Genomic DNA, 66,283 nt, shown 5'->3' with positions numbered 1-66,283 from the left:
GTGCCCCAAACGTCTACTAGATGGATACAGTTACAAGAACAAATCCACAATCTACTCAACTTTCTATCAAGCTCTCCTGGGTTCACTAGGATCCCCTAAAAGGGTGGATTATCTTACAAACCATAGTTAAACAGGTTGGTACTCTACTTCCAAGAGTTTAAAAGAATGAGAGGTGATCTCATTGAAGCATTTTAGATTTTTAATGGACTTGACAGAGTAAATGCAGAGAGGATGTTTCCCCTCATGGGAAAATCTAGGGGCAAAGGGCATAGTCTCAGAATTAAAGGCACCAATTTAAGACTGAGATGAGGAGTAATTTTTTCTTTCAGGAGTTTGTGAGTCTTTGGAACTTCTTGCACAGTGAGCTATTTGGAGCACAGTCCTGCTGTGTACTTAAGGCTAAGACAGCTAGATTCTATTCTAGATTCAGTTGGGGAATCAAGGGTTACGGAAAAAGAGCTGGGAAGTGGAACATGAAGAATGTCAGATAAGCCGTGATAAGCTGTGGTAAAAAAAATGACTGCAGATGCGGAAAACCAAATACTGGATTAGTGGTGCTGGAAGAGCACAGCAGTTCAGGCAGCATCCAACGAGCAGCGAAATCGACGTTTCGGGCAAAAGCCCTTCATCAGGAATAAAGGCAGTGAGCCTGAAGCGTGGAGAGATAAGCTAGAGGAGGGTGGGGGTGGGGAGAGAGTAGCATAGAGTACAATGGGTGAGTGGGGGAGGAGATGAAGGTGATAGGTCAAGGAGGAGAGGGTGGAGTGGATAGGTGGAAAAGAAGATAGGCAGGTCGGACAAGTCCGGACAAGTCAAGGAGACAGTTACTGAGCTGGAAGTTTGAAACTAGGATGAGGTGGGGGAAGGGGAAATGAGGAAGCTGTTGAAGTCCACATTGATGCCCTGGTGTTGAAGTGTTCCGAGGCGGAAGATGAGGTGTTCTTCCTCCAGGCGTCTGGTGGTGAGGGAGCGGCGGTGAAGGAGGCCCAGGTCCTCGGCAGAGTGGGAGGGGGAGTTGAAATGTTGGGCCACGGGGCGGTTTGGTTGATTGGTGCGGGTGTCTCGGAGATGTTCCCTAAAGCGCTCTGCTAGGAGGCGCCCAGTCTCCCCAATGTAGAGGAAACCACATCGGGAGCAACGGATACAATAAATGATATTGGTGGATGTGCAGGTGAAGCTTTGATGGATGTGGAAGGCTCCTTTAGGGCCTTGGATAGAGATGAGGGAGGAGGTGTGGGCACAGGTTTTACAGTTCCTGCGGTGGCAGGGGAAAGTGCCAGAATGGGAGGGTGGGTCGTAGGGGGGGTGTGGACCTGACCAAGTAGTCACGGAGGGAACGGTCTTTGCGGAAGGCGGAACGGGGTGGGAAGGGAAATATAACCCTGGTGGTGGGGTCTTTTTGGAGGTGGCGGAAATGTCGGTGGATGATTTGGTTGATGCGAAGGTTTGTAGGGTGGAAGGTGAGCACCAGGAGCGTTCTGTCCTTGTTACGGTTGGAGGGGTGGGGTCTGAGGGCGGAGGTGCGGGATGTGGACGAGATGCGTTGGAGGGCATCTTTAACCACGTGGGAAGGGAAATTGCGGTCTCGAAAGAAGGAGGCCATCTGGTGTGTTGGAGTATAATTGTTTCATCTATCACTGATGAAATGGAGTTTTGTGTCAGCTTCTTTCACATTGTGTTAAAAGTTAGTTTGTTTCCTGCTGATCATATCTTGGAAGTGTGTCTATTTGAACACTTCGAACGTACATGCTTTGCTGTTTCGACAATATTTCAAATCTGTTTAACATGCTGTGTTTGTACTTTTATTGTAATATTTTTCAACTACTGCTGACAATCCTCATTGCGCATGGTAGCATGAGCATTTTTCAAAGGAACAGTTAAACCACAGTCTGCCTCTTCATGGGGTGGCACACTGCACTGTTAGAGGCTGTATCATTCAGTAACTCTCTCCTCCACCTTAGGCACATTTGAAAGATTCACAGCACTGTTTTGAGGAATGACAGGGAATTTCTCCATAGGCCTTGATCAAAGTTTATCATTTCAAGCAGATTATTTCATCCTTTGATGTCATTGCTGTCTCTGTTACCTTGCTGTGCACAGATTCACAGCTGTGTTTCCTACGTTGCATGATGAATATAACATGAAAAAATAGGAGCAGAAGTAGGCCATTTATTCCTCAAACCTGCTCTACCATTCAACCAAGTTATGGCGAATCTCCCATCCCAGCCTCATCAACTTGCACTGTCCCTGTGACCCTTCATTACCTTAAAACCCAAACAATGGTCAGTCTTTGACTTGAATATGCTCAGTGACAAAACATCCACAGCTCTCTTCTGTTGGAACCTGACGAGACTCAATCTGCTGAGTGACAACATTTCACCTTACCTTGGTACTGAATTGCTAAGCCCTTTTCTGAGATTGTGACTCCTAGTTCTTCACTCTTCTGCAAGTACAAACATTCTTCCAGCACCTATTTTGTCCAGTTAATTAAGAACTGAATAGGTTACAAAGTGATCCCCTTTTATTCATCTAAACTCTTAAGTCTGTAGACTTTGTCTGTTTAATCTCTCTTTATGGAACATTCGTAATGCCCCAAGAATCACTGTGCCTTCATTTCACTCCCTCTGTGAGGAATGTAAATCCCTTCATAGGAAAGGAGTACAAATCCTTTTACAGTACCAAGATCCTGTTAAATTGCAATTAGATATCTTCAACTTATATCTAATTTATCTTTAAAAATGCATTCCTAATTACTTGCTGCCTTTCTCATGAAATCGTGTATCCTGTGCTCCAGGTAAGATCTTCTCCTGGTTTCCTTGTAACACCCACCCCTGCCCCAAAAGCCCAGCTGCCACTACTTCAGACTCTCCCAATCAGCACTGATCTCTCACACTCCCAATCAGCATTGATCTCTCACACTGCAGGGGCTTGATCTGGAAAAGGTCTTTAGGGGAAAGACAAGCTCCTTCCAGGACAGAGATCTGAAGGTGCTGCTGGGCTGTCTGGTGGAGAGGATGGGAATCCTTATCCTTGCTCACCTCCCCCATCCCCCAAAGGGGAACACCATAACAAAGCCAACCAACCCTGGCATAAAGAGCAGTGTGGGTCAGTGCTGTGTACAGAGTGAAAAGATTTTCTGCACTCTGCAAGATCAAGTGCCACCATCTTCGCTCTGTTACCTCTTACTCAGGATATGGCACTTGCCTTTCCCAAGGCTCATGAACTCCTTGCATGCATTGTGTCCCACCCAAGGGCTCACAGCATCACCTCAGCCTCCCAAACTGCTAACCCTTTCAGCATTTCTAGCTCACTCACGGGGGACACCTGATGACCTCTTGTGATAATGCTGTGGCTAAAGGAAGTGTGTTTTGTCCTGGTTACGATTAAGCAAAGTTTTAAGGCAGAGGTGCCGAATTGGCTAGTGAGAGCCTAGAATGTAAACAACTTGGGAGGCCTTGTTTCTTTTTAAAGTTGGAATAATAGATGCAGCCTGATGGGTGTGGTCAGTTCTCACATTTCTAGTTTTTTAGTTTTGAGATTCAGCATCGGTTGCTATTGTGATGTTGAAAAAGTGGAATCTATTTTTCCCCTCTCTTGATTATAATGAAAAGCTAGCGGTTCTCTTCATAGGTTGCTGGATGACATGTGAGTCAAAATCTGTTTTCTGAATTTGCCTTTTTGCCAAAAGGTGTGTTTATGGAATACTACTATATTGAAACAGTTAATTAGTAATAGTTGTTGTATTTATTGTTCTGTTAAGTTTTCCAGTCGAATTAATTTATTCTAAGTTCTTCTTTCTTTTGTTGTATTTTAACTATAGCATTTGAATACATTGTGTTTTACATAGAACATAGAGCAATACAGCACAGTACAGGCCCTTCAGCCCACGATGTTGTGCCGACCACTGATCCTCATGTATGCACCCTCAAATTTCTTGTTTAATATCAAGTAGTTTGACCAGTAAATAGTGTCCGGAACACGGCACGTTACATCTGTCTTTAAAATAAGAAAAGATTCGGGCCTAGACTACCTTCTTAAAATATTTTGAGAGGGTCTGGTCTGGTCTGGTCCATAACACTCTCCTGTTCATCATCTCCTCCCTCCGCTCATGTGTCCCTCTCTGTCAGACTGAATCTCTCCCTTTGTCTCATTGCAAAAAAAAGCTGGACCACCCCCCTCACAGATTGATGCCTCAACTGACCCACCTGTAATCACTAGACTACATCACTTGAATTGACTGTGACCATCCTCATATAGTGTGATTGATTGACTGTGGTGGATCCTCTAATGTTCACACATCACCACTTACTCGAAGCGCATGAATTGTATTTGGTGTGTAAGCAGCTGGCAGTCTGAGTGATGATGGTCTCCGACAGTCTGTAACCTGGTGCTAAAGTTAATGAGCGTCAATCCGCCATGTCAGCATCCTGTGTCGATGTGTGAAGTGCATTGGGTGATGGCAGGATGAGTCTTCACCAAGTTGTAGTTGTCAGGAACCGGCACTGACCTTTCTGTTGGAAATTTTCACTGTCTACATTTCGTGGTAGAGGAGAGGTGTTTTGAAAAAGTGATGTAAGTAGGTCGAATTGGGCTTTTAATGAACTGCAAATGCACTGAAATAAGGTCGTCACCTCTTCGAAATCACCTTTCTAAGTTGCAGGGCAAATCAAGACCTTCTTTTGCAATGATGCAAATCTATACTTTTTTCCTTTCTCACCTTATTTTGTCACCACACTTGTCATTACTCTCATGACATCAGGGTGGGAGAATTCACTCAAACTTTTAAAATTAAAACTAAGCCTTTCAAATTCACAACTGTCCCAGAAGATGGCATTCCAAGGTAATATGTGGGACTGTAATTTTCAAAGTTTCCCAGCACTGGATCAAAATCCCATGGCCATTTGATGTCTAACCCAATAATTCAGATCTCGGAATCATTTATAGAGTCAGGGCAACACGAAAACAGACTATTCAGTCCAACTCGTCCATGAGGACCAGATAACCTAATTTAGTCCCATTTGCCAGCACTTGGCCCTTACCCCTCTAAACCCTTCCTGTTCATATACCCATCCAGATGCTTTTTCAATGTTGTAATTGTGCCAATGTCCACCACTTCCTCTGGCAACTCATTCCATACACACACCACCCTTTGTGTGAAAAAGGTGCCCCTTAGGACCCTTTTAAATTGTTTCCCTTTCATCTTAAACCTATGCCCTCTAGTTTTGGACTCCCCCACCCATGGAAAAGTCCTTATCTATTTACCCTCACGATTTTATAAACCTCTGTAAGGTCACCCCTCAGCCTCCAGGGAAAACAGACAATCTTGTGGCAGTGACTCTGTTGTCATTGTGTATCCCTCTTCCTCATTCATGTTTTGCTCCTTGATTTGTTCCATTCTGACTTCATTTGCCTAACACCATTAACCCCCATTTGTTATTGTCCAGCCTTCAATCTCATTTCAGACCATCCCATGGTTTTTCTTTCCACTCTCTACCCTTGCATTTGCTTAAAACCTGGTACATCCCTAAGGCTAGGATTTAATGTGGTGAGTACTAAGTGCAGGCATAGGTGACTTCATGGGGCATTAACCTACTAGCCCCCTCTATCAACCCAGCATGAACAATCATTGTATTGAGCATCAATTTAGTACTTAATGGCTTCTCCTTTGTCCAATCAGGAGCTTGCTCACTGAATCCTTGCCCTGCCCACCACCCACCCACAGGTAACTGGCTAATCAGAGATTTGTAGGCTCAGGGAGTATGGTGGAAGCACAAGTGGCACACCATGACCAGCTTCACCAGTGGGTAAGTAAGTGGGTATTTTGGGGACACTATTGGGGATGGGATGAGAACCTCTCCCTGTCCCAATTAGCCCCAGATTGAGGCAAGTGGAGGTTCCCTGTGAAGAAAACACGCCCTGTTCCCACCAGCTGGGAGAGAGGGTATTCAGGCCAATGAGTGGCTTAGGCCCTAAAGTGCCCATTAGCTGATGATTCAAAAGCTTCACCTGTTGGCGGGCTGAGGATGCCCACCGTGGATTTTCCTGCCCGGAGTGGAGGTGGTGAGAAAGGGACTGAGTATGCCTCTGGGTGAACTCAGCCAAATATTTGCCTTTTCCTCACCATCTCCAGGGAGGGGAAATCGCACCCTGACTTTATCCACTTCTGAAGAAGGCATATTGGAGCCTGAGCAGACCATTCAGCCCTTTGAGCCTGTTCCGCCATTCTAGACCGTGGACTGATCATTCACCTCAATGGGTGCATCAGTGACTCACTAGCCTGAAAATTTCTCCACAGATGCTGCCAAACTTGCTGAAAATTTCCTGGTTTTATTCACTAACTACATTTTGATCTCATCCTAACCAATTTGCTGCAGTTTGGATAGGGCAGCCATTCTGTGACTCTTAGCCTCTGTCTTTGATTCTATTAACTCACCAAGAATCTTCTGATCCTTTGACATTCTTGAAACAGCTTGCTGGAATTTTTCACCCTGGATTTGGCAGGTCCCTCTTGTCCTAAAGGATGGGTGTGTCAGTTTTGAGGTGGATACAGAGAAGCAGAGGAAATCCCTTTTACAATGACCTAGCTCTCAAAAAGCCAATGCGATGGGGAGAGGCTACGAGTGAGAATTTTGCAGGAACCTGACAGAGTCCAGGCTGGGGGTGGGGGATGGGGGATTGAAGGGGTGTGGTGAGGATGGGTGCGAGGTGGATTAAATAATATGGAAAATAATATGGAAAATAATAAGATACTGACAATGATTGACAAATACGACTCTTGCTTTTTTTGTGATTGAAGAAATCGAGGTCCAGCCGATGGAGCAGCTGCTAACACAAACCAGCTGAGCAGCCCTTTGAAGGTGACAGTGAAGATTATCAAAGATCCACTGCTGGACTATGGCTTTATGGTCTCAGAAGATACACCAGTGTGTGTGAGGTCTGTCACTGCAGGTAAATACCCTGGGAATGGGAGGTTCCAATGTGGGCGGCACGTTGGCACAGCAGATAGCACTGCTGCCTCACAGTGCCAGAGACACGGGTTCAATTCCCGCCTCGGTGTGGAGTTTGTACATTCTCCCCGTGTCTGCGCGGGTTTCCTCCGGGTGCTCCGGTTTCCTCCCAGAGTCCAAAAATGTGCAGGTCAGGTGAATTGGCCATGCTAAATTGCCCGTAGTGTTAGGTAAGGGGTAGATGTAGGGGTATGGGTGGGTTGCGCTTCGGCGGGTCGGTGTGGACTTGTTGTGCCGAAGGGCCTGTTTCCACACTGTAAGTAATCTAATCTAATCTAATCTAATCTAATCTGATCTAATCTAATCTCACTCTTCCTCCCACACAGTCAGATTTGCCATGGTGACAGTACTTAGAGTGGAATTTTCTCTTCCCCGAAGGTGGTCAGAAGGTGATATAATGGGCTTGGCCCCTCACCCTCTTCCTGCCACCTCGGTAATTAATTAAAATGATCCATAGATAGCCTTCTTGACTTCCACCAAAATGGTCAATTCAGGGCCTGAACCCGTCACCTTCCAAATTATCTGCCCCCTGGTGGTCAACAAAGGTGCCTAATTTCCAAACTGAGAAACCATGACAACTTGCAAACTAGGTTAAGGAATAGAGCCTGCATTTTATCCAACTAGTGACAATGGGGGCAGGGATGGGGGCAAGGAATGGCCTCAAATCCGCACCCCAATCCAAGCCTCCAACTCCTCCTGAGACCCCTTCCTCAAGAACCCACCCCACAATAAGATCATAAAAGTGGCTTATCATCTAATTGCTGGATTTTTTCCAAGGGGTGAGATATGACCAGTGGACGTTAGGACCCAGAGGTTCTCTCCTCACGTATTTAAAAAAGTTCATAGAGATTTGTAGGGCCTTTACTACTGTCTCTGATCGGCTGAAAATTAGCTACATCTTCAGCCACTCTGTCCTCAATGATAGGCCTAGATATTTGCCAATGCAAGATGTGAGGTTATTTGGGCTATAATTCACCAGGCTTCTGAATTTAATTTAATGTAATTTATTGTCACGTGTACCAAGGCACAGTGGAAAGCTTTGTCTTGCGAGCAATACAGCCAGATCACAGAGTTCAGTAGCACAGATAAGTAAATAATAGGTAAACAGCAGCAAAAACAAAAACACAGGTACAGGCGAATGTTAAGAGTTTGTGAGTTCATTCAGTATTCTAACAACAGGAGGGTAGAAACTGTTATGAAACTGGCTGGTGCGTGTGTTCAGGCTTCTGTACCTTCTTCCCGATGGTAGAGGTTGTAGAAAAACATTGCCGGGGTGGGATGGATCTTTAAGAATGCTGACGGCCTTTCCTTGACAGTGGGCCTGATAGATGGATTCTATAGATGGGAGGTTGGCCTTTATGATTGTCCGGGCCGAGTTCACCACATCTCCAAATCTTGTTTGGTACAGCAGTGATACATCCAGACAGAATGCTGTCAATGGCGCACCTATAAAATATAACAAGGGTATTCACCGTCATGCCAAATTTCCTCAGCTGCCTGAGGAAGAAGAGATATTGTTGGGCCTTTGTAATCAGTGCATCCACATGAAGGGTCCAAGAAAGCTTGTTATGGATGACCATTCCGAAGAGCTTGACACTCTCCAGTCGTTCCACCTCTGTGCTATTAATGTGCACTCTGTGCCGAAAGTCAATGAGTTCCTTGGTTTTGCCGACATTGAGAGCTAGGTTGTACTCAGTGCACCATTTTTTCAGGTCCTCCACCTCCCGTCTGTAGTCTGTTTCGTCACCATCTGAAATTCGACTGACTATGGTGGTATCATCAGCGAACTTGTAAATGGCATTAGTCTGGTATTGGTGACGCATCATGGGTATACAGTGAGTACAGTAGGGGGATGAGTACACAACCCTAAGGGGCTCCAGTGTTGAGTGTTAGTGAGGATGAAATATTGTCCCCAGTCTTCACTAATTGTGGCCTGTGGGTCAGGAAACTGAGGATCCAGTTGCAGAGAGTGGGGCTTAGTCTGAGATCACTAAGTTTAGTAATCAGTCTCGAGGGGATAATAGTGTTGAAGGCTGAACTGTAGTCAATGAGTAGGATTCTCACGTAGCTGTTCTTGGTGTCAAGATGTTCTAGGGAGGAGTGAAGGGTAAGTGATATGGCATCTGACATGGATCTGTTGGTTCGATAGGCAAATTGGAATGGGTCAAGAGTAGTGGGGAGGCTGGAGTTGATTAATGCCATGACCAGCTTTTCAAAGCACTTCATGACTATTGAAGTTAGGGCCACTGGGCGGTAGTCATTGAGACATGCTGCACGAGCCTTCTGAGACACAGGGATGATGTTGGCCCTCTTGAAACAGTCAGGGACAGTGGCCTGCTGCAGGGAGAGGTTCAAGATGTCCAAGAAGACCTCTGCCAGTTGATCTGCGCACGCTCTGAGTGCAGGGCCTGGTACTCCGTGTGGTCCCATCACTTTCCTTGGATTCACACGAAGGAAAACTGATCTGACCTCTGATGCAGTTCTTCTCCCTTTCTCAACTGTTGGAGTGACATGAGTAATTTTTCAGTCTATGGGACCAGTTCCTCAGCTTTGATAGGTTACAGTCAGGGTATATGTATTGTCTGCACCAATTCTCCTTTAAAACTCTGGCATGGAATCTTCTGCTCTGGGTGATTTGTCACACTTTCATGCCTTTAACTTGTTCATTATTTTCATAGAATCATCATTGAATCCCTACCGTGCAGATAGAGGCTATTCGGCCCATTGAGTCTGCACTAACCCTCTGAACAGCATCTCACCCAATCTCCTTACCTCCACATTTACCACAGTTAACCCATCTAGCCTACACACTATGGGGCAATTTAGCATGGCCAGTCCACCTAAATTGCACATCTTTGGATTGGCAGGAAACCGGAGCACCCAAAGGAAACCCACATAGACATGGAGGGGGAACGTAGAAACTCCACACAGGCAGATTTGCTTTGGTTATTTTGGTGAGCTCCTGTCCTTGGTCCAATATCAATTTCCTTATGATTTCTTGCATGCTGGTCTGCTGGTTCTACGCTGTGATTATTCAACACACACAAGAATCCTTAGTCCCATTGACATTATCTGTGTTCCCTAGTTCTCTATAAGAAAGTCCCAAACAGGTACAATCCACCTCTCTCTCTCTCTCCACAATCTGAGAAATGCATCATTCCCTTTTCATTGAGATGAGACAAGCTTCAGGCAGCAAGATGTGCAGTTGTAAAAAAAAAGTATGAATAATTTTCTGTGTGTTTTTTTTATCCTTTGCATTTGCTAATGAGCTTCCCATGTACTTTCAGCTTTTTCTCCTCTTTCTGTGAGGGACAACCAATGCTTCATTCAAAAATATGCTGACTTCATTTTCCTTCTTAGGTGGTCCTGGAGAGGGAAAGCTATTCCCAGGAGACCAGATTTTACAAATTAACAACATGCCTCTGGATACAATTTCCCAGGAACATATCGATAACATTATTAGGTGAGGACCCTTTTAGCTCATTCACTGAATGTAAAGTTTTAATAGTTACCACCAGCTAATTATTAATGACCAGAGTCGCAGGTAGACAGGATAGTGAAGAAGATGTTATGGTTTCCTTTATTGCATTGAACATAGGAGTTGGGATGTCATGTTGTGGCTGTACAGGACATTGGTTAAGCCACTTTTGGAATATTATGTGCAATTCTCGTCTCCTTCCTATCGGAAGGATGTTGTGAAACTTGAAAGGTTTCAGAAAAGATTTACAAGGATGTTGCCAGGGTTGGAGAATCTGAGCTACAGGGAGAGGCTGAACAGGCTGGGGCTGTTTTCTCTGGAGCATCGGAGGCTAAGGGGTGACCTGAAAGATGTTTATAAAATCATGAGAGGCATGGTTAGGGTAAATAGCCAATGGCTTTTCCCTGGGGTGGGGACGTCCAGAACCAGAGGGCATAGGTTTAGGGTGAGGGGGAAAGATATAAAAGGGTCCTAAGGGGCAACCTTTTCACGCAGAGGGTGCTGCATGTATGGAATGAGCTGCCAGAGGAAGTGATGGAGGCTGGTACAATTGCAACATTTAAAAGGCATCTGAATAGGAAGGGTTGAGAGGGATGTGGGCCAAATGCTGGCAAACGGGACTAGATTAATTTAGGATATCTGTTCGGCATGGATACGTTGGACTGAAGGGACTGTTTCTGTGCTGTACATCTCTATGACCTTATTTGAGGGCTGTCTTTAAGTTCTTCAATAGGTGAACGTGCTATGAAGTTTGAATTATGAAGTTTTATGACATTCAAAGTGCTATATAAATGCAAGTTGTTGGTGGCAAACTCAGAAAATAAAACAAAGCTAAAGTGTAGAAAATTGTTTGCAGTTCTAAAGGGAGATCACCAACAAGATTTAATTGAGTGTCATATGTCTCCATAGTTCTACAGCAGCTCACCAAGACATCTTGCACAATAGTGTTCTATAATATAAACCATCACATATATTGAATTACACAAACAGTTGAGTTCTCAATTACTCACAGAGACAAATATTCTACTGCACGCACAGTCGACATTTCAATCGAAAATTCCATTACACAGACTGTTGAATATTTTTCACACACAAGGTTGAATATTCCATTACACACCTTGCCTAGTTCTCTATTACATGCAAACACAATTGAATACCCCATTTTAAACACATTTGAAAATTCAAATACAAAGACAAACTTGTATGCACAATTGAATGCTTTGATATGCATCAAGAGTGTGATGCTGGAAAAGCACAGCAGGTCAAGCAGCATTCGAGGAGCAGGAGAATCGACATTTCAGGCAAAAGCCCTTCATCAGAAATCCTTTATTCCTGTTGAAGGGCTTTTTCCCGAAACGTCAACTCCCCTGCTCCTCGGATGCTGCCTGACCTGCTGTGCTTTTCCAGCACCACACTCTCGACTCTGATCTCCAGCATCTGCAGTCCTCACTTTCTCTTTCTTTGATATATGCACTGTCAGGTTACACATACAGTCAAATACTTGAATATACATATAGTCAAATACTCCATATACACACAATCAAGAACTCCATTTCAAGTACTATTGAATGCTCCGTTGTGTACCCTACACAAATAACCAGTACCCCATTACACGTACAACCAATTTCTCCATAAAATACACACAGTTGAACACTCTATTATCCACACAGTTGAGTTCTTGCTTGCTTACCTAAGATGAATTCTCCATTGTATCCATAGTCCCACTATTTACAATTCAGTGTATTCTATCAGAAATGCAGTTAAAGAAAGCATTTTAAGTTAAAGATTGTTCATAAATGATAAACCAAATCAAGATGTATGTCGCGTGTGCATTTGTCAAACCCAGAGTCTCTTTTGTTGGAATATATTTCTCCTTTCCAATGCTTGCAGCTCTAGGATTCAGTGCTAAGGTGGGGATCATTACAAAAGAATTTCTCAGTAACTTTACTGAATTTGATTTGCTTCCTGTCAAAGGTGTTCTCAAGGGTTTTGGGCTTAAACAGTGTTGTCTGGCTGGATCTTAAGAACTGTTTAGCAGAATATATAGAATGGAGTTCCCACTTGTGTAGAAAACCTCACTGCAACCCCAATTTAAATACATGCCAAACATTGGAGGCAGGGTTTGTAAGAACCGAATATGTAAAACTAAGTATGGTCTGAGTTATGACTTGTACTCCTTTGGATATATTTCAATCTCTAATGTGTTCAGGATCAAATCCAGAATGTATAAGGCTGACGTCTTTGTTAGACTTCACTCTGCTTTAATCTGGGCTGTGGGAGACTGCTTATAGGAAGACATCTGCCCTTTGTATCTGAACTCTGGACTTACACTGGAGCTTTAGTACTATTGATTACCAGAAATGTTTCTGATGCTGATGTCTTTGTATAGACATTGGTTACCATGAAGGACTCTCCTTCTCAATCTTTCCCCTTTTCTGAGGTTCAAGTTAAACCACTACCATTACAGAAAGCCCTAATAGAGTCAGAGAGTCATGGAGATGTATAGCACAGAAACAGACCCTTCTGTCCAACTCATCCATGCTGATCAGATATCCGAACCTAATCTGGTACCATTTGCCAGCGCTGAGCCCAATATCTCTCTAAACCCTTCCTATTCATATACCCATCCAGATGCCTTTTAAATGTTGTAATTGTCCCAGCCTCCACCACTTCCTCTGGTAGCTTGTTCCATACACGCACCACCCTCTGCGTGAAACATTGCCTCCTCAAGCCCTTTTATATCTTTCCCCTCTCACCCTAAACCTATGCCCTCCAGTTCTGAACCCCCACCCCCAACAATAGTAAGACTGCAATGTGAATCTTTTTATTTCATTATTTCTTATTTTCCTAACTTATACTGTGTATATCTGTCGTGTTCTGTAACTTCTTTCTTTATTTTCTCTAATTTTATACCTGAGATTTATATCTAGGTATTTTGTACTTAAGATGGCACTGTGTGTTGGTGACATTGTACACTTTTCACTGCACTCCAGTACTTTTGTAACTTGAGTACACGTGACAATGAACCTAATTCTAATTCACCAGTCACCTCTCTTTCTCAAATGAGAGCGCAGTCCCATGGGTCTTGTAAGATAGTGGCAATTTTATTTTTAACATTGAACTACAATCTGAGTGAGATAGATGGACTAGATCAGATTGGGATGTCTGGTCAGTGAGGACAAGTTGGACAAAAGGGTCTGGTTCCACGCTGTTCAACTCTTATGAGTCTTATGTGTTGGTGTTAAGTTCAAGCCTGTGATCTCCTGTGATCTCAGAAAATAATATTCTGCGCCAGGAGCTTAATTTTGCAGGTTTTAGTCAAGCGTCCTTTTTTTTCTGCACTGGACCCATATTGTTTTAATATTTGTCAAATTGTTTATTGCAGGGAATGTGGTAACACTGTTACAGTGACTGTACTGCAAAATACCTCAGTAAGTACAACCTTTCGACTTTAAAAAGCAGAGCTTTCCAATGCTACTCATGGTCATCGGTTCGATTCCAGCCTCGGGCGACTGTCTGTGTGAAGTTTCCATATTAAATTACTAAATTGCCCATAGTGTTCAGGGATGTGTGGGTTAAGTGCATTAGTCAGGGGAAATGTAGAGTTATATGGTAGGGGAATGGATCTGGGTGGGATACTCTTCGGAGGGTCGGTGTGGACCTGTTGGGCCAAATGGCCTGTGTCTACACTGTCGGGATTCTATGGGTTTCTTCGCAACTCGTTGCAGTCCAGAAGAGATTCACTCGACGTGATTCAGATTCATTCCCAAATACTTTAGTCTGGCATTTGCAATGGCAGTTTGAATGACATGATATTCCTCTCAGCTCAGATATAACGGATCTATAGCTGGGATGGATGCTGACATCTACAGTGAGCACTTGATCTTGGACACGAGAACAGGAGCAGGCTATTTGGCCTGTTCCTTCAGTCAGTTGTACCTCATCTCTGTCTACTCACTGTCGCTGAGTATTCCAACAAAACTCTATCAAGCTTAGTCTTGAAAACTTCAATTGACCCTATTTCCTTAGCATTAAGAGAACTAGATGTCTTGAAGTAAGCTTGCAGAAAGCCACCTGACTCAGAACAGGATGGTGCTTTATGTTCAATTAACATTTGATGGGGCTTGATGAGACTGTGCACGGGTCCAAGTTTGACACAAATTCAACCAGCTCACGTCAGAAGGGTTTGATTCATGCTTCAGTGGCCATTTGTCTTGTGTGATGTGTTATCAAGCTACATAATCAAAGAAGCTTTATGCAGGATACAAACGAAGATTTGATCATTAATCTCAGCATATCCTAAAGTGGAGCAACACCCATCAACTAGACCTCCAGTTCTCTCTATCTAGCTAGAAGTCCATGATATTACGGGGATATTGGATGAGCTCCAGTGCAAGACTGAGGCAAGCACTACACTTTTAGAGTTGAATTATTAAACCGAGATGCCATGTCCGCTTTCAGATGGATACAAAAGGTCACATGGCTCAATTTGAATGGTTTATTGCAAGGGGAATTAACTGCAAATGTAGGGAGGTTATACATTAATTTTACAGGGCATTGGGGAGAACACATCTGGAGTACTGTATAAAGTATTGGTCACTGTACTTATGGAAGGATGTTAACGCATCGGAAGCAGTTCAGAGAAGGAATACCTGGAATAAGTGGATTGCCTTAGATGGAGAGGCTAGGCCAGATGGGCTTGTATCCTGTGGAGTTTTGAAGAGTTATAAATGAGTTAACTAAAACATCTGAGATCTCAAGGGGTCTTGAACGAATGCTGAAAGAATTCAGGTTTCCTCTGTGGGAGAATCTGAGAACTGGAGATCATTATTTTAAAATGGGGGGGGCACCCATTTAAAACAAAGATGAGGAAACCCTTTTTCTCTCAAAGGGTTGTGGGCCTTTAGAATACCCTTCCTCACAAGGCAGTAGATGCAGAATATTTAAATATTTTTTAAGGCAGAGATAGACAGATTCTTGATGACTGAGGAGTTGAAAGATTATCAGGGAGATGCAGGAATCCAGCCTCGGGTGACCCCGTGGAGTTTGCACAATGTCCCAATGTCTGCGTGGGTTTCCTCCTGGGTGCTCCGGTTTTCTCCCACAGTCCAAAGATGTGTAGGTTAGGTGAATTGGTAGTGCTAAATTGCCCATTGTATTCAGGGGTGTGTAGGTTAGGTGCATTAGTCAGGGGTTGGGGAATGGGTCTGGGTGAGTTACTCTTTGGAAAGTTGGTGTGGACTTGTTGGGCTGAAGGGCCTGGATCCTACAATAAAATCGGAACAGCCATGATTTTATTGAAGAGTGAAGGAGGCTCATAGGCCTACTCTCTTAATCCTTGTTTGTATGTTCGTATTTTAGGTTACAATCAAACTTTTGGAACCCAAAACATCAGTGCAGGGCTTTCCCAATTGCCACACATTGTCAACACAAAACGCCAAAGCTGTTGTTTAAGTGTCATGGTTTCTGTTTGTATACAGGGGCCCAAGTCATCATTTATTACTGAAGAAAAGCGAGCCAGATTGAAAAGCAACCCAGTCAAAGTACGCTTTGCTGAGGAAGTGATTGTCAATGGCCACACACAGGTTTGTGCCTTCCGCAGGCATTTAGCCCACTGACTAGTTCAGCCAGATTATAATTAATCTGATTTGCTCCCAGTATGTTCTGGACTGGGTAACTTGTATTTTTCTATAAAACACTAGGTGCCTTTTGGCTTTATGCTTCCTGAGGGCCTGAATAATGTTGATTGTGGTGAGCATGAGTGAAACCTGAGTCCCATACTAGCATTCTAGAATTAAACAAAGCTAATTACATAGGGAAATTGACAGATTTGGCCCTAGTGGACCAGGTGGAAAAACTAAAATGTAGGACTATTGATGAACATTAAAGGAGATATTTAATTCCTCCAACTAAAATATATTTAGAATGGAAGAAAAGAATATAAGAGGGATAAATGCTTCCATAGCTAACTAAGGAAGTTAAAGATAACATAATTGACGAGGTCAATTCCTGGAATGGCAGGATTGCCTTACACGGAAAGACTGAAGCGACTGGGCTTGTATACCCTTGAGTTTAGAAGACTGAGAGGGGATCTGATTGAAACGTATAGGCTTATGAAAGGACTGGACACTCTGGCAGGAGGGAACATATTTCCGTTGATGGGGGAGTGCCGAACCAGAGGACACAACTTAAAAATACGGGGTAGACCATTTAGGACAGAGATGAGGAGAAACTACTTCACCCAGAGAGTGGTGGCTGTGTGGAATGCTCTGCCCCAGAAGGCAGTGGAGGCCCAGTCTCTGGATTCTTTTAAGAAAGAATTGGATAGAGCTCTTAAAGATAGTGGAGTCAAGGGGTATGGAGATAAGGCTGGAACAGGATACTGATTAGGAATGATCAGCCATGATCATATTGAATGGCGGTGCAGGCTCGAAGGGCAGAATGGCCTACTCCTGCATCTATTGTCTATTGTCTATTGTCTATAAGGGCAAAAACTAAGGCATGCCATATTGTAAAGGGCAGTGGCAGGCTGGAGGATTGGGAAACTTTTAAAGACCAGCAAAGCGTGACTCAAAAGTAATAAAAAGAACGAAGGTTAATTATGAAAGAAAACTAGTTCAAAATATAAAAACAGACAGCAAATAATTTTATCAGTATATAAAAAGGAGAGTAGCTAAAATGAATGTTGGCCCTTTCGAGGTTGAGGAGTTAATAGTGGGGAGCACAGAAATGGCAGAGACTCTAAATCGATTTTTTACCTCAGTTTTCACAGTGGAAGACACTGAAACCATCCCAATGGTAACAGGTAATGCAGAGATTATAGAAAAGGTAGAATTTGTAGCAATCACCATCAATAGGGAGAAAATTCTGAGCAAAGTATTGGGATTAAAGGCAGACAAGTCCCCAGGATCTGATGACCTATTCCGTATAGTCTTAAAGGAAGTGACAGCATGGATAGTGGATACATTAATTATAGTATTCCAAAATGTCCCGAATTCTGGAAAGGTTCTAGTGGATGGAAAATTGCTAATGTAAGACAATAGTTCAAAATGGGAGGGAAATAGAAAGTAGGAAACCACAGAATGGTTAGTTTAATGTCTGTCATTGGGAAATTGTTTAAATTCATTATTAAGTAGTATTACATTTGTAAAGTAAAACACAACTCACCACAGTTAGTGTGGTTTGATGAAGAATAATTCATTTTCTTTATGAAGAGTAATTCATTTAATTTGCTAGAGCTCTTTGAAGATGTAACAAGTGAAGTGGGTAATGGGGGTCCTGCAGATATAGTATATCTGGACTTCTGGAAAGCATTTGATAAGGTGCCACACATAACTGGTCTGTGGTTTCCTACTTCTGCCTCCCTACAGGTAATGTGGAACTGGGAGGAACCTGTGTGTCTTCCCCATCAGGTTATTAAAAACAGTTTGTGCTCCAGACGTGTGTGGACATTTGATCCCCTGATACTTCATACCATGGTGCCAACTCTCAGTTATGCCACTACTTTTTTGGATGCCCAGATCAAAAGTTAGTGCCCTCCAACTAGCCACATTTTGAGGCCTTCTTTCACTAATCTGAAGTAACTGTATGTCCTTCATTAGATCTACCAACTCTACTTAGGGCAACACTTAGGGTGGCTCAATGGTTAGCACTGCTGCCTCACAGCACCAGAGTCCCAGGTTTGATTCCAGCCTTGGTCGATTGTCTGTGTGGAGCTTGCATGTTCTCCCAGTGGGGTTCCTCCGGGTGCTCCGGTTTCCTCCCACAGTCACGAAGATGTGCAAGTCAGGTGTATTGGCCATGCTAAATTGCCCATAGTGTTAGGTGCATTAGTCAGAGAGGGATGGGTCTGGGTGGGTTACTCTTCGGAGGGTCGTTGTGGACTGGTTGGGCCGAAGAGTCTGTTTCCACATTGTAGGGAATCTAATCTAAACCTACAACAAGGCCCTTAGTAAGGCTGGAAATCGGGAACTTTAGGCACAAGATGCACACTACCTCAACCCCACTCTGGATTCCTGATCTTCAGTGTGGTCCCTCCAAACCAGTTGCTTTGTTTGGCCTGGTCTCCGGACAAAACCATAGAAAACTCCTGTGGCTGTGATGGTTTTTTTTATTGTTTAATCCCAAAGGATTGGCTGAGCTTTTCTATGGATGTGTGTATGTGAGTGAACTTTGGAACAAAATGACAGCAAGAACTTCATGAATACCTGGAGAGATTGGATCTGAAACTCCAGGAGGGATATTGGAGGCAAACTGTACATATCACTAGGCACAAACACAAAAACAGGTACACACACACACACACACACACACACACGCACAGACATATGCACATACGCAGACACAGATACAGACACACACACAAGCACAGATACCAACACCCACACCGGCACACATATGCAGACACACACAAACACAGACACATACAAACACACAGGCAAACACACACAAATGCATACACACACACAGACAAAGATACACAGAAACATAAATGTGCACGCACACACACATGCAGATGCACAAATACATCCACACCTATATATTTTATATATGCGTACACACACTCTCTCTGCTGTCCCTCATTTTAGTATTTGTAACAACGATAATGAGGAGTCTATTATGTTATTTTGCTTATCTGTTTTCATAAATAATTCTAGAATTTTGTGTTTTATCATTCCCGCAGGGTAACTCACTACTTTTCATGCCCAGTGTTCTCAAGGTGTATTTGGAAAATGGACAGACCAAAGCCTTTCGATATGAGAAAAATACAACAGTGAAGGTAATGATGGCTATAAGTGTTCTTTGTTCCTTGCTGTGATATTTTCCCATTTGTTGATTTTGCTCAGCTTTGAATGTACTATTAATTTTAACCATCGACTGGGGGTGGGGTAGGAGGGAGGGAGGAGGTGTTGGGGATGGGCTTGGTGGGGAGGGCAGTAAATGAGTGAAAAATTTTAATTCAGTTGTCGATGGATTAAAGTAGCATTAGTGACAAAGATGCAGGAGAGAGATGATGGTGCTTTTTTTCTTTATTTCTCTATTTTAATACCTAAAGTTTGTAATAGGTAGAACTTTTATTTTATAGAATCCCTGCAGTGTGGAAACAGGCCCTTTGGCCCAACAAGTCCACACTGACCCTCCGAAGAGTATCCCATCCAGACCCATTCCCCTACCCTTTTACTTTACATTTCCCCTGACTAATACACCTAACCTACACATCGCTGAACACTGTGGGCAATTTAGCACGGACAATTCACCTAACCTGCACATCTCTGGATTGTGGGAGGAAACCAGAGCACCCGAAGGAAACCCACGTCAACACAGGGAGAAGGTGCAAACTCCACACAGACAGTTGCCTGAGGCTGGAATCGAACCCAGTCCCTGGCGCTGTGAGGCAGCAGTGCTAACCACTGAGTCACCGTGCTGCCCCTAACTTTGTACCTAACGTGGTGCCGTGTGTGGTGGCATTGTAACTTGTCACCATACTCCTATACTTTTATACTTGAGTACACGTGACAATAAAACCTAAAATCTAATTCTGATTTAAAAACCAATTCTAGACCATTCGTTCCTGTCTACAAATGTTACTTTTCATTGTCACAATTTTTGTTTATGCTTTGTTAACACTGAATGTTGTAAATCAACATTTCCATTCAAGTGCCATAATGTTTTTACAAGCTGTGGCCACTAAGTGATCCCAGGGATATATTTCACTCAATATGATGTGTAGTAAAGACTCAGGTTTGTTATCTAACCATGGAAGTTGCTATGGGCAATCTAGCATTCATTAATATAAATAATAGCGAGATTGATTTGGATTTATCATTCAGATAAAGCACCTTACCTTTAAACAGAGGTCTCCTCTGGGAGCACTAGTGAGACATAAACATCCAATAAATGACTGGTTCCAAATTCAAGGAACAGGCTGTTTGACTGAAATGAGTTAGCTTGTTCTTTTGTCTTGTTATAGAGTCATACAGTCATGGGGTCATGCAGCACGGAAAGAGACCCTTCGGTCCAACTCAACCATGCTGACCTGATATCCCAATCTGATCTTGTCCCATTTGTCAACATTTGGCCCATACCCCTCTAATCTCTTCCTATTCATCTCCCCATTCACATGCCTTTTAAATGTTGCAATTGTACCAGCCTGCAACACGTCCTCTGGCAACTCATTCCATACATGCACCAGCCTCTGTGTGAAAAAGTTGCCTGTCAGGTCCCTGTCAAATCTTTTCCCTCTCACTTTAAACCTATGCCCTCTAATTTTGGATTCCCTTACCCCGGGAAAACGATCTTGACCAGTCATCCTATCCATGCCCCTCCTGATTTCAATAAACCTCTATAAGGTCACCCCTCAGCCTCCTACGCTCCAGGGAAAACAGCCCCAGCCTATTCAGCCTCTCCCTATAGCTCAAACCCTCCAACTCTGGCAACATCCTTTTTAATATTTTCTGAACCCTTTCAAGCTTAAGAATGTATTTCTTATAGCAAGGCGACCAGAATTGAACGTAGTATTCTTTAAGTGGCTTCACCAGTTTCCTGTACAGTTGCAACATGACCTCTCAATTCCTATATTCAATGCACTGACCAATGCACTGACAAACATGCCAAATGCCTTCTTCAGCACCTGCAACTCCAGTTTCAAGGAACTATGCACTTGCACTCCTAAGTATCTTTGTTCAGTAGCACTCCCCAGGACCTTACCATTAAGTGTATAAGTCCTGCCCTGATTTGCCCTATCAAAATGCAGCACCTCACATTTATCTAAATTAAACTCCATCTGCCATTCCTCGGCCCATTGACCCACCTGATCAAGATCCTATTGTACTCTGAGATAACCTTCTTCACTATTACTCCATCACCAATGTTTGTTTCATTAACATCCTGTTTTGCCCAGTGAAATCATCCACCTTGTCATTTAATCCCTCCTGCCTTCCATCACAGATCTTTCCTTTTTCTCTTTCACCACTCACTGCTCTCTGTCTGCAATACTCATTTTGAACCTGTTACATCTCCAACTCTCTCTAATTCTGAAATATGCTCTTCATTAATGCTGAAACTTTAATTTTGTTTCTCTCTCCATAGATACAGTCTGACAGGTTTATTATTTCCAGCTTTTTCTATTTTTTTTATTTCAGAGTCTCAGTATTCTGATCTGCTCCTTATATTAAAATGATTTTTATTAACAACATCAATGACAACAATCTGCATTTATAGAGTGTATTTACTCAGGTGTTTCACAGGACATTTATGAAACCAAAATTGACACAAATCATATAAAGAGATACTAGGATAAATGATAAAACTCTTAGTGAAAGAGATGTGTCTTAAAGGAGGTGAAAGGGATGGAAAGGCAGGGAAATGCTGATCTTGGCTATCAGCGATGGAATGTTTAAAGTCAGGGAGTTGAATGAGGCCAGAATTTGAAGAATGTAGGTGTCTTGGAGGATGGTAGGAGTGGAGGACACACAGAAATAAAGATGGTCAAGAAAATGGAGGGTTTTGAAATGAAGGATAATGGTCAAGTCAGTGTACACCAAAGAGACAGGGTTCGGGTGAAGAGGAACTTGTAAGTTAAATGGAGGCAACAGATTTATGGATAAGTTATCATCTATGAAGGGTGGGAGAGGGGACACCGGGCAGGAATTTGGACCTCAATATAATTAAGTTGCAGTCGAGTGTTTCAGCAACAGATGAGTCGAGGATGGATTCAGGCAATAGTATTGAGGTGGGATATAGGCAGTCTTAGCGATGATGTGGATTTGTGGTAAGATCTCTGGTCAAATGTGGTACCCAGGTTGCAAAGTCTGGTTCAGCCTCAGCTAGTTGAGAGAGAGGTGGAATTGGTAACTAGAGAATGGCAGGACTTGAAAATAATAGCTTTAGTCTTTCTGGTATTCAGTTTGAAGAAATCTTCTCTCATCAGTACTGGATGTCAATCCAAAGTCTAACAGTCTGGAGACATTGAAGGTTGGAAGGGAATCATAGTTCAATAATTTCTTTGAGATTTTAATTTGGTTATGAACTGAAAGAGCAAGATTGATTATACCGTAGCCATCTGGTAATCTGTGAAATGAGCGAACTTTGAGGTACAATACTGATCATGTTTCAGAAGTAGCTTTTTGGCATTAAAGCACTTTGGAACATCTTTTGGTGATAAAAATGTGTTGTCCAAATGCTGTCCCTTTCTTTAATGCACATGAACAGTATACAAAAGCAACCGAATCTGCAGAATAGCAAACAAAACATAGAACAAAAATTATTGATGTAGGCTTGTCGGTCAACCCTTGATTTTTAATCTGACTTTCAATTCATATCCAAAGTCTTGTATTCACTGCAAAATGGATGAAAGCATTTATCCGCTAAAGGCCAAATTCTGCAGTGAGGATTGTCAAGGTTCATGTATGATAACTGAAATAAGTCAACTCCGAAAATGCTTTTCCATCTTTGCAAGTTAATGTATCCAGCAATTAAAAAAGTTTTCAAAAGCTTTTAGACGTTGACAGAACAGGACAGACAATAGATGTTGGAAAGGGAAACAAGAACGACTGCTCTGTCAATGGGCTCTGTCCTGCCAATGGCAGAGGTACTGGGAGATATGGTAACCCCCCCCCCCAACCCTTTAAGTCTGGTCACCAATTAGTTCTAGTCAAGAAGGTCCATGGGCAACCTATTCAATCTGCTAAGGTCTTAAGTAATCAATTATTGGCCACTGAAGAGCCTCAAATGACCACCTTCGACGTCTCTCTCTTTACATTCCTGCTGGTGGTTGGTTTCCCTGGAAAACCAGGGTGACCTCGCTGCCGGATTGGGAGGGGATCTCCAGTTACCCCAAATGGCATCTACCTCTGAACTCCCTGACCATCCCCCATCGCCTTCCCACCCTGTGACAAGAAGATAAAGAAGACTTGTGTTATTGCAGCTGGATCTCATGATGAGCAGGCCTTGCCTGACTTCAGGACTCAAAGGCTGCTAGCCTCTGATTGGCAGGCAGTTTCTGACAACCCAGGATACTAGCATTGAGCCCAATGAAGGGCCAGGAACCTCACCCAGGCTTACCAGTTAGCTCTGACTGTCTTCACAGCCAAGGGTAGGGGTACGTTACTCACCACCTAAAGCCAGTGTGAGAAAAAACAGGAACTTCATGCCCTCTGAGTCGATATATTAGGCACCAGGATTGTGGATGGTGCATAGGTTTGGACAATTTATAGAGCAAGAGATGTAGTGAGTGGATGGAGAAGGGGGTTTGGACAGCAGGTGGAGAAGAGGGTTGGTACAGTGGGTGGAGAAGGGGTTTGGGAGAATAGATGAGGAAGGGATTTGGGACATTGGAGAGAGATTGTGGTTGGGAGAGTGGGTGGAGAAGGGGGCTGGGAGAGTGGGTGAAGAAGGGGTTTGGGAGGTTGGGTGAAGAAGGGGGTTGGGAGAGTGGGTGGAGAAGGGGGCTGGGAGAGTGGGAGAAGAAGGCGGTTGGGAGGGTGGGTGAAGAAGGGGGTTGGGAGAGTGGGTGGAGAAGGGGGTTGGGATAGTGGATGGAGAAGAGGGCTGGGAGAGTGGGTGGAGAAGGTGGTTGGGAGGGTGGGTGAAGAAAGGGGTTGGGAGGGTGGGTGGAGAAGGGGGTTGGGAGAGTGGGTGGAGAAGGGGGTTGGGAGGGTGGGTGAAGAAGGGGATTGGGAGAGTAGATGGGGACAGGGGTTTGGGAGAGTGGATGGGAAAGGGGGTTGGAACAGTGGAGAAGGGCATTGGGAGAGTGGGTGGAGAAGGGGGTTGGGAGACTGGGTGGGGAAGGGGGTTGGGAGAGTGGGTGGGGAAGGGGGTTTGGGAGAGTGGGTGGAGAAGGGGTTTGGGAGAGTGGGTGGAGAAGGGGGTTGGGATAGTGGGTTGAGAAGGGGTTTTGGAGAGTGGGTGGAGAAGGGGGTTGGGAGAGTGGGTGGAGAAGGGGGTTTGGGAGAGTGGATGGGGAAGGGGGTTTGGGAGAGTGGGTGGAGAAGGGGTTCGAAGAATGGGTGGAGAATGGGGCTGGGAGAGTGGATGGAGGATGGGGTTGGGAGAGTGGATGGAGGATGGGGTTGGGAGAGTGGATGGAGGATGGGGTTGGGACACTGGATCGAGCAGGGGGTTCCCACAGCAATGGAGGAGCGGATATAGACTGTGGATGGAACAGGGACTGCAGACTTGGGCAGTGAGTAAGGCAGGATGTTAGGGATGATTTAACACTATTTCCTTCTTATTTCTGCAATGCTTATAATCATGTTGCCTTAGGAGTCTTCTTAGACCATAAGAGCATAAGGAACAAGTGGAGAAGTCGGCCATTTAGCTCCCTCACTCCTACCCTGCCATTATGCAAGATCATGGCTGATCTGCTCCAGCCCTCAACTCCTGTTTCATGCTCACTTCTTAATATTTTAAATATCTACCTAGTGCTTCTTTAAATACTTTCAGGGATCTCAACTCCACAACTCTTTGTGATTGAGAATTCAGCTATTCACCTTTCTCCGGGAAAAGAAATTCCTTTCCATGTCATTCTGTAACTATGTCCCCGAGTTTGAGATTCCCCCACAAGTGGAAACATCTTCTCAACATCCAGCCTTTCACGTCCCCTGAGAATCCTATATGTTTCAGTCAGGTCACCCCTCATTCTTCTACACTCGAGTGAATAATGGCCGAACCTGTTTAGCCGTTCCTGAGAACTCAACCCCTTTGTCCCAGGAATCAGCCAATAGAAGAAGAGTATTGTGTGAGTGAAAGTTGGGGATAGGTAATAAGACCGTATATCTTCAACAGGAAATTCAGAAAGGCAATAAGAAATTAATTTTATTGTCCCTTTCTTCTGCAATTTGACAGGATATCATCCTCACCCTGAAGTCAAAGTTATCCATCCGTTGTATTGAACATTTTGCCCTGGTTTTGAAGGAACGATACAGTATCACCAAGGTCTATCTCTTACATGATGATGAAATCATTGAGCAGGTATGTTGGGGTTTCTGTGGACTGTGTACATGAAGGAGTGATATCCCTGAGAGTTTGCGAGCTTTAAAGTAGACAACACGGTGGCACAGTGGTTAGCACTGCTGCCTCACAGCGCCAGAGACCCGGGTTCAATTCCTGCCTCAGGCGACTCTCTGTGTGGAGTTTGCACGTTCTCCCCGTGTCTGCGTGGGTTTCCTCCGGGTGCTCCGGTTTCCTCTCACACTCCAAAGATGTGCAGGTCAGGTGAATTGGCCATGCTAAAATTGCCCGTAGTGTTAGGTAAGGGGTAGATGTAGGGGTATGGGTGGGTTGCGCTTCGGCGGGGCGGTGTGGACTTGTTGGGCCGAAGGGCCTGTTTCCACACTGAGTAATCTAATCTAAAAAAAAAAAAAACTAAAGTTACCCACATGTACGTCTACAGAATGAAACCCTTAACCATCCTCTGTATCAGTTCTGAGGAAGGGTCACTGGACCCACTGGGTCACATTAACTCTGATTTCTCTTCACAAATGCTGCCAGACCTGCTGAGCTCTTCCAGCAACTTCTGTTTTGCCTCTATATCTGTTGGCTTTGTTACCTAACATTGGACTGCTGTCCAAGTCTGGCATTTTAAATAGTTCCATCTGCTGCAGCCTAAAGAAAAGTTCTATTTTTGGAGACTTTGTAAATGGAATTTGAACAAAGCAACATCTCTTGGTTTTATCAAATTCTGGTTCAGAAATGCTGATCAATATTAGACAACATAGGAGTGAAGAAGATGTCTCTCTGCATTACCTGTGGTATTTCCTGGTAATCACTTTTCTGGGAAGGCAAATTGTACGTTCACTTTGGATAAAAAATTGGATTGGATGTAGGAGTCAAACAGTCTTCGCACAACAATTCCAAGATATTGGTGAGGTCACACCTAAACGACTGTGTACTGTTTGGGTCCATCTACCGAAGGAAGGATGTGACAGTAGAAGAGGGGCTCAGACTGATTCCTAGAATGAGGTGATTGTCTTATGTTGGAAAGTTGAGTAAATGAATTCAGTGTTTCTTGAAGTTCAGAAGAATGCGAGGAGATAGAATGGAAATCTATGGGACTGTTCTTAATGTCCCATGTAACATAAAATATGACAGGTGGCTAATTTACTGCCTTCCTGTCCACTCCAACCTGCTCCTGATAAAATGAAGGTACATGAGTGAGTGCCAATATCAGCAACTAGACTGTATTTTTAAAAGAAATTAACAGGTATTTGGAATTGTTAACTTGATCTAAATGGCGAAGCCATGATATATTTGGCATGGATCAGCTCTTCCTTTAGGCAGACTGGTTAAAAGATAGGAGGAAAGAGAGTGGTGGTCCATCCTTCTTCGGGTGCCGTGTCCACATTGAGAGCCTTCCCCTTGGCTGTCACTCCCCCCCTTTGTAAGTTCCCACGTGGCTGGTGAATCTCGGACATAGGGTCACACCCTCAGAATAAGATGCTGCTCAAGTAGGACTGGGATAGAGAGTTGAGTCGTGAATCTTTGGAAAACTGTATTTGGAGAGCTGAGGATGGTCTGACATCGAGCCTGTTCAAGGTAGAGGGTGGCAGATTTTTGTGTTCTAAAAGAACAAAGGGATATGGAGATAATACAGGAGGGTGAAGTTAAGTTACATGTTAATTATAATTTTGTTGAATGGTGGAGCAGGCTAGAAAGACCAAATGGCCTTCCCCAGTTCCTAATGCTTATGTTTCGTATGTTCAACTGCAAAATGTATGTGAAAATTGATTCAGCATAGAAATAACAAGTTTTATTGAGACTGCTAAAAATAGCATTGCATTGCAAGTAATTAAAGAACTTGGGGACTGGGCCTCCATTTAACAAAAAGAAATCTAGGCTGATATCAACAAATGTATCCAGAGAAGCTTCCCTCCTCTGTTTCACAACACCACCCAGTGCAAAATGCTTCTTCTTAAAATATAAGCTTAAAGAAATTTTTTTGTTGATTATTTCCACAGTGTGACAATAAGAAGTTAATTCCTGATATAAATGTTTTCTACCTTGTCACAGGTGGTCCAGAAGCGAGAGCCCCGTGATTATAGGTGTCTCTTCAGGGTTTGTTTCCTGCCAAGAGATCCACTTGTACTTTTACAAGATGATCCAGTTACTTTTGAATACCTCTACTCACAGGTATCTATTTGACATGAAGGTTCATGGTAAGCCCCTTATAAGGATCATGGTAAGCCCCTTATAACAATCATGACTGACCACACCAAATAAGGTTCTGTTTCCCAAGATTGATAAAGCCGGAGGACGTATTTGCACTTAAAGTGGAATATATTCAAAACTAATACTCTGAAGTACATTAGGGGAGATTATGGCCTCGTGCTCATATCACTGGACTATTAATCCAGAGACCCAGCTAATGTTTTAGGAGCCTGGGAACAAATCCTGCCACTGCAGATTGTGGAATTTGAATTATCTGGAATTAAGGGTCAAATGTTGATTGTTGGGAAAAACTCATCCTATTCACTAAAATCCTTCAGGGAAGGAAACTCTGTACATGTGACCCAGACCCACAGCAATGTGGTTCACTCTGAAACCACCTTCTGGATAATTAAGGGATGTGCATTAGAGGCTGGCTTGGCCAGCGACATCCTCATTCCCTAAATGAATTTTAAAAGTATTTCAATGAGGACGTTGTGGAACATACCTCTAAGGGAGTGGAGTAAATCAGCTTGGGCGATTCACATAAAAATTAAATAGATTACTTTCAGACAATAGCAACTTTGGATATGTCATATAAACATGACATTTGGTAAGTGTGACCGGTCTAGGAGAAATGGGTGACTTTGGATCTGCCAAAATCCCCACCTCCAGTGGTTTTGCACACGTGTTGTCTGCATCTGTTGTATATTAATAGTTAGGGATGAATTACCATGATTAGATAATAGTAACATTATCACTGTACAATTAGTATAGCAAGATTGCAGATGGTGAACTAGATGGACTTCATTTTCGTACATCCAACAATTTTGGTATTTGTGAGATGTTCTGTATTCATGGTTAAAATTATAGTTGACATATGGGGATTGGTAATTTGAGTTTTGTAGCAGCTAGAGAAAGTGAGGTGGTTCTCTGTAGAGCAGAGAAACTTAAGGGGAGATTTAATACGGGTGTCTATAAATACAAGTGGCTTTGACTGAGTAAATGAAAAGAAACTTTTCACCATTTTCACTTTGGTTACTAACCAGAAGGCACTGGTTTAAGGTAAAAGAACAGTGAGCAGATGAACAATGCTCCCTCTCAGAGGTCCTGTAGATTTCAATGACTTCCGGTTCTGGAAGATACTGCAGGAATCTCAGGATTCCATGCAGCAGAAAAATAATTTAAGAGAAAGGAGGTTAAAGGTTTATATTCAGTGTGTTATAATCTGAAATTCACTGCCTGAAAAAGAATGGTGGATGTACTTTGGCAGTAAGATTTGTTTAGTGTTTGTAGATAATTTCTGTTCAACCTGTTTTTTAAATTAATTCATGGGATCAGGGCATCACTGACTAGGCTAACATTTGTTACCCATTCTGAATTGTCCAGATGGCAGTTAAAAGTCAAACCACATTGCTGTGGGTCTGGAGTCACAAGTAGGCCAGACGGTAAGGATGGCAGACTCCTTCCCTAAGGGATGTTCGTGACCTAGGTGGGTTTTTCGCCAACAATGGTTCACGGTTATCATTAGACTTTTAATTCCAGATTTTTATTGAATTCCAGTTTCCAGCATCTACCATGGTGGGATTCAAACCCAGGTCCCCAGAACATTATCTGGGTTAACAGTCTAGTTGTACCACTAGATGATCACCTCCCTTCAGAGCTCAGAGGTGTTTTTACACGTTTCTGGAGCAGATGGGACTTGTAGCCAAAACTCCTAGCTCAAAGGTAGGGACACTGCCACTGTACCACAGAGCCTTTGATTAGTTTTGGATATGTAGTTGTAAAGAAAATATGTAGAGCTACAAGGAAAGAACTAGGGTGTTGGTTTAACTGGACAGATCATTCAAAGAACCAGCAGCAACACAATGCACTTGCGAAGCCAAGACAGACAAAGCTATGGACCAAGTGCTGGAAAAGGGGTTTTTGACCAACACATACTTGATGGACCAAGGGGCATTTTTCTGTTGCATAGTTTTATTCTATTCTGTAATTTTGTGAAAGCATTTGTAAGTGGTGGCAATTTGTGTGGATATTTTCTAGATGGCTGTGTGTTGCCTTTAGTAATCTCTTTTACAGAGTTGCAATGATGTGCTGCAGGAGAAGTTTGCGATGGAGATGAAATGCAACACTGCTATCCGTCTCGCAGCACTGCAAATTCAGGAATGCATCCTCAGCTCCAAGCATTCTCAGAAAGTCTCCATGAAGTACATTGAGTGAGTCAATACATTCAGCAGATTGAACTGGGCAGTGCTTCAGCTGCACCTCACACCACACTATGTTCACACGGCACTTTCTGGACTTCTTGATAGAAAGACCCCTGTTTCATAATCCATCTCATCAGTCAGACACTTTCTTAGTGGGCTGCTTAATTGGCAAATCTTCCCATTAGTGTGATCCTTCATTAGCTAGTCTTCCTTTTATTGAAACTCCTTATTAAGGAGATTCTTTATTCGTCAGTTACCTTGTTCATAAGATTCCCAGCTAGTGAGGTGTTTGTTTGGAGGAACTTGCTGTTGGTGAGGCACTGTTTGCATGAGTTTAGCAACTCGACCCTTCATTAAGGACACTCCTCATTGACAGCACTCAGTGTTTGTGAAACTCCAGGCGAGAGGAACTTCTCAGTTATGAGTTACTTCACTAACATGTCATAGAATTACTCTTTAAGTGTAATTAATCCTAGATTCTTATTTTTAGTCCTCTACTTGAAGACTAACTCCCTGGCACTTCGTAATTCTTTAAATTTCATCCAGACCCGAATTTAAATTAGGATAGGAATGGAAGTCAACTTAGCATCAATCTCTACTGACACAAAAACAGGCCCAGACACCTTTCACTCCCAGGCCCTGTCAGTGTGACCTCAATAGCTGTAACAGCAGTCCACTGATAGAGTCGTCGAGTCATAGAGATGTACAGCATACAAACGGACCTTTGGTCCAACCCGTCCATGCCGACCAGATGTCCTAACTTAATCTAGTCCCATTTGCCAGCACTTGGCCCATTTCACTCTAAACCCTTCTTTTTGATATACCCTTCCAGATGCCTTTTAAATGTTGTAATTGTACCAGCTTCCTGCACTTCCTCTGGCAGCTCATTCCCTACACGCACCACCCTTTGTGTGAAAAAGTTTCCCCTCAGGTCCCTTTCAAATGTTTCTCCTCTCACCCTTTGGTTCTGGACTCCCGCACCCAGAGAAATCACTTCGTCTATTGACCCAATCCATGCCCCTCATGATTTTATAAACCTCTATAAGGTCACCCCTCAGCCTCTGACACTTCAGGGAAATCAGCCCCAGCCTATTCAACCTCTCCCTTTAGCTCAAACCCTCCAAACCCAGGCAATATCCTTGCAAGTCTTTTCTGAAGTCTTTCAGGTTTCACAACTAGGAAGCAGAAGTGCAGTACTTGGTATATTCTTCCTGAGAAAACAAGAGTTTTTAAAAAAAAATCCAACATGCATTGGATATTTCTAGCCAATATTTATTGCTCATCAAAATCAGGTTTTCAGTTCTCATTGCTGTGTGTCAGCAATTGCTGTGTACAAATTAACTGCAATGTTTCTTTTATCATGACAGTGACCATATTTTAAATGTACTTTATTAGCAATAAAGCACTTTGGGATGTCCCAAGGTTCTGACTCATTTACAGGGATCCCTGATTTACAAACGTCCACCTTAAGAATGCTCATACGGATCATTCTGCTGTAGCGCGCATTTTGTTAATGTGAGTTCGCTATAACATAATTGACGAATTGGGGACACTGTTTCTATCGTGTAAACTTTTGAGTATAACACGACTATGGCCCCATTAGTTTAAATGGTGCTGCTATTACGTGATTTTCTTATAACACAGGTTTGCACAAGAACAGAACAATAGCATTATAGCAGAACTGACTGTACTTATGAATGTGTTCCATTGCATGTTCATAACTTTAACGACCAGATAGCCAAACATTTCCTGTACTTATGAATAGCTGCTTTCCATTGTCCTGCATTGTGTGCTGCCTTGTGTACAAACCAACTTGTGAACAAACTCCAGAATGGAACCCATTTGCAAACCAGACACTCCCTGTATTGGAAATCTCTACGGCAACTGTCGCAATGTAGTTGCAGCTTCAGATCACCAGATGGCTCTATGAGGTAGGGTTCTTTGTTCCAACTCCACCATCATTGTGCAGAAGATGCAACTATTACTTAATTGAACACGGGATTTTAAAACAAAATCACTCATAAATCATGGGTGATGCTGGCTGGCCCACCATTTCTTGCTCATCTCTTGTTGCCCTTGAGAAGGTGGTGGTGAGCTGCCATCTTGAACTGCTGCAGTCCACGTACTGTGGATTGACCCACAATGCCCTTAGGGTTGGAATTGCAGGATTTTGACCCAGTGACAGTTAAGAAATGGCAATAGATTTCCAAGTCAGAATGGTAAGTGGTTTGGAGGAATAGTTTCCAATGTCATAAATATCATAGCTGTTCTGGGAGCCAGTACAGACACAATGGGTGAAATAGCCTTTTTCTGTACTGTAAAATTCTATGATTTGGAGTTAAATAGTTTTAAATGCAATCTTATTATTTTCAGGAAGGATTGGGGAATTGAGAATTTTGTCTCACCAACGCTGCTTCATAACATGAGAGAGAAAGATATCAGAAAGGCTATTAACTATCACCTTAAGAACAATCATAGCTTGATTGCACCAGGACAAAAGGTAATTCTGTATAACCGGCTATCCAGAGGTGAAAGTGAGTTTTTAAAAAAAGATTAATCTTTACTGCTTTCCACCCAATCACAGATGCTCTTTCTGCACATACCCTTGAGTTTTTTTTATGCCTTGTTTAAATACTGTTACATCTCAAAGTGCTCTCAGTGCTGACAAAGCATTCCCCATGTTAACTGTTTTCCTCCCTCCAAGCATGCTACCTGACTTGCTGAATATTTCCAACTTTCTCAGGTATCTGTTTCAGATTTACAGCTTTCTTGGTGGTTTTGCTGTTTTATAAAATTGTGCTGTTTCATAAGCCATGACTCGATGTGTAGCGCACCTGCCATTTGGTCAAAAACATTGTGGATCAGGTCCAATTCTGGAGACTTGAGAACAAGTAACTTGGTTGATGTTGCAGTGCAGTAATGAGGGCATGCTGAAATGCTTAAGGTGCCATCTGTTGAATGAGTCATTAAACCAAGGTCCCTTCCTGCTCTCCGGAGATTTCATAGAATGGAGTCCCTCCAGTGTGGAAACAGGCCATTTGGCCCAACAAGTCTACACTGTCCCTCTGATCTGTATCCCACCCTGACCCATTCCCCTATCCACGACTCTATATGTACCCCTGATTAATGCACCTAACCTACACATCCCTGAACAATATAGGCAATTTAGCATGGCCAATTTACCTAACCTGCACATCTTTGGATTTTGGGAGGAAACTGGAGGAAACTTGCGCAGACACGGAGAGAACATGCAAACGCCAGACAGACAGTCTCCCGAGGCTGGAACTGATTCCGGGTCCCTGGCACTGTGAGGCAGCAGTGCTAACCACTGATCCAATAGCACAAGAGTATTTCAAAGACTTGGTCCGTTCTTCTTGTGTCCAAGAGAATCGATAGCTCTCAATGAGGAAAACAAGCAAAATAATTATCGTTCATTTGCACATTACGATTATGGAATCTGTTTACTGCACTGTGTACAATACTGATCACCATATGTATGGAAGGATATTAATGCATTGTGATTAGTGTAGGGCTTTACTAAACTGGACCTATATAGGAGTTTAGATGAGTCAGAGGTGACTTCATTGAAACATGTAGGAACATGTGAAGAGGTTATTATCCCAAGTGCAAAAGTTTCTAGTTTTATACTGAAGAGAAAATATTTCCCTTTACACTTTAATACTGTTGCTAAAGCAGGCCGGTGTAAGGTGTGAATGTTCTTTGCCTTCTAAGAATCAGTGAAATGTTTATTTGTTACTTCTTAAAGCCCCTTAAATATGTGTCTGAGTTGCATTTCAGATCACATCTGTATTCGTGAATTATTAAAGGAGGAGAAAATAAACTTTTGCTGTTTTCTCTGTTTCCATCTCCTGATGGTGTTAGCTCATTCCGAGTTTTTGGTTTTGCTGCCATTATTCATTCCTTGGTGCTTTGTCCAAGTGGCCTTTCCTCATATGGGAACCTGGTCGTGAATGGTTGCTGTATTCAACTGTCGGGGGCATCACAATGAAGCCCTGTCATACCCAGAGGAAAAAAACCCGATAAAACTGGCAGATGACACATACTGGTCTGCCCCTCTTGTAATCGAGCTTCATCGAGGGCCGAAGGGCCTGTTCTGCGCTGTATTGAAATTAAGCTTCATTGTGTCCAAGGATCACATTTCTTTTTAAACTCTCTATTTTCTCCATTTGCCACCACCTTGAATCCAGCCTGAGTTTATGGCCATCATCAAGGGCAGAATCTGAACTGTTATCCCTTAACCCAAGGTCATTGAGGCCTGTTTAACGGAATGAAAGACATGTACTAAACAATATTCTTTTTCACAAAAGAAGTCACAAATACTTCAGACCAAGTGAACCTGTTTTGAAATGTTGTCATTATTATAGGACAGGAATCCTAGCAAACAATTTCCACAAAACAGGCTCCCACAAACAACAACACGATAACTAACTAAGGTATCTTAATAAAATGTTGGCTGAGTGGTAAATATTGGCCACTACTGTTCTTTAAATCGTACCATGGAATCTTGTTTAATTCTCTTTATGGAATATCTAATATCTCAATCATAGAAAAATACAGCGCAGTGCAGGCCCTTTGGCCCTCAATGTTGCGCCGATCCAAGCCCACCTAACCAACACTAGCCCACTATCCTCCATATGCCTATCCAATGCCCGCTTAAATGCCCATAAAGAGGGAGAGTCCACCACTGCTACTGGCAGGGCATTCCATGAACTCAAAACTCGCTGAGTAAAGATTCTGGATTAGTGGTGCTGGAAGAGCACAGCAGTTCAGGCAGCATCCAAGTAGCTTCGAAATTGGATGCTGCCTGAACTGCTGTGCTCTTCCAGCACCACTAATCCAGAATCTGATTTCCAGCATCTGCAGTCATTGTTTTTACCTCACTGAGTAAAGAACCTACCATCAAAGGATGGCAGCTTTGTCCCTGAAGAACATTAATGAAGTTTTCCCAACAATTGGCAATAGATTTATGATCATCACTAGACTCTTTAATTCCAGATATTTATTGAATTAAAATTTCACCATTTTCCATGGCAGGATTCAAATGGTTCACAGGGCATTATCTGGGTCTCTGGATTAACAAAACAGCAATAACACCACTAGGCTATCACCTCCTCTATCAGTCAGCCAACCATTAATGCGTGCCTGTAAGTTACTTCTCATCCTAAGTGCTTCAAGATAATCTTAGCACCAGTGCAGAATTATCCATTATCCTGAATCACCCTTCGATTTTTTTTTCCATATACTGCATTTTAATAACACTTTTACAATCCCTGTATGGTCTCATACATCTCTAGGAAACTTTTCCTACTTGACCTCCAAGTCCATATCCTTTTAACCTCGTCATGTGTTTGTCTTTTCTGCTGCTGTATTCCTCAATAAGAGACTTCAGTTGTGTATTTTCCTCCACTGCTTCTACCTCTGCTGCCCCTCTTTAGACATCCCCCTACTCAGCTGTGAAGTGATGTAGGAAATTCCACTGTAACCAGCACTATTAAGTTGAAGCTTGTTTGTAAAGAGTGCTTTAAACAAAATTGCTTTCTTGGGAATTGCAGTTTCAAAGATGCATATTTTATAATTAGGTCAAAAGTTTTAATTAAATCTTCTCATATTGTAAGCCCAGTTAAGCATTTCAATATTTTTGTGTATGAAAGATTGAAGTTGATCAGCCCCTGAAATTGCTCATCATTATCTATCAGCCACTTTGTGATCCCCAGTGTTAACTGCAGACATTACATTTTAGGGAGGAAAACCAACTGTTCACAATATAAAGAATATCTTTGATAAATTGAGCTTCATGAATATACATTGGTTATTTGATATTAAAACTTTTTTTTGTAAAGCAATTATTTAAATCCATGCAACAAAGATAAAGGATAAAATGTATTCATCACATGGATTTTCCATTAATTTCTTTCAAATCAGAGGAAGTGTGCCTCGTTGTTTTATGATAATAAACTCAACTGGATTAGTTTGGTAAATAATGGAATCAAAATGTGAAGATGGCAAATTAACTAGACATCTGAAAATTCAGAACTATTGTGGGCGGCACGGTGGCACAGAGGTTAGCACTGCTGCCTCACAGTGCCAGAGACCCGGGTTCAATTCCCGCCCCAGGCGACTGACTGTGTGGAGTTTGCACATTCTCCTTGTGTCTGCGTGGGTTTGCTCCGGTTTCCTCCCACAGCCCAGCTTAGGTGAATTGGCCATGCTAAATTGCCCGTAGTGTTAGGTAAAGTGTAGATGTAGGGGTATGGGTGGGTACGCTTCGGCGGGGCGGTGTGGACTTGTTGGGCCGAAGGGCCTGTTTCCACACTGTAAGTAATCTAATTATGTCTGGGAAGGAAATGCTGAAAATCATGTTTTATGCATTGAAGGAGAGAATTATTGTAGGGTCTTTATTAACATGCAAGATTGAGTTTAAAGAGGATGTAATCACAGGGTTAACTTGATTTGCTGATAGGTGTTTGCTGTCATTGTACTGAATCACTAGTTAGAAAATTCCAGGCGGGATTCCCATTATTTTCCATTGAAAGTCTTTGACCATTTTTGATAAATGTTGCCAAAAGTGCAACGCTGCTGGGGACATCTTTTCATTAAAATAACTTTCCATGCCAGTATATTAAAATACACTCATTCTGTTTGAAGCAACTGATATCCACGGCACAAGTCCGGCTGAATTACCTGAACATACTGAGTGATCTTCGAGCATATGGAGGGAAGACCTTTAACGCAACCCTTCTGGTACGTAGGGAGAAACAGAAACCCGGCTCATTTTTTTAAACTTGACTTTTTTTAATAAGTTTCTAATGAAATGCAACTTCTTCAGCTGCAGGACAGAGAATCATTTATCACATTGTTGGTCGGAGCCAAGTATGGTATCAGCCAAGTTATTAACAGCAAACTCAATATTATAAACCAGTTAACAAACTTCAACAACATCCGGAAGTTGGAATTGACCTTTGAGTGTGAGAAGGTCAGCATGGTGAACATCTACCTGGTGGATGTGAAGGTAAAGGCTATTGATGCTAATTGCTTGCTTGGACAAGGGCTTGGTACATTTTATAATACAGGTTGTTGTCTGGTCAAATCCTTGATGCTGTGACCTGTGCTGCATTAACAGTTGTTTAGCAATTATTCCTATCCTCAGTTTGCTAATGTTTTGCAATGAAGTTACTTGGGAGTGACTCTTACCTTTGCTCACTGTCAATCAGACAGCAGATGCCTTTAGTACTTACCCGCACTGGCACCTCCATGATCCCAACATGAAGAGACCTGACTGCAATTTAACTCGGGCCTGAGCTAGGGAGGCCTCTGCATATTTCCAGCCAGGCCAGGCCAATCTGATCAAGCCCAGCAAAGTGAAGTGAAGGAAAGGGAGGAAGTACCAAGGACATTTACCAAGGAAAGATGGGATTTCTGCCTGTCTGCCAGCCCGTCTTGCCTGTTTTCCCAGAATGCCAGTGACACTAATCTGCTGACACTGGAATAATTTCCAAAGGCAGCAGTGACTAGGCCACTGCAGACCAGAGGAAGGCAGTCTCTTCGAGTCATAATTCCTGCCTCTCCAATTACAAATTAATTCTGTTCCTCAGAATCATTCAAGCAATTTCTCCACCACGAGGTAAGACTGACTGGCTTCTAGCTCCTGGTTTATCCTTTGCTCCTTTTTGAATAACAGTACTACACTGGCTGTCCTCAAGTCCTCTGACTCTTCTCCTGGGCCAGACAGGTTTAGAAAATTATTGCAATGTCCCTGATTTTGTCCCTGCCTCACTCACCAACCTGGGATATATTTCATCCAGCCCTGGACATTTATCGAATTCTAAGCCAGACCACTCAGAGCTCTCTCTGTCAATGATAATTTCTTTAATTGTATCACAGACCTTCTCCCTGTTTTCTGTATGCATATTGTCCATTTCACAAGTGAGTACTGTCTCATAGTATTCTTTTGGAATCCTACCTACATCCCCTGACTCCCTGCACAAATTACTGCTGTAGTCCCAATGGCACTACTCTTTTACCCTAACTGTAAACCAGTTTAGGATTTCCTTCTATTTTAATTTTAGTATCCTTTCATGTCACCTATTTGGTCTCCTATTCTCCATTTTAAGTTCCCTCTTGAACATTCTGTACTCCTCTAGGATTTCAGCTGTTTTCAGCCCTGGATATCTGCCATAAGTATCTCTTTATTCTTTAAATCCATTGCTGTGTATCTTTAGATATCTAGGGCTCACAGGATTTAATGGTCTCACCCCTTCCTTTATTGGACCATGTTGGCCCTGTACTCTCCATATTTCCTTCTTGAATGCGCCCCATTTCTCTGTGACAAATTTGCCTGAAAGTTATAAGAAATTGTTGCATTTAAATATTAATGATTAATTGAACTCACCCCACTCCTTTCAGACGGTATCTGAAAGATAATCCATGTTTGTAAAGTGATGTCTAGTGGCTCTGAAATATGCTATATAAATGCAAAGTTTCCTTTCAGGAAGTTGGTAATAGTTAGTACTTGACAACACCAAGACATTTTTAATGATGAAGTTTAGGTTTTCATAACACAATCCACCTCTCCCATTCAGAAGAGGAATAAATCAAACCCCAGATATTATTCCAAACTGTAATAAATGTTGTTAGAAATTTGCAACCTTTTACATTTGCTTTCACTTCTCCTTTCTCTCTTTTTTTTTGTCTGTATCCAAACAATTTTTCTTATTCTTTGTTTCTCTTTCTGAGCCCAATTTAACTAATTCACCTGCCTTCTCTATTGTTCCTGCTTCTTTCTCAATCCTTGAATTTCGTGGTTAAAGAAATAGATTGTTTTATCCAATATTTGCCCAGATCTCAGATTCCCTGTTGCCCTCACTTATCAACTCGCAATTTCAGCATTGTACAACATTTTCACGCTATAGATTGGAAGGAAAACAAATGAGGGAAAACACTGCTCCCAGCAAATTCAAGGAAGCTAATGTTGAGCAAAATCTTTAAAATGAGTGAGTTGATATCATTTTCAGGTTAGGTCTGTTAGTGGAAAAGTTTAATTACTGACTCTGTTTTTATTTACAGTCCCTGACATTGTTACTGGAAGCTCATCATGCTAAAGACCTTGTGTGTTTGATTGCTGGATATCATAGGCTATATGTGAACTCAACAGACTCCATATTCATCTGGCCTAGCAACTATCAAAGTCAGACAACTGAAGAAGGTAATACATTAGTCATTTTTTTAAACAATAAGAATCCCAGTTTTATTCCTGCCATACTTTTGCCCAAGAAACACAGAGAGTGATAGATGCCTGGAATGCAGAGGTAGTAGAGACAGACACGGTAGATTAATTTAAGGTGCATCTGGACAGATGTATGAGTAGGTGGGGAGCAGAGGGATACAAATGCTTAGGAATTGGGCGATAGATTTAGACAGTGGATTTGGATCGGCTCAGGCTTGGAGGGCCGAAGGGCCTGTTCCTGGGCTGTAAGTTTTCTTTGATCTTTGAAAGCAAACTTCCAAATGTGAATTTTGTTTCTATTGTCACCACCCCCAGGCAGAACTATGTTTTCTCTGCCATTTGTTAACACTCCAAATCAGACAGGGATGTTCTGAATATAGAGACTGATTGAATCCTTGGTTAATGTCAGCTTTTGTTAAGTGGCAACCTTTACATCCTGTGTGAAAGTTGCAGTTTCAAGTAACACTTGAAGACTCTCTCACTGACTGGATGCTGAACATTAAGACTTGGGAATGCTTAGATAATTCTGTGTACGATTTGGAAAAAAGGGAAGAGGTTTCTCCTGGTATCTTGGTCTGTTGTACCAGACTTGGTGTAGTGCAACATGACAAGATTAATTATTGGCCACAGAGAAGAGGCATCTCTAGGTAGATTGAATCTCCTATCCAGCTTTAAAGGGAGATGAGTGGGTCTGAGACTAGTATTTTACAATTTAAAAAGGGCAATTATGTATGCTCGAAAACTGCACACCTAAGATGAACTGAGACACTAAGTTCAGGAATAGACTGATATAGAAGTAAAGGTAGATATTTAAGGGATATTTCAAAATAAGTATATTTAAGAGTAAATATATTCCTACTGTAAAAAAGAAGTTGCAAAGGAAGAACAAACCATCTATGGCCAACATAAGAATTTAAGGAAGGTACTGAGATTAAGGAAGAAGTATAATATGATTAGCAGATCAGATATTGGACAGAAGATAAGGAATGGCATAGAATGACAACAAGATTAATCAAGGGAAAGAAATTAGAGTATGAGAGGATGCTAACTAGAAAAGGAAGAACAGATAATGAGTTTTTACTAGTATTTAGAAAGGAAAAGATTAAGTAAGGTGAGTGATCCTCTTGATAGTGAGAATGGGGAGAAATTAATATATAATAAATAAATGGCAGTTGAATTAAACAAATATTTGCTTCTGTCTTCACTATAGAAAATACAAAAACACTCTAGTAATAGCTGTAAATCGAAGGGAGAGAGAAACCTGGTGAAATTACAATTAAGAGGGAAGTGTGATGAAGCCAACAGGTAGACCTCTGGGCTGACAGGCTTTCAGACCCATTTGGACTTCATCCTGGGTTCTTAAACAGAGGGACCAATGTGAAAGTCGAAGCATTGATGTTGATTTTCCAAAGTTTCATAGATTTGGATAAGGTTCTATTGGATTGAAATGTAGCAAATGTTATGTCATTATTCAAGAAGGGAGGGAAAGAGGAAACTATTGGCTTGTCACAGGGTGAGTGTTGGAATAATTATTGAAGAGCTTATAGCTGGACACAACTCTAGCTATTTGGGAAGAATCAGCATTATTCTGTGAAAGGGAAATCATGCTTAATCAATTTATGTCAATCTTTGAAGGGTTAGCCTATGCTTTGGATAATGGAACCTGTAGAGATACTATACTTGGGTTTTCAGTGGGATTTGATGTGCCACATAAAAGATAATTGCACCAAATAGGACCCAAATATTCACTTATTTGAATGGATAGAAGATTGGCTGGGTTCAAGTCCCATCTGATCCAGAGATGTGTAATAACATCACTGAACAGGTTAATTAAAAATATCTAGAAGATTGACCGGCTGACAGAAAGAGAGAATGTGTTTGAAAAAGCTCTCTTTCTGATTGGCAGGATGATGAGTCCCAGAAGAATCTGTGTTGGGGCCTCAGCATTTATAACAATGATTTAGATATGGGGAGGAAAGCCATGGCAGCTAAATTTGCAGATGACTCAAAGATGGGTGGGGAAGTATGTTGTGAAGAGGACATAAGGAGTTTTCAGATGGGTGTCAATCAATTGAATGAGTGCCCAAAAATTAGATTCTAGATTAGAGTGGTGCTGGAAAATCACAGCAGTTCAGGCAGTATTCAAGGAGCAGGAAAATCGACATTTTGGGCAAAATTTCCTGCTCCTTGGATGCTGCCTGAACTGTTGTGCTTTTCCAGCATCACTCTAATCTAGAATCTGGTTTTCAGCATCTGCAGTCATTGTTTTTACCTTGTTGAATTTAACCCTACTGCGAATCCTCTGCAAGGATGCCTGCCTTGAAGAAGTTTTCCTCCTCTCTCTGCAAGAATTTCAGGAAGTCCCTCTCCCTCTGCAACTCCCAGGTCATTTCCTCTGCCCTGAAGCTCTTCAACCACATCCTGAAACAAAAAGCTCTATTCCTGATGAAGGGCTTTTGCTCGAAACATCGATTTTCCCGCTCCTTGGTTGCTGCCTGAACTGCTGTGCTTTTCCAGCGCCACTCTAATCTTAGAATCTGGTTTCCAGCATCTGCAGTCATTGTTTTTCCCCCGCCCAAAAGTTAGGCCAATGTAGTATAATGTGGAAAAATTATTTAGTTTGCAGGCAGAATGAAAAAAAGCAGAGTATTACTTAAAGTAAGAACAACTGCACCATTTCAAGGAGCAGAGATATCTATATGTGATAGTGCATGATTCACAAAACATTAGTTTGCATGTGCAGCACATAATTATGAAGGCTAATGGAATGTAAACATAAAGGTGTTTTGCTTCAATTATCCAGGGAATTGATGACAGTACAGGTCTAATATTTCATGTAGTTTTGGTCTTCTCGATTATGGAAGACCATAAATGTTTTTAAAACAGTTCAGAGGAGCTTTCTGAGATTGATACCTGGAATGTGTAAGTTGTCTTATGAGAAAAGGTTGGGCAGACTGCCTTGTTTCCTTTGGCGTTTAGAAGTGCAATCCTTGACAAGTTGGAAATGGAAATAAAGTCTCCTCTTGTGGGTGAATCAAAAATTAGGGGTCACAGTTTTTAAAAGAATACAACCTTTTAGAGCAGAGATGTGTGCTTTTCTTTCAGATGGTTGGTGGGGGCTGCGGTCATTAAATCCTTTTTAAGGCAAAAGTAGATAAATATTTGTTAAGCAGGAGAATGAAAGGTTATCACATGGAAGTGGGGAAATGGAATTTGAAACACAGATAGATTAGTTATGGTTGTATTGATTGGCAGAGAAGGCTTCATTGTCCAAGTAACTCACATCTGTTCCCAAGTAGTATGTGCTTACATAAAGCCCTACTTTTTCTCTTCGCTTTCAGTTCAGTCAATTTCCTGAATGTAAAGGCTCAGATTCTTTTCTCAGTGTACATTTCCTGCTATGACATATCATCCACACAATTAGTAAAGATAAACGGCAACTCACCCACCATCCTCTCAAGGGCAATTGGGGATGGGCAATAAATGTTGGTCATCCAGCAATGCCGTCATCATATGAATTAATATATGAAAAAACACAGTGTAAAGGACAGGAGGACTCTTCTCTCCGACCCTTTGAGATGTGTGCAGATTATTAGAAATCGAGGTTAACGGACTGTTCAGCTCCTGTGGGTATTGTACCTAAGGGATGGTAACAATTTTCATGTCCATGCCAATCCTTCCATTAGACTGATCAGTTCTGTGGAGCATTAGCGAGGTTTGTGATTATTGGCATCACTTTCAGACAGTGACTCTTTGCAATGAAGTTATGATAGAAAATAAACTCATGTCAGTTTAAACATGTTTCCCTCTCAGAATGATATCAGTAGCAGCAATCTGAGAGAGAGTTCAGACACAACTCACATTTTCCAATGGCATTGCTCACTCTGACTTTATGCCAATTAGGTGAGTTACAGTTGCTGATAAGTCTTGTTAAAATTCCAGAATGTAGGAACTTACATTTTATTATATGTATCCATAGGATCTAGAAAGTCTTGAAAGCTTATGCAAGGAATGTCTCAATCAGAAATATTGATCAAGAAATAGGATATCAAATTTTATTTACTGTAAAAGTTACTACTTTTCTTTTTACATCGTGAGTAATAGCCTGGCACTGTATTTGAGTGGTGTCCTGAAGCTGAATGAACATGTACAATTGGTATGACTTCAATATTGAAGCTTTAACAGTTAAAGACTCCACCCCAGGTATTTCCTTCAACTAACTCCTTGCAGACAGTAATACCCTGTTTACGTGAAGAAACTTATCCAAACAAACATTTTCAAGCAAAATAAATAACCTAAACAGAAAGGAAGAGCATAGAAGTTAATCATTGAAGTTTTTATAATTTTTTTTATTCATTAATGGGATGTCATTTATTGCCCATTACTAATTGCCAGGAGGGCATTTTAAGATGGCAGAATTCAGTTTTTAAAGAAATATTAGATGGTTCCTTCATCTGACCTTAGATGTACCTTATTTTACTGTGCAGGTGACGAAGCCCGAGGATTAAGTGATTCAGAGTCATCATCAGACATTGAGTCATCATTAGACTTGTCTATAGAGCTCCACAAAATGAGGAATGGATTCATACAGCCTCTGACTGAAGAAAATGAGGACATCGAGAACTCGGAAAGTGAAGCTACAGACAGTGACTGCTTACGGGAGGATATCCAGGAAGAGACCAGTTGCAGCACAGGGGATGTGTCTGATCTGAATGATGAAACAACAAGTCAGGGAGGAGACTTTTGTGAAAGAAGCTGTTCTGCCGACTCTATGGACGAACTGCAAACGGAGACTTCAATGAGCAGCACTTCAGGTCCACACTCACATGGTGAGATTTCAGAAGATGATGACAAAGATTCTATCGCTGAAGAGAGTGATGGTGAGCCAGTTACAAAGAAGCACTGTACCATGGAATCAAAAGACAGTCTTGAACAACCTTCAGCAGACTCCTTAGCCTCTACTCCGACCCTTTCTAAATACATTGCAAGTGATATAAAGGTGGTTTGCTCTATTCCTGACCTCAGCCAAAGTGAGAACCCATGCACTGCAGAACTTTGCAACCAGTGCCCCAGAAACGAGGGTGAGAGTTATGCACAAGGGGACAAGTCTTGGAATGTGACAAGTCGTGGCCTGCTCACTGAGTTACCACCAATTCCTTTTCCAGAGGAACCAGCTATTGATGGGAACCTATCCAGTGAGGTCCTCACTATCCCGATTCTGGCTCCTCCCCCTGGCTTTCAGGACAGCAGCTCTGATGACGAATTTTTCGATGCAGCTGAAAAGTTTACTGATGTGGAATGTTCAGGTGACATCAAATTCAGTGGAACTGAAGCAGGTAGGTCTGACAGATGACAATCAGGTTTCCATTTACTTCCACTTACTCCATACAACAAATTAAATGAAATCCAAAATATATTTGAACACATTTTCAAACATACTTAAGAATGATGAATAATTAAAATATTTTCTGTGTTTATTTTGATTCGCTTATTACATGTTACCAATGCACCTTTATATACCCGACTAGTGATGTCACATGAGGAACAGGTACTGAGTTCCAGTGATGTGAAGAATCTGAATTAAACAGGCAATGATGAAATTATTGATGTCTTCACAAGTTAAACATTGCATCTTCAGTTATGAATTCAATTTAGTCCCATTGTTGAGCTCATTTGAAAAAGTCAATTTTAAGTAATTTGCATATCTGAGAATTATAAAGCTTCAAATCTCGAGACAATTAATCCCTGGTAAAGTCATTCCGTTTCTAAAGAAATAAACAGACAAAGCAATTTAAGAAAATTATACTTCACTAAAAATAGAAGAATTCACTAAAACTTCTTTCTCCAAATTAAAAGTTTTTACCCTTGGTATGTCTTTGATCATTTTCCAGACCAGTTTAGTGAAATCCTGGTCACTATTATGGAAATACATTCCTGCTGATACTTCTTGAATCTGCCCTGCTTAGTTTCCAAAACCAAAATCCAGAACAGCCCTTGATCATCACAAAAGGGGATAAGAACAACTGTTCCCTAATGGAGAGACAGTTTGACTTTGGTGGTGGGAAAGTTTTTCAAAATGATAATCTGGGACAGAATTAACAGTATTAGGATAAGTGTAAGTTAGTTATGTAAAGCAAGCATCACTTTAGAGTCATAGAGATATACAGCATGGAAACAGACTGTTCAGTCCAACTTGTCCATGCCAACCAGATATCCTAAATTAATCTAGTCCCATTTGCCAGCATTTGGCCCATATCCCTCTAAACCCTTTTTATTCATATACCAATCCAGACGCCTTACAATTGTACCAGCCTCCACCACTTCCTGTGGCAGCTTCTTCCATACACATACCACCCTCTGCATGACAAAATTGCCCAGTAGGTCCCTTTTATATCTTTCCCCTCTCACTTTAAGCCTCTGCCCTCTAGTTTTGGACTCTATAACCCAGGGGAAAATTCTTGTCTGTTTACCTATCCATGCCCATCATGATTTTATAAATTTCGATAACGTCACCCTCAGCCTGATGCTCCAGAGAAAATAGCCCCAGCCTATTCAGTGTGTTTAAAGGCAGATAATTTTTACATAACTTGTATAAGAGGCAATAAAGAGGGTTGTTGAGGGTAATGCAGTTAATGTAATGTATATAAAGTGTTTGATAAGGTATCCCAAAGTAGGTTTGCTATCAAATTTGAAAACCTTGGAATACATAAAAATGAAATGTCTGAGGGGCTCTAAATGGGTAGTAGTAATTGTTTTTGGACTGGAGGGAGAAGGTGTTCAGTGATGTTTCCCATGGTTAAAAAATAGGATCACTGTTTTTCTTGACAAATTTTAGACATCAGTGTAAGCTTTAAGAGGATATGAAATGGCTGTGAAATGGACAGACATGTGGCAGATGACATGTAATGCATTTAATATTTTTACATGGTGAGTGTGTTTGATCCAGAATGTGTTACCTGAAGGTGTGGTGGAAATAGATGTAATCATGGCTTTCAAGAGATGAAGGGTGCAGGAAAGATTTACAAGATTGGTCTCAGGGATAATGGATTCAAATTTGATCAGCAGAATTGTACAAGTGAGACTGTTCACCTTCGAGAAGTGACGTTGAAAGGATGAGCGATCTAGACAGAGCAGATACAAAAACAATCAGAGGAGAGATGGAGAACCTGAGGACTCAAATTTAAAATGACTGGTGAAGTAACAAAAGAGAACATAGAAAAACCTTAATATGTAGTTGGTGGTGGTGGAGGAAGATTCAGTCATGTCTTTGAAAAGAGAGTTGAGAGTAAAAGTTAAAAATCACACAACAGCATGTTGAAGTCCAACAGGTTTATTTGGAAGCAATAGTTTCCAAATGGTTCATCACAACTACCTGATGAAGGAGCAGTACTCTGAAAGCTAGTGCTTCCAAATAAACCTGTTGGACTACAACCTGGTGATGTGTGATTTTTAACTTTGTCCACCCCAGTCCAACACTGGCACCTCCACATCATTGATAGTAAAAAGGAGACCAATGGTAGTAGTTGATCAGTGAATGGGATAAGGTTATAAGGTTGTAAAGAATAGTTGAAAGGCTGAGATTTGGGAGTGTTTAGAAAAAAACACTGAGTGATCAAAAGCCAGGCAAGAAGTATAAAAAGAATAGAATGAACTAACCAGGAATTTAAAAGAAAATCTGAAAAGTTTTTAAATTTGTGAAGAAAGGAAGAGGGTGGCTAAAATAAATGTTGGTCCCTTGGAGGAAGAGACAGGAGAAATTATTATTTGTACCCATCTTCACAGTAGAATACACAAATATATAAGAGAACTGTTGATTAATCAAGGAGTTAATAAGGGTGAGGAATGTAAAAGTGATTAATATTAGTGGGGGAAATGTATTAGAGAACCTCAAGAGACTAAAAGCTAACAAATCCTAAACTCTGATGATCTACATCCTGGGGTTCCAAAAGAGGTAGCTGTAGAGATAGTGGATGCAATAGTTATGATTTTGCAAAATTCCATGTTAAAAACACCAGTCCAGCATATTAGAAATAGGTAAATGTAACATTGCTCTTCAAGAAAGAAGGGAGAGGGAGAACAGGGAATGAAATGGTAGTTATCCTGACAACAGTGGCTGAGAAAATGTTGGAAACTATCATTATGGAAGTCTTAATAATGCACTTAGAACAATATAAAAGAATAAGACAGCACCAACATGGTTTTATGAAAAGGAAATGGTTTACTTAATTTATTAAAGCTTCTTGAGGATGTGATTACTGCTGTCCATTTTATTCTTGGTTGAGCGACAGGAAACAGAGTAATGGCTGATGGGTATTTTTCAGCTAGAGTGAGGTTTACAATAGTGTTCCCTATGGTTGATACTAGGGATTTTTGTTGCAGGAGAAAGTTTCAAAGCTTGCAGATGTCACAAAATTCAGAAGAATTATAAATGTAAGAAGACGGTTCAGAAAACATTGACAACTTAGTGATGTGGGCATTTGGGGCAGGTAAATTCATTGTAGAAAAGTGTGGGTGGTGCAGTTTGGTAGGAAAGAAATGGGCAGACAATATAAGATCTCCTTCCTATCGGAAAGATGTGGTGAAATTTGAAAGGGTTCAGAAATGATTTACAAGAATGTTGCCAAGGTTGGAGGATTTGAGCTACAGGGAGAGGTTGTTTTCCCTGGAGCAGTGAAGGCTGAGGGGTGACCTTATAGAGGTTTACAAAATCATGAGGGGCATGGATAGGATAAATAGACAAAGTTTTTTCCCTGTTGGGAGAGTCCAGAACTAGAGGGCATGGGTTTAGGATGAGAGGGGAAAGATATAAAAGAGACCTAAGGGACAACTATTTCACCCAGAGGGTGGTACATGTATAGAATGAGCTGCCAGAAGAAGTTGTAGAATGATTGTGTTATCTGGGATATCTGGTTGGCATGAACGAGTTGGACCAAAGGGTCTGTTTCCGTGCTGTACATCTCTATGACTCTGTGATTCTATAAGGGATACAATTTTTAATGTCTGCAGGAGCAGAAAGAACCAGTTGATTGTCTGCATAATTCATTAATGGTGCCATGACAAGTAGAAAGAGCTGTTAATAAAGTATGCAGTACTCGGGTCTTCATTAATATGGACATGGGGTCAAGAGCAGGGAGGCTATTCTGAACCTATACAGGACACTGGTTATATCTCAGTTGGAGGATGGCATACAGTTCTGGGTGCCACACCTTTAGAAGGATGTGAATGCATTGGACAGAGTACAGAAAGGCCCATGAGAATAGTTTCAGCGATGAGAAATTTCAGCTGTGAAGATAGATCCGAGAGGTTGGGACTGTTTTGCTGGAGAGGAGAAGGCTGATGGGAGATTTGATAGAAGTTTTGGAAATTGTGAGTGGTCTGTACAGAATAGACAGGGAGAAACTTGTGCCTGCTCTTAAAGGGATTGAGAACCAGAGGGTACACCTTTAAGGCATTTTGCAAAAAAAGCAAATGCAAAGTGAGAAAAATTAAATTCATGCAGCACATAGTTAGGATCTGGAATGCACTGCCTGGAAGTGTGATGGAGGGAAGGTGAATTAAAACGTTCGAGAGGGCATTGAACAATTATTTAAATTGAAAACAAATGTGCGGAGTTATGGAGAATACGCAGGAGTCTGACACTAGGATAAAAAAGCTCAGACATCCAGTACAGACTCAATGGGCCAATTGGGTATCCATCTGTACCATGACAATTCTGTGATTCTGTGTGGGTGAGAAATTATTCACTTTGGTAATAAGAATGGCAAAGTAAATCTATAAAATGTTTGAATATTCGTGTATAGAGAGACTTGGGTGTACTGGTGCATGGAACTCAGAAAGTTATCATGCAGGTACAGCAACAATTAAAGTAAAGGCTCTTTTACTTTTTTGCAAGGTGATTGGAGTATAAGGATAAGGAAACTGAGGAGAATAAAGGGATTTTATAAATATGTTAAGGACAAAAGGGTGACTAGGGAGAGAATAGGATCCCTCAAAGATCAGCAAGACAGCCCTATGTGTGGAACCACAGGAGATGGGGGAGATACTAAATGAGTATTTTGCATCAGTGTTTACTGTGGAGAAGCACATGGAAGATATAGAATGTGGGGAAATAGGTGGTGACATCTTGAAAAAAACATCCATTGTACAGAGGAGGAGGTGCTGGATGTCTTAAATGCATAAAAGTGGATAAGTCCCCAGGACCTGATCAGGTGTACCCTCGACCTCTGTGGAAAGCTAGGGAAGTGATTGCTGGGCCTCTAGCTAAGATATTTCTTTCATTGATAGTCACAAGTGAGGTGCCAGAAGACTGAAGATTGGCAAACGTGGTGCCACTGTTTAAGAAAAGCGGTAAGGACAAGCCAGGGAACTATAGACAAGTGAGCCTGACATTGGTGGTGGGCATGTTGTTGGATGGAATCCTGAGGGACAGGATTTACATGCATTTGGAAAGGCAAGGACTGATTAGGGATAGTCAACATGGCTTTGTGCGTGGGAAATCATGCCTCACAAACTTGATTGAGGTTTTTGAAGAAGTAACAAAGAGGATTGATGAGGGCAGAGCGGTAGATGTGATCTATATGGACTTCAGTAAGGCATTCGACAACGTTCCCCATGGGAGACTGGTTAGCAAGGTTAGATCTCATGGAATACAGGGAAAACTAGCCATTTGGATACAGAACTGGCTCAAAGGTAGAAGACAAGAGGGTGGTGGTGGAGGGTTGTTTTTCAGACTGGAGGTCTGTGGCCAGTGGAGTGCCTCAAGAAATGATGCAAACTACATGATCATAAACAAGGCGGCATATGAAGTGCAAAACATGTAAGACAGCACAGTAATTCCTGACACTTCAAGACAATAGTGGTGTATAAATTACAGTGTAATAAAAGAATGATAATTAAGAAAACGTTGTTCTAGCATTGTTTATGAAGAGCAGATAGTTGAATGTTGTTCCTGGTAATGTTGATATTGGTAATTGAATATTTTTTTTGAGAATTGTGCATTTGCAGGCTGATTAAAGCTCACTTGTCCTGATTTCTTTTTTAAGCAGTTTGCAACAGAGAGGGATCTCTGTTTCATTGTTCTGTTAGCTGACTTGGAGCATTTCGAGTAAGAAAATTCCTTTACAAGCAACAAGGGTGACAATGGCATAGTTCTTCAGTTGTGACCCTCACAGCCCACTAATGCCTGAATGCTGGTCCACAGAAAGGCCTTCAGTACCACTAGTCCACTACTGTAGAGTTGAAGCTGGCTATTTCATTCCTGTCCTTGTACATTATTTTCAGGGAAAAATACAAAACGTGTCTGTAATTTGCATGAGTGACTTAGTTTTGAGCAGGAGCTCACCAGCTCCTCCCATTATCGTCATACTCACAAGAGATCACAGTTCAGTCTGTTGTTTTATTCCTTTCGCTGTTATATTCCATCAATCCCACACTAAACCTTAGTCAGTCAATCTTTAAATTTATATCTGCCGTCATTTTATCTCAGTAATTGTAGTCTTTTTTAAAAAACACAGGTTTTGGAAATAAGGACTATAAATATCCGCAGTACTATTGATATTCTGAGTTGTGGTCTTGTCAGGCACTTATCCTTCAGGAAATCGAAATACAATCCATTCATCAGTTCTCTTTTATCCATGGGACATGTTCCTTCCTCAAAGAACTCTAATAGATTGGTTAAATGTGATTTCCCATTCACAAAACCACGTTGATACTACCTGATTATTGAGAGTTTATCCAAGTGGCCTGCTATAACTTCTTTAATAATAACTTCTGACATTTTCCCTATGCAGATGTTCAGCCTGTCATTCCCTGCTTCCTGCCCTCCTCCCATTTGAGTAAAGAAATTACATTCATTGTCTTCCAGTTTAATAGAATTTTTCCTGAATCTCAGGAAATTTAGATAATTAAAACTAAGGCAACAACTATCTCACTGTGGGGGGCGGGGGGGAAGGGAGGTCCCCGAATTACGAACATCGAAATTAGAGACACTAATGTATTCAAACATGATCCTGGGATTTATTAATTGTAATTTTAAAGATCTGATAGTTGGAAGTTACTTACAAATGGTTATTTTACATTTTCCTGCATCGCATTCTGACTAGTCATTTCTTTTAAGATTCTTGAATAAAGTCCACCAGAACCTGGGCACATGGCAGGCTGCATCTCCAACAAATTACTCAATACCACTTCTTTGCTAATTGTAAATAGCTTCCCATCTTTTCATTTTATGACTTGTAGCTGCATCTGAAATGCTAATTGTATACACAATAGCGAAGACCGATACAGTTTCACTAACATTAGTGAACCATTTGGGCATTTTTGACTAACTGGCAACTTTTACTAGTAACCTTTTTCTGTGTTGCCAGCATAAATGACCTTGTTTGCTTCATTAAACTCCCACCTTGCAATGATGGATTTTGGTCTTAGAAACCTTTGGAGTAGCTGCCCAGACATATAACCGGAGCAGGAGAATCAACATTTTGGGATTTCTCGATGAAGGGCTTTTGCCCAAAACGTCGATTCTCCTGCTCCTCAGATGCTGCCTGACCTGCTGTATTTTTCCAGCACTACACCCTCGACTCTGATCTCCAGCATCTGCAGTCCCTCCTTTCTTCTAGATCTACAAATTGTGAAGGAGGGAGTCGGCCATCATGAATCACAGCAACATTCTAGCAAAGCTTGACCTGTTGAACCTAAGCAGAGCAAGCAGAAGTGCCATTTCCTCAGAACACTAGTGGTTGGCTCCTAACTGCAACATAGCTTTCATTGAAAAAACAGAAACGACATGTTGTTGAGTAGCTGAAACTGTCATTAACCGTGTAACATTCCTTGTTGCCAAGCAGCCAAACCCTCGTTCAGTCTACTGTCTCAAAGAGAGCTGAAACGGTAGACTAATGTAGGAAGATAGTGTTGTAACTATCGACAGGATAGTGGACATTTAGCAGCATGATATTCTAGATAAGGTTGCAGAACAAGAGTACATTTGTGATTTTGGTATATCTTCCCATTGAGGCACAATACTGGCAAGGGCACAAGCATTTAACCAATGAATCCTTGTCCCATTGAAAAATCCACTTATAAAAATTCACCCTAATGTGCCCCTAGAATCACTGGAATAAATCATTTCAAGGGGCAACTCTAGTACAGTAAAGACATTTGCTACGCTCACTATAAAATAGAAAGGAATATAGAAACTTGAAGTTTTGCTCCTTATCCGTTATTCAATTCATTTTATTTAAGATAGGACAGTTCCTCTTTGTACAGCTCTATTGGTATATTCAAGAATTTATTTCAAATATAGGTTGAAAATCAATTAACAATGGAGGCCAATGATTACATGTATATGCTAAGAGTCATGTAGATGAAAATTAAACTGCTCTGTGAACTAGCAGAGTAGTCACTGTTGTTTGATGTTTGGAGAAAGGATAAACAATATATCCACAAATTAAATATTTTATTTTGTTTTCTTGGTAGAGTTGGAGTCTGCTAACATTAAGGGGATTGAAGCAAAACAAAATATGCAGTTAAGTCCAAGTCTTTATGGCACAGGACTGGACATCAAATCTGTTGAATGCATCAAAAGTAAAGCAGAAGAAATAAAATACACAACTACAGGAAAAAGATATTTTGCATCTGATGACGTATATGATGTAAAAGCAGTTGAATTGCAGTGTCATTCAAACAAAGATGGAGATCATATGTGTTGTTACGAAAAGGAACATCTTATGACAAAAATGCAGCGATCACTTACTCTTTCTTCTTTGACAAGTATCGAGAGTGAACTTGCCTTGTTGGAAACTAAGCCTCTTGGTCCATTAAAATCCATTTCCACCTGTGCCAATAAAAAGGTCCAATCAGATTTAATGGAAATGGAGCCAGATACCATGGAAACGAAGTCAGTCACAGAAACAATACCAGTCATTACTCCAGTTTCAGTTAGACGTTACCCATGTGATTCAGGCATGAGAGAGGAATGTGCTTCTCATACAGAGACTAAAGTAGGAGAAAAAGTAAACAAACTTTCTCTTAAAGCCCAACGGCCTGGAGCTGACTGCACCAATGTGGAGGAGTGTTCAAGTCCTTCAGGAGTAATTCTAGAGCTTGCTCATGCATACTCACAGAATCTAACAGAAGATAAGATGCATAATGTTACCACTGTGTCTTGCGCTGATGAACAACAAACCATGAACACAATTAGCATGAAAGACAAGGAGCAAGATGAAGCAATTGTCAAAAACAACACAGTCCTAGAAATGGGAGATGAACATGCTCAGTGGATGGACAAGGATCAAAGTGGAACTGTATTCAGGCAAACTTTATATCAAGTAAACTCCAAGGAAAATATGTTCATCTCTGAAGAAGTGGTTAAAAATAGTCAAAGAGGAGGATCATGTTACCAAAATGATGATGGCAGTATAACTTCACAGCTATATTCTGTGAGGTCTACAGGAGATCTGACAGCACTGTCAGAAAACTCAGTACTGGAAAAGAGAATCTCCAGCAGGAGGAACTCATCTGAGACAGACAAAGGAAGCAAAGATGCTTACTCCCTTGACATATCCAGGTTACTTCTGAATTTAAACCGAGTCTCCTTTAAGACATTCGGCATGGTTAAACATTTGGGATCACCACACTTAGAACCAAAGATTGAAACTTGCGCAGTGAGGTCTCTTAACATTTCTAAGTTCAACACAGAGCCTGCAGAAGACAGTTCAAAAGATTACTTACCAAAAACAGAACAGATCTCTAACCAGACTGAGGCAAGTATAAATGAGATCAGTACATCGATAATTTGCCCTCAAGATAGAAACCTTCCTCAGGAAATATCTTCGCTGACAAATACACCAAGGCAGCTTTATGAAGTAGACAACTCAATCATTCAGGAATCCTCAACTGCAACTCAGCAAAATGAATGTCCCTCCACCAAACTGAGCTGTCTCCAACAAATAAAAGATAAACACAGTTTGAATGTTGACTCCAGAGTTCCAGCTGTCCTCACAACTGACTTGGATAAGGAAACAGATGAACAACTCCCAATGGGTGATAAGAACACATGTAGCTGTAAGATAGTATATGGGAATTGTTTTAGAGCACAGGGCACTGATGTTGATGACGAAAGCAAAGATTTAGCATATTCCATACAGCAGTGTTCACCAAAGACCACCCCACCTGATTCAGGAAACCACCTCTCTCAATACCTCACAACATTTACTGGGCGAAGTGAGAAATCCATGCTTACCTGTTGTTCCTTTGATTTTCCTAAAACTGATCTTACACCAAAGCTTGAAGGCTCCATTCTGTCACAATTCAAGGCTAAAAGATATAGCATGCCGAATGGATTCCATCTGATACAGAACGATATCATGGAGCTACTCAATGTGCTGAAAGAATTCCCCAGAGAAAGTCATATTGAGGAAGAATGTGCAATACTTACTTCATCAATAAAGGAGAAATTATATACTGAAAGTGGAAAACTGATGTCTGCTTGCCAGAAGGGCATTAAAGTAGACCAGGCTCCTGTGGAGATGCTCCTGGGAGTTTCTGAAAGTTTCCAGGCCCTCATACAGCTAACAGCAACATGTCTCCAGTTCACGACCTGCATGCATTGCGCAGAACGTCATGCCGAAGTGGTCAATAACTTAAAAGAGGTTTCTTTGACTTATAAAACCTTTGTGCAAATCTCTGAGGATGCATGCAGCAGGAAGTGTGATGACTTAAGCATGAAACTCCTGGCTCAACAGTGTACTGCACTGACCGCTGGGGTTTTCTGCTTGACACAGCCATTCAAATAATTCACCCCTGAAACAGAAAACAGTGTTTGTAAAGTTTGGGACATGAGAGAATATAATTAGAAAAATCTAAAGAAAGATGTAGAATTGTGTGACAAGTACATGACATGCACTAAACTCATCCCCTGGAAAAACATGTGTACTACAATATGACACATTGATTGGCATTGGCCACATGACTAACAACAATCAGAACTGATGCAAGACATGTCCTGTTTCTAGGGTAATATAGTACTCTGCTGATTCTTCAGACTTCTATATAGACAGCATTTTAATGCTGCCCTTTCAACCTGAAACTGAGGTCTGAATTCATTCCATTGGCTGTTGGGATCTGAAGGTTTCAGGGGCTTCCCACGTGTTACCAGAGAGGACCAGGTCATGCTACAAAATTTCATATCATTTGATATGAGTTGATACCAAATAAGCAATCTCATCCAGAGGGACCCAGTTGATAGCCCTCGAAATGAAAATATTATGTCTGCCTACGTGTGTCTGTGCATGAGTGCATGTGTGTGTGTGTGTGTGTGTGTGCTGAGGTAAGAAGGTGCTGTCTTCAGACTGTTGATAAAGTAGGCAGTGAAAAATAATGGAAATATAAGAATTTTCCCTTAGTATCTATCTCATGTTCTGTGTGTTTGATATTAGCACTAGATATTTTAAGCTGTAGAATGTTTCAGTCTTTTTAATTTGACATTGTTTGTTGCAATAGAAAAATATATGGTATTAAAGAATCCTATTTCCATATTACAATGTTAAACAGTGATCATTGGATTTTCTCAGGATGGCGGGAGACGGGTTGCATTATCTATCACTTGCTAGGGTTTACTAGAAAGACTTTCTTAGTTAGTTGATATATTTGTGTAATTTCTATCTGAATAGAAAGAGGCTAGGATTTTAGGATACAGAGATTAAATGGGCAATGCTGCGAAAGATCATTAATTCTCTCAGTGGTTTATAACAACAGAAAAATTTAAGCTATCACCTCACCAATTCTTTTGACATGCCAATGCTGATTATATCAAGATAGAAGCCATTATTTGTCACATACAAGACTGTAAAAATTCTAAGTTTTTTCGTAGTTATACACATGGTCTGAGACTAACTCCTTGATGCACAGCACTGAAAGAGCTCTTGAACACAATTATGTTATACTGAGGCTGACAATTTGCCCATCATTAAAACTAAGGTATTGAAAATTGTCGCTTGCAATTCTGGGTCTACAGTTTCTGTACAATTATCAGTCCCTAGATGGGGAGTGTTGGTTTAAGGAATCACCTTTGTGATAATGGATGCCCAAGACAGCTTTTAATCAGAAAAATTTCCTTGTTTTTTCTTTTAATGGTTCAAAACTCATACAACCTTGAATAAAAAGGCAACAAAGACTATACTTTCACAGAAGCACATTGTTGCATGTACAGAGAAAGTCATACTTTCAAACATTTTATTTTCTCTTTCAGCTATAATTCACATAAACTGATCTTTGCTCCTACAAGCAGGAAGTTGCATTTTTTTCAGTGACCTATCACTGGAGAGTTGCATAATCCAAGAATTAACAGTGTCCTGCTGGCAGTCATTTCCTCACTAATCATTGATGGTCAATTTCCATGGGTTTGGGAAGAGGAGAGAGTCTCAACATGTGGTTAAAAAGCCATATTCATTCCAGAAAATGACTGAAAATATTGTTTCTGCTATTTGAGGATTTCTGTAGGGATATTTACAACTCACATTTATATTGATTTTTACAGGAAACACATATGATGATCCCCTGCATAAGTGACCCGATTAGCTCATGCTATTACAGTAGCAACAAATTTTACAATGGGTGATTTAAAACTCAACTTTGTCTTTATAACCTAACAAGAGTGGGGGAATTCAAAACTAGGTGAGAGGAGAAAGATTTAAAAGGGATTTGAGGGTCATATGTAGAATGTACTGCCAGAGGAAGTGGTAGATACAGGCACAGTTACAAAATTTAAACAACATTGGACATGCACATGATTGAGGGATAGGGGCCAAACACAGGCAAGTGGCACTAGTTTAGTTTGAGAAACTTGGTCGGCATGGATGATTTGTACCAAAAGGTCTGTTTCCATGCTAAATGACTTTATGACTCTAAATTAACATGTATTTATTATTATTAAATAGAACTGTGATTTTAGGCATAATCTCTGGGGACCACAGACATGTTGCAGAGTTCCATGTGGTTATACAGTTTGAAGGGTACCTGTCTGCATTAAGCATAGCAAGGCAAAAATTCAATCCTTTATGTGCAGGATTTGAACATCCATTGTTCATTTTATTCTACTCCAGACACTAGTCATCCAGCCCAGTAAACAAATCAACCCTTAGAGAGAGATATGAAGCACACCAATAAGATCATTATAAGGGACAAGGAATAATCCTTTGAGCTTATGTTATTGATGAGCATGAATTCAATATGAGTCTTATTCTCAGATTTCTACATAAATGGAAGGTAGTGAAATTCCAGCTGGAAATGACAATGGCCATTCAGATTGACTAGAAAGACTGTTACAATGATCAACCAGGAGGTAGGTTAAATGAGTGAACCAAATCAACCTAGGTTGAAAAAACATTTTCTGGTATTTTATTTAAAAAGGAAAAAATATCAAATTTTATGAGAAAACTAATATATAATTTTGTGATGTCAAAATCTGTCTTTGCACAATTCATTTCACCCAAATTGCTCTTCATTTGTCAGGTTCTCACTTTCTTCTCGCACAAAGTACTGGTTCAAAGAATCAGACTGCATCGAAGAGGCCCTTCGGTCCATCAAGTATGTGCTGACAAAGCTACACTAAACCTACACTCGTCCCATAGCTTTGAATATTATGACATTTCAAGTCCTCATTCAAATACTTTATAAAGGTTGTGAAATTCATTTGAGGTGGAGTTCCATTGAAGAGTGTACAATTTTGTTGAGTGTAGGGAGAATGAGTGACACGAGGCTATCCTGGCCATGAGACCATTTCCAGCATACTCCCTACATCTGACATTGCACCATGGTTGGCTGTATGTTTGGGGTGGAGGGCATTGAGTAATAATCAAAGTATGAACCCCAGCCCTTCTGTACTCTTTAGGTCAATGGTTAAAGGTCAACTATAAATTAAGAGGAATCCTGATTCCACTGATTTGTTTGTCATCTAATAATATTCATAGGTTAAGGACCTTCCTGGTCTAATTATCTCATGAATGTTTAAGAGGCATTTAGACAGACACATGAACAAGCAGGGAATAGAGGGATCTGGGCAATGTGCGGATGGGATCAGTTTTGAATGACAGAGCTATACTGTTCTGTGTGTAAATGTATGTATACTTTACACTGAGGAAGAAAACAATGAGTTCATATCAATTTTTTTCATTTGCACTAAAGCAGATAACCATGATTTTTTTTTTGATAATCACAGCACTGCCCTGAACCTAACAATGCAGAAATACAACAGAAAGGGCCTCACTCATATATCATAATGTGATTAAATTAAACTATCTAAAGACTGGAAGGGTAAAGTACTTCCATATCTGATGCCTTTGTTTTCACCAGTTGCGGAGGAGGAGTGAGCTAGAATCCAAATCTAGTAGTTCCAGTTCGAGTACAGTCCGTTCTGGATTCAAATGTGCAATATTGCTCTTTATTCAGCTCAGGCTAACACAAAATTAACAATATCACATAACATTCATTAATAATACCTTAGTTTTCATAATAATAGTTTTCTTGTACCTGTTTAATTTTCTTCATTGTCTCAATTCTTTTTCTGTAACCTTATTCACCCCCCTACCCATCCATTCTGCTATGGTCAGAATGGAAAATAGGAAATATCCCATTGATATAGTATAATTTTCCAAGGTGGAATTAAACATTAGAACAAGAAGTTTTATCTGTGTAGTGTCTTTAATGAAATAAAACATCCAAGATACTGCTCAGGTACATTATAAAAGAAAATGTGATACAGAGCCAGAGAAGGAGATCTTGCGTCTGATGAGGTAGCATCTAAAAGGAGGCTAATGTGTTCAACCATGGCTAGTCCAGGTGGATGAGGAGGGAAAAAAATTGATATTTTTCACAGTCAGACAGAACGCCATTGTGACATTGATAAAAGCCATTTCAGTAATGTGGCAGGGTGAAAAGTTGGTTGGAGGGATTCTCACACATATGCAGTTTTTTTTTTGCCACAACATAGAGGTTGTGAAAATTCCCAAACATCAGCAGTTCCACTCCTAAACCTGACACTTTCGATTTTCATGAAACACGGCCCAAGCTTCGCCTATTTCTGATTCCCTGGCCATTTAAATGATCTGAATCTATTTGACTCCCATTTTGTTATCTCCACTGTCAGGAACCCAGAATACAAGGAGCAAACCAGAAGTGTTTCAATGAATTTATTTTGGACAGCCAGGAGACCTGAGTACCCCTGTAGATTTTATCTTAGGAGACCACGGGAGAGGGCAGTCAGATTATCTTGATGGGGTATCCATTGCCCAAGAACCCATAGGATTCTAAAAGTGGGCAGGAATTATCAAATTTATCAAGGGATTACATTTTTTTACTCATTCATGGGATGTGTGCTAGCTAGACCAGTATTTATTGCCTATCCTAAATGCTCAAAGAGCAGTTAAGAGTGGGGCCTAGAGGCCCCTGTAGGCCAGACTGGGTAAAGGGTAGCAGATTTCCTTCCCTCATGGACATTAATAAACCAGATGAGTTTTTACAACAATAGTTAAGTGGTTGCCTTTAGACTGGAATAGATTGGACCAGATTTCACCATCTTCCGCATGGGATTTGAATGCAAGTCATAGATTCTGATTATTAGTACAGTGATATTACCACTAACTGTATAAATGTTTGTTTGTGTAGAGTTTCCACCTTCTCCCTGTGTCTGTGTGGGTTTCCCCTGGGTGCTCTGGTTTCTTCCCACAATCTAAAGATGTGCAGGTTAGGAGAATTGGCCAAGCTAAATTGCCCATAGTATTCAGGAATGTGTAGGTCAGTTGCATTAGTCAGGGGTAAATGTAGAGTAATAAGGTCGGCAATGGGTCTGGGTGGGTTACTCTTTGGAGGGTTGGTGTGGACTTGTTGGGCCAAATAGCCTGTTTCCACACTGTAGGGATTCTATGATTCTATGATAAAAGATTAAATTTTGGAATTTCAATGTACTGAGCTTTTTTAATCAGTGTATCATTAATAGACACAATTTTATTTTATGTCAGCATGGCTCCTGAGATTTTCCCACTGTGTGTACTAGTTAAGTGTACATGGAGCAGGGAGGGCAAAGGATTGTGGCCATGAGTTGGCATGTTGACACTGTGTTGGCATAGGGATGATGAAGGGGTGAGTGAGGCACGGGTTAGCACTGGATTATGGGGCTACAGAGGAATAGGATTACAGGAAGATTGAGGCAACATGCGAATGGATAAAATGACATAGGATCGCGCAGACAGTATGAGAGGGGAATGGGGAAGTTATGGAAGTGTGCATAGGGTGTTAGGTGACATGGATTAGCATCTCTGGTACAAGGGAAGTAAATATGGGATTTTGTGAGGGGAGGGATGGAGGTTGGTTTTGATTTAATTAGTTTTTTAATTAATCTTCAGCACAGCTCCAATGCACAGAGACAAACTTTGTTCCCAGCCTAACTCTGCAGCCAATAACAACCACACTCATTCCCACCTTCCAAAGAACCCAGACATCCTGAAATGAAAATCCAACCTCCTGAGCTAGATTTCCCAGGTTGAGAAGCAGAAAATGTCCCATCTGTGCACTCTTCAACCAGAAATCAGGCCCACGGAGTTCCAGGGAAGAGGGATGCGAATTTGGGAAGTAACTACACATTTTAAGACCTGGAGAGAGAACAAAGACCTTGGAGGTGGGATGGTAGTTTGAGTTTTTTTGAAGGAGTGATGGCAGCAGATTTAAAGGAGTTTCAGGACCTGAGAAATCATAGAACTATAGATTCCCTACAGTCTGGAAACAGGCCAGTTGGCCCATTGAGTCCACACCAACCCTCCAAAGAGTATTCCATGCAGACCCAGTACCCGTATCCCCATTACCCTGCATTTCCCAGGCTAATCCACCTAGCCTATACATTTCTGGGCAGTGTGAAAACAATTGGCAATAGTTGTTAACATGGCAGACAAGCAGATAAGTTTGTAGTTTAGTGGATAAATGACGTAGAGAGGATGAAGTAATGTTCATGGCCAAAACAAGCTTGGAGAATGCATAAGGAGTAGCAGAGTGCACCTAGAGAAAGATATAAGTTCTGGTTTAGGGCAGGAATTAGCCCTGTAGGAAGACCTGATGATCTAGGACAGGAGAAGGATTTGGTGGAGGCAGCTGCTCGAATGGTCTCAATGTTGTTACAAAGGAATTCATGAGCTCCTTACACTTGTGGTACAGTGGAGGAGCTAGGTTTAAGAGAATGGTTTCCAGTAGGGGCTGCAGGGTAAGTGTCACATTCTGTGATGATGGTGAAATAGTGAGCAGTTTTCACAGGTGATATCAGGAGCCAATAGTGTTTTATGTTGTCCATCCCAGATCCAGCATTGAACCAATGAGCCAATTGGTCTCCATCTCTTGTTCAAACTGGAACCCTTACATAGGATACTGACTGCCCTTAAACTAAGTGGAGAAAACTTTCAAAACTTTCCCACCTGGTTGAAACATGTCTGCAGGCTGAAGCTTTCCTTTAAAAGGTCAAAGGTGCTCCTCCATGTTGCATAAAAAAGGTTGTAGTCTCCCATTCCCTACAGTTAATCCATCCCCCTTTCCATGAGGCATTATCAAATTGCATTCCCTAAACACTTCGGGCATGTCCTTGTGGAAAGACATTTAAATTAGCAGCATGGATCTTGCAGGTGCTCCTGGGATTGCAGGCTTAAAGATTTCTTGTATTTTTTTTACAGTTATTGTAGTCATTATAAATAAAACTCAGAAACTAAAAAAAAGCCTTTGCCCTGGAACTTCGGTCAGCAAATGCGTTTTATATTTTTTCAATACTCCTATTGAAACAAAACCTCGGTTGAATTTAAAATTAATGTCCCTGGAAAATTTGTTAATATGGAGCAAACGTTTCGTCAAATCTTTCAACAGCAAAAAAAATTCCAGACGGGAATAGCCACTGACAACTTTTCCTAATGGACTCTTAAAATCTAAAAGAAAGAGATTGAGAGAATGTGTTTATTAGACTGACAAATGGTAATGCAATGTTTCTAGTCACTTGAATTTCCTTGGGTATGTACAATGCACTTTGCACATTTTCCTATTGAGCCGGTCCAAGAGTCAGCATTGTCATTGTTTCTATAATATGTATAATTCAATCTAAAGCTTTGAGAAAAGGTCTTGGTAATGGGCAATGTACTTGCTATGGCTATATATTTGCAAAATAATGATAAAATACTTCATTAACTGCATTATGCTGTCTAGCAAAATTGAACACTAAATTATTGTTCTGTATGCTAAGATACAGTTAAAACATTTCAGGTGTGTTTGTATTTGGTTGTTTCCTGATACAATGAAATAATATTTTGATGTAATGCAAACCTCTTGCTTCAATTACCGAGCAATTTGTTTCAAAATCTACAAATCGAAGCTGCTGAAACGATTGTGGAAGGACTGATGCAATTGAGGCACCAAGGCAGTTGAGACTACTTCTAACTTGGTGCTGGAAATCCTCAATAAACTTTTATTTTCTATCATTGGGAATGAAAGCATGTGTATGTGTGTTCCTACTTAGAACATAGAACATAGGATGTTACAACACAGTACAGGCCCTTTGGCCCTCGATGTTGCTCTGACCTGTGAAAATAATCCAATGCCCATCCAACCTACATTGTTCCTTTATTATCCATTTGTATGTCCAATGCCCATTTAAATGCCCTTAATGTCAGCGAGTCTACTACTGTTGCAGGCAGGTTGTTCCATGCCCCTACTACTCTCTGAGTAAAGAAACTACCCCTGATATCTTTCCTAAATCTGTCACCCCTCAATTTAAAGCTGTGTCCCCTCATGTTAGCCTTCACCATCCGAGGAAAAAGGCTCTCACCGTCCACCCTATCTAATTCTCTGGTTATCTTATACGTCTCAAGTAAGTCACCTCTCAATCTCCTTCTCTCCAACGAAAAAGCCTCAGTTCCCTCAGCCTTTCCTTGTAAGACCTTCCTTCCATACCAGGCAACATCCTAGTAAATCTCCTTTGAACCCTTTCCAAAGTTTCAACATCCTTCCTGTAATGCGGTGACCAGAACTGTACGCAATACTCCAGGTGTGGCCTTACCAGTGTCTTGTACAGCTGAAGCATGACCGCGTGGGTCTGAAACTCAATCCTCCTACCAATAAACGGCAACATACCATATGCTTTCTTAACAACCCTGTCAACCTGGGTGACAACTTTCAGGGATTTATGCACCTGGACACCGAGATCTCTCTGTTCATCTATACTGCCAAGAATTTTACCGTTAGCCCAGTATTTTGCATTCCTGTTACTTCTTCCAAAGTGAACTGCCTCACACTTTTCTGCATTAAACTCCATTTGCCACTTCTCAGCTCAGCTCTGCATCTTATCTATGTCCTTCTGTAATCCACAACATTCTTCAGCACTATCCACGACTCTGCTTACTTTAGTGTCAGCCACAAATTTACTAACCCACCCTTCTATGCACACATCCAGATCATTCATAAAAATGACAAACAGCAGTGGCCCCAAAACAGATCAATGTGGCACATCACTGGTAACTGAGCCCCAGGATAAACATTTCACATCAACCATCACCCTCTGTCTTCTTTCAGCTAGCTAATTTCTGATCCAAACCGCTAAATCACCTTCAATCCTGAAACTCCGTAGTTTGTGCTCTAGCCTACTGTGTGGAACCTTATCAAATGCCTTACTGAAGTCCAGATACACCACATTGACGGCTTTACCTTCATCCTCCTGTTTTGTCACATACTCAAATAACTCAATAAGGTTGTGAGGCATGACCTTCCCTTCACAAAACCATGATGACTATCCCTAATCAAATTATTCCTTTCCTGATGATTATAAATCCCTGGGGTCTTATCTATTTTCAAATCTTCCAAAATTGCTAAAAGCTCCTCTTTGCCAACCTCAATCCCATCTAATCTTGTAACCTGTATCTCTGTATTCTCACTAACATTGCCCTTTTCCAGTGTGAATACTGATGAAAAGTATTCATTAAGCACTTCTCCTATGTGCTCAGATTCCACACACAACTTCCCACTACTATCTTTGATTGGCTCTAATCTTACTCTCGTCATTCTTTTATTCCTGATATACTTATAGAAGGCCTTAGGGTCTTTCTTGATTGTATCCGCAAACAACTTCTCATGTCCCCTCCTGGCTCTTGTTAGCCCTCTCTTTAGATCTTTCCTGGCTAACTTATAACTCTCAAGCCCCCTAAATGAGCCTTCACACCTCATCCTCACATAAGCCTTCTTCTTTCTTTCTCTTGACAAAAGCTTCAACTTCTTAAGTAAACCATGGCCCTCTCTCTCGATAACTACATCCCTGCCTGATATGTATATATGTATCAAGGACCTGCAGTAGCTGTTCCTTGAATAGAGTCATAGAGATGGACAACATGGAAACAGACCCTTTGGTCCAACCTGTCCATGCCAACCAGATATCCCAACCCAACCTGCCAGCACCCAGCCCAATCCCTCCAAACCCTTCCTATTCATAAAACCATCCAAATGCCTCTTAAACTTTGCAATTGCCACATCCTCTGGCAGCTCACTCCATACACGTACTACCCTCTGTGTGAAAAGTTGCCCCTTAGGTCTCTTTTATATCTTTCCCCTCTCATCCTAAACCTATGTCCTCTAGTTCTGGACTCCCTGACCCCAGGGAAATGACTTTGTCTATTTATCCTATCCGTGCCTCTCATCATTTTGTAAATCTCTATAAAGTCACCCCTCAGCTTTCGACACTCCAGGGAAAACAGCCCCAGCCTGTTCAGCCTCTCCCTGTAGCTCAAATCCTCCAACCCTGGCAGCATCCTTGTAAATCTCTTCTGAACCCTTTCAAGTTTCACAACATCTTTCAGATAGGAAGGAGACCAGAATTGCACACAATATTCCAACAGTGGCCTAACCAATGTCCTGTACAGCTGTAATATGACCTCCCAACTCCTGTACTCAATACTCTGACCAATAAAGGAAAGCATACCAAACGCCTTCTTCACTGTCCTATCTACCTGCGACTCCACTTTCAATGAGCCATGAACAAGCACTCCAAGGTCTCTTTGTTCAGCAACACTCCCTAGGACCTTACCATTAAGTGTATAAGTCCTGCTAAGATTTGCTTTCCAAAAATGCAGCACCTCACATTAATCTGAATTAAACTCCATCTGCCACTTCTCAGCCCATTGGCCCATCTGGTCCTGTTGTAATCTGAGGTAACCCTCTTCGCTGTCCATTACACCTCCGATTTTGGTGTCATCCGCAAACTTACTAACTGTAAGCTCCACATTTGAAGTGTGCCCATCCCCTGCAGTTTCCTTCCCCATCCTATACATCCTGAATCTTGCCTAATCACATCATAATTGCCTTTCCCCCAGTTATACCTCTTTCCTTGCGGTATGTACCTATCCTTGCCCATTGCTATTGTAAACATAACCAATTTATAGTCACTAACGCCAAAGTGCTCACCTACCTCCAAATCTAACACCTGGCCGGGTTTATTACTCAGGACCAAATCCAATATGGCATCGCCCCTTGCTGGCCTATTGTGTCAGAAAACCCTCCTGCACACACTGAACAAAAACTGACCCATCTAATCTACTTGAACTGTCGTATCCCCAATCAATACTATCAGGTTCCTGATACATCTCTTTATGTGATGAACATGGTGGCAAGCTAAGTTGCAGCCATGTACATATATAACCTTTCTTTTTTCTTTGGGTGGATAAATATGAATGAATGACTGTTTAGCACCAGATCTCAAAGTTGAAACAAATATTAAAATAGGCACTTGTGCTTCAATTTGATAGAATTTAGGTTTATTGAACATTATAAGGAAATGATGAAGTGAATAAATTGAAGTACTGTAGTTAGTGATTATGAACCACAATACAATGATATATAAAGAAGGATACTTGATTCATCTTCATTCATCTCTTCAAAAGGTCCTGACAATCCCCGATTGCAGCAGCCATGAAAATTATTTTAAAATAACTTGCCTTTCAGAATGACATGGATAAGCTTTCAATGGTAAATGATTAGGGATTTTGCTGTAGGAAACTTATCTCCTGACTCCACTCAGCTACCTTCCCACAGCCCCAACCCCCTCCCATTTATCTCACCACCCCTTCGGCTCACATCCTCAATCCTGATGAAGGGCTTTTGCCTGTAACGTCGATTCTCCTGTACATCGGATGCTGCCAAACCT

At 41.4% G+C, this 66,283-nt stretch overlaps 1 protein-coding gene across 1 annotated transcript; it reads left to right on the top strand.

Annotated features, from left to right (window-relative positions):
* The first annotated feature begins 5,784 nt into the window (after nucleotides 1–5,784).
* LOC140492536 (FERM and PDZ domain-containing protein 1-like) lies at nucleotides 5,785–55,613 on the top strand. The gene is made up of 15 exons (XM_072591473.1): nucleotides 5,785–5,804; nucleotides 6,797–6,948; nucleotides 10,368–10,470; nucleotides 13,871–13,916; nucleotides 15,966–16,070; nucleotides 19,169–19,264; nucleotides 25,333–25,458; nucleotides 27,496–27,615; nucleotides 29,710–29,846; nucleotides 32,211–32,337; nucleotides 36,504–36,599; nucleotides 36,685–36,867; nucleotides 38,922–39,060; nucleotides 43,569–44,417; nucleotides 52,555–55,613. The coding sequence occupies exons 1-15, from the start codon at nucleotides 5,785–5,787 to the stop codon at nucleotides 54,870–54,872; spliced, it is 4,617 nt and encodes a 1,538-aa protein (XP_072447574.1). The 3' UTR covers nucleotides 54,873–55,613.
* Nucleotides 55,614–66,283: the final 10,670 nt, after the last annotated feature.

This window comes from Chiloscyllium punctatum, chromosome 2 (assembly GCF_047496795.1).
Source record: "Chiloscyllium punctatum isolate Juve2018m chromosome 2, sChiPun1.3, whole genome shotgun sequence".
Taxonomy (NCBI): domain Eukaryota; kingdom Metazoa; phylum Chordata; class Chondrichthyes; order Orectolobiformes; family Hemiscylliidae; genus Chiloscyllium; species Chiloscyllium punctatum.
The sequence above is the reverse complement of the archived record's forward strand: the minus strand, read 5'-3'. Positions and strand labels throughout refer to the sequence as shown.

Excerpts from the sequence above, each read along its gene's own strand:
- LOC140492536 (XM_072591473.1), top strand. The coding sequence starts at position 5,785 with ATGACCAGCTTCACCAGTGG. Across the intron at positions 13,917-15,965 it reads CTGTACTGCAAAATACCTCA|GGGCCCAAGTCATCATTTAT; the intron begins GTAAGTACAACC and ends GTTTGTATACAG. Across the intron at positions 19,265-25,332 it reads AGAAAAATACAACAGTGAAG|GATATCATCCTCACCCTGAA; the intron begins GTAATGATGGCT and ends GCAATTTGACAG.